The following is a 71,756-nucleotide window of genomic DNA, read 5'->3' on the forward strand; positions in this document are numbered from 1 at the left end:
GAGAGTTTTTAAATTTTAAAACATGGTTTTAATTTTAGAAACTTTCCTTTTTTAACTCATACTTTAGGAAAGAGAGCTTGTAAATTTTATAAGAGAATTTCTTCTTGTGAAATTTTTTTTTAAAAATTTTTTCCTTTCCTTTTAATGTGGCCGGTCACCTTGCTTGGTGCCTAAGCAAGGGCCGGCCAATAGGATTCAATCCCAATCCTAAAACAAATAGGATTGATCTCAACCATTGATTGATGATTGATTCAATCAAGAGGAATGAAAAAGGAAAATTAAAAGGGAAAAAGAAAATTATTAAAATCTTTCCTTATTTGCCTTGGGCAAGTAATATAAAAGAAGGGGTAAGGGGGGCTTCATGAGACACAACTCTTATTCTATTGCTTGGGTGATCTCTTGGTGGCCGGCCCCTCTCTCCCTCTCTTCTCCCTTTGCTCTCTTTTCTATTGTGGTAGTGGTGGCCGGATATTGCAAGGAGGAGAAGCTCTTTTGGGTGGTGATCATCTTGGAGGTTCGTCGCCCACACGACGTCCAAGGCGAGGCGAGGAATACGGCAAAAGATCTTGAGGTCATTAGCATACAAAAAGAAGGTATAATTAGCAATTGTTTTCCGCATCATGCTAGTTTTCTTTTTGTAAGAATTCTAAAATACAAGAGGCAATTAGATCCAGTTTTTCGAAATAGTTTTTCGAGTTTGTGTTTTCTTCTTTTTCGAACTTGTGTTTCGATTGTTCCTTTTGGTTGACCTAGAGTTATTTAAGGAAATAAATATTAGCTTTCCTTAAAAGGCTTTGCCTAGGCGGTGGTGGTTGCTCCCATATCCAAGAAGGCCTTGTGCCTCGCCATGCAGTCCTGGAAGCCAATTTTGGAAATTAATATTTATGGAATTAATAATCTAGGTAGGTTTGAATCAATAGTGTTAAGTTCCGCTTGCGATTCAAATCTAAACCATTAAGAACAGATAAGTTAAATTTGGAATCAATGATGTTAAGTTCCGTCTGCGATTCCTAATTTAACTTCTAAAGAACACAATAGGTTATTTAAGGAAAGGTTCGACACTTGTACAAAAATTTTGTATAGTGGAACCGGTACGTTTTCCTAGGATTAACCAACATTGTGATCAATGGTTTTCATTGTAAGCAATGTTTAACATGTGAACAATTGCATCACTTTGTGACCAATGGTTTCATTGTGAATGGTTGTGTCCTTTTGTGAACCAACATGACTAATGAATGGTTGTGTCCTTTCATGGTTAATTGAAAGAATTCTATAAATAAGTGTTCTTGGCCATGTTAAACTAACTGCAATCATTCTCTATTCTTGTGCAAACAACCAAAGAACTTGCTACTTTATTGATTTAGAATCTATTATATCCTAGAAGAAATTGCCTATTATAATCCGGTCTAGTAAGATAGTAGAGGCAATAGACTCTTTAAGGAAAGTGATTACACGCCTTAAATTGTCTCAGGTTCAGCATCTCGACTCCTCAACCTCGATCTTTACCAAAGCCTCTCGAAAGGACTTCTTTACTACAGACGATACATACTTCATATGTCGAGAAGCGGAGACATGACCCTAAGAGCTTTGGCATGTTGGCAGAAGAATTGGGCGGTCACCCACAGTAGGGTTTCGAGACTCGCACAACGTAAACTACTCGTGAGTTGGGACGCAATATCTGGAGTCATACTTTTTTCTAATTTACTTTAATGACTGGTTAAAAACTTTCGTGGCCCAAACCAATCACTTCCAAAATTAATCGAATCATAAAAATTAGATACCTAAATTATTAAAAAAAGAAAAAGATAGGGGCACATATTTTTCAATTCTGAAGCTATGATAGAAGTTGAGGACCAAAGAATAGCTTTACATGCACCAAGAAGCTATTACAGATATGGAGGATCAAAGAATGTAAATCAAAGAATAGCTTTATATGCACCAAGAGACGTCGAGATGGATGCTCAAAATTTTCAAAAGACATTATAAAAAGAGTCGTAGCTTAATAAAGTCTTGATACCTTATAATTTCATCCATGATTCATCATGTGTGACTGATCATGAACAACTAATTGTTTGTTTGAGGAAGTGAAGTTTAATAAAAAAAAAAAAGAAGTTAGATTGGTGCAAACACAATGTATATCAGTCCCAAGGTATTTACTCTAATCTAATCTACACTTTCTCAGATATAAGCAACTCCCATAGCCTATATTGTATATTCTAACCTGCATATATAAATATGCTCATTTCCTTATAAAAAGAAAATAGCAAATCAACTTCAAGGATTTGGAGGGGCAATTAAAAATACCATAAACATTTTATTTTCACTCTGCATTTGAATGACTGAATCCAGAAAGTTGGTCATTCAATCCAGCATTTGTAGCCATTAGAGGATCATAACCTTGTACTAGAGTAATGCATCCCTAATTACTGTTTAGAGTTTCTTTATAAATAACTTTATACAGATGAAAGCAAAAAAATTAAATCCATAAAAAAAAACTTCTCAAGCCTCAGGATTTGTAACTGTTGGTGCAACATCTCTTAGGTCAAGGTTGACCTGGTTGACCAAGCTTGAGTCTTGGTTTGAGTTTCGATGTTTGACAATAGAAGGTTGATTGAAGAAGAGTCAAGTAGGTCAAAGCATTGACCGGATACTTGATTGGGAAGTCCTAACTGGGATGTTAGGCAGGAGAGAAGTCCTGGTGAGTGAAGCCAGGCAGATGGAAAATCCTAGTGAGTGAAGCTAAGTGAAAGTCCTGGTGAGTGAAGCCAGGCAGATAGAAAATCCTAGTGAGTGAAGCTAGATGAAAGTCCTGGTGAGTGAAGCCAGGCAGATGGAAAATCCTAGTGAGTGAAGCTAGGTGAAAGTCCTGGTGAGTGAAGCCAGGCAAGGGAAAATCCTAGTGAGTGAAGCTAGGTGAAAGTCCTGGTGAGTGAAGCCAGGCAAGGGAAAATCCAGATGGATCAAGGATGATCAGACATCTGGTGTTGGGAAGTCCAAGTGGGTCAAAGGAATTGACCGGACACTTGGTGGGGAGTCCTGGTAGGTCAAGGGAGTGACCAGATGCTAGGCATAATGTATCAACAGGTCAAGGTTGACCGGATGTTGATTTGAGAGGCTTGGGACTTGGTTTTGGGCAAAAACCAAGAGCTGGATCGATCCGTGGATCGATCCAGGCTCTGGATCGATCAGTGGATCGATCCAAGCTTCTCCCAGCGAACAGAGAGCCTCTGGATCGATCGGTGGATCGATCCAGAGGTCCCAATCGATCAGCCGATCAATTGGGACGATGCTGGTTCGCGCGATAAGAGCTGGATCGATCTGTGGATCGATCCAGGCGTTTTTCCCAGAGCACAGAGGCGCTCTGGATCGATCCAAAGCCTCCCCGATCGATTGGGAGCATTCCAATCGATCGGGATTCGACCGTTAGCGTCGATTTAAGCCGCAGGCGTTCGTTTCCTTCGGCATCGCTTCACCGATTCATCTCAGCTCTCTCGCCAGCTTCTCCACAGCTCTCTACAAGCCCAGATCGCCAGTTCTTGAAGGATCTTGGAGGTTTTCCAAGTCAAGAGGCGGATCAAAGCCAAGAAGAGGAGTTAGGGTTAGGGTTTTTACTGTACATCTTGTAAGCTTGTGCTTATCTTGTATTTCCCTTTCTTCTTCTTGTATTGAGAGTATTGTAGGGCTTCTCCGCCTTTGGTAGTTACCATAAAGGAGTGATTCATAGTGGAGGGTGTGTGAGTAGGTGTGGATCCTTGGACTAGTCACCTCTTGTGAGGTGGATACCAAGTAAACCAACCTTGTTAGCGTTGTGTGATTTGTTTCTGTATTTTCCGCTGCACATCTTTGAAGAAACAAGCAACGACGAGCACCTAGCACGCGACGAGCTATTCACCCCCCCCCCCCTCTAGCTACTTTTAGTCCTAACAGTAACCTCCACTTTTACCATCTTGCTTGTTTGTAGAATTCACTATCTGGTAGAGAAGACTATATAAGCCAGAGTTCAATTTTGATGAACCACTAATAGCACCTGGATAGATGACTGATCCTGTCTGAAAACTAAAGAGATAGCGATCTACCAACGGTGGCTTAGTTGTTGACTGGAATAAGACTTTTCACTTGAAGGAAAGGTTTCCTTTTAGTCTTGTGCACACTAAGATGAGCAAACAAAATGTCAGTACCTAGAAAACAGGGGGAGTCCTTGGTGAAGGTCCTTCAACACTCAAGTCAGTATAAATTTTAGAAGAGTGAATGAAGAATAGTAAAAAACATGCACGCGAAAATAAGCTTGAAATGTTCAAAACGTACCTTATCAACGGAGAGGACCCCATTTATATATCACCTCTCATAATGTCCGTAATCATGAGGTGGTGAGGTTGTCTGGTAACGAAAAGTGTACAATCTGTGCAATAATTATCCGAGGAATCTTCTACTACCCACATGTGTATCTCCTTTATCGTTTATAACTTATGTCATTGATGAGGAAGTTAAAGGAATATGCTGTCATAAGCGGTTGGCTGATGAGAGACATGATAATTTTTAGAGAAGGTTCCAGAAGAATATTCTCTGGTATGTGATTGGTATTCTGACAGGTTATTAGGATTCTCTACTCATGTTATCTGCTGAGTATATCTCGATCGACCTATAAGGATGACTATCTTTATGCTTATCCTCACATTAAGTTGCTTGATTATGTACCGAATGATGTTAGCAATATGTTCAAAAAGTAATATAATGCATTTGGCGTGTTGGAAATGTTAGAGTGTATACTAAAAGCCTTGCTTTTTGTAAATATTTATTTTAAAATAAAGAATTACATTGGTCAAATGTCTACATTTATATTCTAAGTGTAGTTGTTCAATTAATTTATATTATAGATAACATGGTGTGTGGTGTCACACACAGAAGATCATGTTATCAGTTCCTTATAAGTTATAAAAAGTTGCTCACGACTAAGATGGAAAAGAACAAACCATTGGAATAGTCGTATTGTAATTTGGTATTAGTTTATCTTAACTATAAAATTACACTAGTACACTCTGAGTGTATTGAGAATGACCATTTAGGGTAAGTTCTTTTTATACTGACTACATAAAAGAACAAGACCTTTGTTATTATGGAAGTGTGTGCTCTTAATCATGATATAATAACAGCATATATACTTAATATTCATTTCTTTAATTTATCAAAGGGTGCGATTTAGTTCGATAAATCAATATGCCCGATAAGTTGGGAAATGATATTATTTATATGGTGTGTTATTGATTATAGAATGAAACTGTGTCCTAGTAATCTAGGTTGATAATGTCCCCAAGAGGAGCTCATAAGGATTTTCATGTAAACCTTGCAGGTGAACTTAGTCTGACATGACAATAAGGTTGAGTGGTACTACTCTTGAAGTTAGATATTAATTAAGTGAGTTGTCAGTAACTCATTTAATTAGTGGGCATTCGATATCATAAACACAGGGAGAATAACACACTCATGATAAGAAGGAGCCCATATAGTAATATGAGATTGGTGCGGTAGTTCAATAATAACTCTTTAGTGGTATGAGCTATTATTGATGAACTCGAGTTGGGTGTTCGGGGCGAACACGGGAAGCTCAAGTTCATCAGGAGACCAAAACCAATTCCTCCTCTCGGTCCCTGTCGTAGCCTCTTATTTATAAAATCTTATACCCACCTAAATCTAACTTCTTACCCACCTTAAGATGGCCGGCCAAGCCTAGCTTGGAGCCCAAGCAAGGGTCAACCAAGGTAAGCCTTGGATGGACCAAGTAGTGGTGGGCCCTAGCTTGGAGCCCAAGCTTACTCGGTTAGGACTTTCTCAGATGCCTAAACTCCAGTTAGGACTTTCCCATTGTCTAAACTCCAGTTAGGACTTACCCGGTCAAGTCTCTGATCAACACTGACCCACTTGACTTGTCTTTTCATCATCCTGGTCAATCCCTTGACCATCTCCACAATTGGATGATTGCTCCAGCAATCTCCATACATTGTCAAATATCAAAACTCAATTCCCGACTCAAACTTGACTCAACTCAAGCTTAGTCAAACTGGTTAAACATGACCTAGGGAAATTGCCCCAACATTATCAATTAACATGTTTATGGGAAGTTCATGTGTATGCTTGAACAATGCATTTAAACTCTACACAATTGATAGTTAGCATTGTGTTCCTTCTCCCACTAAAGTGTGCATTAACCCATGTTTTAGGGTCAATGTTCTAAAGCCACTTATGGACATCTGGATGTTTTTCAAGCATGGACTACATTATGAGATCATATTGGAGTGTTGTGTTTACTTGAGCTGCTGCCCAAAACAAGTCTAAACTTGACCTACTGTCAATAACTGTTACCATATTACAAGATATGTGGTGGCAACAGAAAGCATAATGGGTGGTTGGGTAGACTTTCATAACCGTTGATATAATGTCACGATGTCTATCTGATACTATGATCATTGACTATGCATCCATAGCAAAGAATCTTTTCATATGATCTAAAAACCACTCCCAGGTAAACCCACATTCAACTTCAACGATTCCAAGGCTACTGGGAGGACATTGTCATTAGCATCAATTGTTGTAGTCATCAACAACACACCCGAATAATTCCCTCTTATATATGTGGCATCAATTCTAATCAATTTGTAAAGATAAGACCTTAATACTCTTCGACAAGCTCCAAAACTCCAAAAACAACACTGGAACTAATTTTCGCTATTCTTGTGTAGTGCTATATAGGTTTCAGGATCATTGACTCTTAACTCACGTAGATATAGTGGAAGATCTCTATAAGCTTGGTCATAATCTCCAACAACATTCTTCATCGCTTTCTCCTGAGTTATCTATACTTTTCTATATGATATGGTCACTCTAAACCTTACTTTTATATCAGATATAATCATACTTGGTTTATACGGTTCATTAGCAACAAATTACTCTTCAACAAAAGATGCTACAAAGGAGGAAGAGCATGCTTGATGATCAGCTCTTTCCCTAATGGTGGCACATTGGTGTTCCTTTACATATTTCGTAACAGTGAACTCGACATCTCTCTAGCCAACTCTCTATGTACATGGTTGATTAAAGCAAACGGCTTTTATTTTATTTTTCCTAGTGTCAACTAGGTTATATCTCATATGTTTAATCATGGCATGTTTCACAAGTGCATTCTTAAACTCTTGTCGAGATGGAAAAAATTGGCCAACATAAAATTCATGCTCATCTGTTGCCTCTTCAATTGTCCTTTGGAGCAATCGAGAATTTAGAATATATGAATCATCAGCTATTGGGAACTCCTCCTCTAAGTCACTGTATTGCTCTGGAGGAATTTCATATTGTTCAATCTGCATATCATCAGCTAAGAATTCTTGTACATCTGTATTGCATTATAATTCCTCTCCAATTTGGGTATAATACCCTTCTTCCTCACTCTAAGTAGGCTTAAAGTAATTACCAAGTGTTGTATAAGGATTCAGAATCTCTTCTTCTAAAATACTTGCTTCTTCATTTAGATCAAATGTCAAATCGTTACTTATATTTCTATTTGTGTTCTACACACCAATATACTCTGAAGACGATGAAATATTTTTTCTAGATAATTCTCCTACATTAGCTCCATGTTCAATGTAAGAATTTGCATCAAGCGTATTTCATATCTCAAAGAGAATTTCTTCAATTACATGATCGTCCCTGATAAATAAATTATAAACTAATTTAGCAAACTTTCAACTACATAATCAAGTATTGTTGTACATACTAATTTAGCAAAGACCAAGTATATGGTGTGTATATTAGATTTCCATAATTTATCAGTGGTTGTGACATAATCCGACTAATATGGACCTAGGATTTTTATAATTTTGCATAATTTCAACCACTAGGAAGGGTTGAGCGAGGAAAAGGTATATATGGTGTAAAAGAAAAGTTTTAACCAAAGATCATGTTAGACCTGATATAATCCCATATCAGGCCCGCATTGAAGTAGAAACTTCTCATAACGTTGGGCCACCACTGAGAGGTCTAAATAAGAAATGGATAGCACAACACATTAAATAGGTGTAATCAAACAAGTTTAGGTCCATAAGTGGGTTTTGGTCAAAACACATTGATGGACCTAGGATAATTGGATTTATGTAGATTCTCAATCACTATGAAGGGTTGAGCGAGGAGAAGGTAGATATAGTATCAAATAAAAATTTTAATCAAAGAAGAAAGTGGATCTAATATGATCACATATTAGGCCCAATGTGTTGTTACCTATCATTTCAACCTAACATGCATACAAGGTTTAGCTAAAATCTAGCATCACAGTGGAACATCTTACAAATTGATTAAGTGTTGGAGGACATCATATTGCAGGTGTTGTTGAATATTTTTTCCAGACACATCCAATGAAACCATAAACATGATTTTTGTCATCACCCTTTGCTACCAAACTGTAGTTTTTTTATATTACAATCCTATTTTATAGTAGTAAATTTATACATACATCGCTAAATCTTTAACTTTATTCTTCTACTAATTTCACTCTTGCTAGAAGTTTGTCCGTCAACGTTGACGTTCTTAACCGCTGTTGTCCTTTGAACTCTTCTTTTGAAACTCTTACGATAATATCCCTAAACCTTAACTAGTCTTTTGCAATCCCGTCAAAAAACACGAGAAGGAATGACAAGCGAAGGAGGTTCATGATCGTTTTGTGTTTAAAAGTCCAAGTAGAGGGATGGAGAGAGTGAGAGGATGTACATTTGAATCACAAAATGATTTTCAATTCAAAATGTAGGTTGGATGTTTGGAAAATAATGATTGAGAAGAAGAGGTTGGCAAGAGAGGTAAAAGGAAATTTTTTTTTTTTTTTTATCTACGCTCTTTGGTATAAACAAAACTACCATACATCTTTTGGTAACTACAATATACAAGATATGCCTTTTTATAAATTACCAAAGATTCAACATAATATGTTGTCTGGCATATTCTCCCCGCGTGCACACAACTAACTGCGTGGGGCACTGAAAGTGATTTGGGCATCCGGAATGAGTGTGTTTCATGGAGTCCAGACCATTTTCGGACACTCTATGTACAATTGTGTGTGTGTATATATATATATATATATATATATTTCCAATTTTGACTCTTATAAGTTCATAATTTGGACAATAATTAGCTTTAACCGTTAAAAAAAGAATTGTAAACGAAGACAATTATGCAACCACTAATTGCACATTTATTCCAACTCAGCTTGTTTTATTTATTTATTTTTAACTTAAACCCCACCTAACAACATTTGATTTTTTGATTAAAATAAAATAACAAAAGAATTCCTTGAAAGGTGGCTAGTTCAAATTAATTTCAACAATTAAAAAATATTATCAAAGATTTTCAGCTTAAGAAAAAAAAACGCAATCGATTAATTGACATTAAATAATCAATATAATTTATAAAATAAGACAACTTTTTTTATATCAGATTTTGCGTTTGTGGTAGCTGTGTATAAATTAAATGGGACAAAATTGACGATTAACTCTAAATGCATAGCTTGTACAATAATATTTATATTATAATCACTACTATTTCATAACTATTATCCTTGATATAGTAATTATAAGTTTACAGTATCTATAATACAATTCAACGCACTGCTATACTCATAATTACAGCTAATATAATCATAATTATTATAATTATAATTCAACTTAATATTATAGCATCTATGATTTATCTTATTTACATAATTCGATGTAATGTGTATAATAGAAAATATAAGGGAGCATCCTCCTCGATACTTGGTCACTTATACTAATAATTAGTAGACATCTATGATTTATCTCTTTCGTATTATCCAGATAGATTGATAGAATACTGGAATGAATAAATCACCTTTTGGCATGTAATACTAAAACTAAGGGTATTAATATTATTTTACTGAGGTAGTTGTAAGGATAACAATGGGGTGGAGTGGGGGCAGGTTTGTCATCCCCATCTCCACCCTGTCCTCATTTTTTCGAGTTCGGAGATTTTCTGAACCCGAACCTACGGGGATCAAATTCTCATCTCCGTCCCATCCTCAAATTTAATTTATATTATTATTATTATTTTATCATTATTATTAATGATAATATTAATATTAATATCAATATTATTATTATTAATATTTTTAAAAATTTTAATATTAATATTAACATTATTATTAATATTTTTTTAAAAAATCTTATTATTATTTATTAATAATAATAATAATAATAATAATATTCAGAACGAGTTAGGTATGGGAATAGTATTCTCAAATTTGTCCCAAATTTATCCCATTCTCGAAAAATTCGAAGATCTTTATCCTCGTTTTGAATTTTCCCCGTAGAATGTTGAATCTGATGAGAAAATTACAATCTTAGGTAGTTGGAAGCGCGGAATGCCTTTTACATAAAAATTAAAATTAAAATTAAAATGGGCGTCATTGAAACGGAGGCGCTGTTTTTTGCCCAATTAAATTTGCAAGTCGACCCTTCGAAATGATAACCTTTCTAAGTTTCTTTCCTGGAAAAAGTCAATGAGAGAATTATTAATCACCTGAGAAATAACTCCGAGGAAGCCGAGAGAAACCTTCGCCGATATATATACATTTATCACGCCATTATTCACCCTTTTTATATTAAAAAAAAAAGCTGAAACAACGCGGGAAAAAGAATCGGGCATCTCTAACCGAGCTTTTTACGAACTTTTTTTTTTTTTTTGAGCCTTTTTATTTTTCTCCTTGTCACTGTGAATTAAGAAACTTCTTAATCTCTTTCTTCCTGTTATTGGTGGGACCCAAAAAAAAAACTAATTTGAAACGACATTAAAGATGCTCTAATTTTGAAATTGTGAAAGAGACTGACTAAGCAGTCCTACTGTTTGAAACGACATTGCACGTTGTATCGATAGTTTGTTGGATTTGACTAGTATTAACTGAGTTGGAAGAACAATCTTCAGGAGCAAACCACTTCCGAAGCATCTAGTATTGGTGTTAATGTTGCCCCGACGTTGAGATCATAAATGGATAAAGATTTATCATTTGAGAATGAGAGGTTGAATATTGAGATTGATGAAGTATAAATTTTTATTGTCGGGATACATTAGAATTAGAGAGGAATGAATAGCTCGTTCATTTCATAAGACTATAATTTACAATGGAATATTTGAATTAAATTCCTTTAATATTAATAAAATGGATTTACTTGATATCCACATCAAACAAGCTGATTAATTCAAAGATCCGGTTTTTATTCACACATCTATTTTAAAAGAGTTCCTTCTCGGAAACAATCCAGAGATAGAAAAACCTTGTACAAACTCACACACAGAGAAGATACAAGCTGATACAAATGAAATTTTACAAGATATACAATGATAAAACTCTAGCTTGCTCTCTTCTTACTTGTAGACATTTCTTGATCAACTTAAAAGTACTTCTAAGTCTCCAAGAACTGGTATATAGTTGTCGAGAATCTGTATAGAGAGCTCTGATGAAACAGTGCATGAAAAATCTTTTTCTAAGGTTACCATCAGCACCTTAATCTATTAAAATCTCTTTAAATGATTACTGCGTCAGTAACCTGCATAATAGCTACTTTTCTGAATCTTAATTGACTACCCAGTCAGTTAAGTTTTCCTAATCGATTAGCCAGATCGATTAGGAATCTTTCTATTTATTCGAGAATAAGCTATAAAACGATTAAGCCTCCCTGTTTAATCGTTTACTAACCATTCTGATTCTCACATAATAGAACTTAAACGATTAGACTAATCGATTAAACCTTGCTGAATCACTTAAGATAAACGATTTAGCTCCCTTCTATTTCTCACGATTCCAAGCTTAAGCAATTAAGCCAAAAGCTTAATCGTTTAAAACATGGTATAATCAATTAGCCTAATTGATTACCAACTTTAACATTCAAATATAAGTCTAGGGTTCTTCTACCAAACATCCGGTCAACCATGATCTACTAGAACTTTACATTGCCTAGCATCTGGTCAACCTTGACCTACTAAAATTTCTCATTGCTTAGTATCTAGTCAACCTTTACCTGCTGAGACTTTTTCACCAAGTGTCCGGTTAATCCTTTTACCCACTTGGACTTTTCTCCCCGTGTCAAGTGTTCGATTAACTTTGAGTCACTTAGACTTATCGTGCACCAGATGTCCGGTCAACCTTAATCCATTTGGACTTTTCTCCATATGCCAAGTGTCCGGTCAACTTTGACCCACTTGGACTTCCAAATTCCATGTGTCTCGTCAACCTTGACCCGCCTGAATTTCCAGATGTCTGACTTCACTCACCACGACTTTTCACCACTTAATTTCACTCACTAAGATTTCCCTCTGCCTACCTTCACTCACTAGGATTTTGACCTGACTTTACTCACCAAGACTTTTCTTTTGCCTAACTTCTCTCACTAGAGCTTTTCACCTGGCTGGCTTCACTCACCATGACTTTCCAGTTGTCTGACTTCACTCACCATTCTCACTGCCCAACTTCACTCATTCGGACTTTCCGCACCAAGTGTTTGGTCAACATTGACCCACTTAGATTTTCATCTTCTGCCAACCTTACCATTAGATATGTCCTTGTCTAACCTCTAATTAGGATTTCCCAGTTAAGTATCTGGTCAACCTTGACCTACTTAAATTTTGGTCAAACTTTGACCATCAATCTCTCATATAGATAATTGTACCTGTAATCTTCATATATTGTCACATTAATACTGAATGTCTTGGAAGTGGTTTGGCCTTACTCCCTATCTATGTCTTGGAAGTGGTTTGGCCTTGCTCCCTATCTATGACGATAAAGGCAAACAACAACACCAATACTAGTAGCGAAAAGGCAAAGTGCTTACCCCTAGCAACCGTCAGTCCGTCCTAGCACCCCATCAATCCGTTCTTAGATTAATATGGAGAAGATAAATCATGGATAACTACTAGTTATTAGTATAAATGGTCAATGTATAAGAGAGGGCATGCTCGAACATGCTTAATTTCGATTCTAAAATTTTATATGATAATATTTTATGTTTCAATTATCGTAGTATTCCAAAGAAATAATGTCATTGTTGACCTAGTACGTACTTGAGTTGGTAGTATAGTTATAAATTTATTTTAATAGGTAAGAGATTGTGTTGTGGCTGCAGTAAATAATTCTCTCACTTAGAAGACGACGTAATATCTGATTTATCTCATCATAGAATTAGCGACGAGGGACGCTGAGCATTATCATATTTTTTTCATTGGCATTGGTGTTACTGTTGGCCTTTCTGGTGATAAATAAGGGGTGTTTGGTTGATGGATTTGGGAATGAGGGAATGACATGATAGTAAAAGATAGTGTTTGGATTGTGAGTTTGGAAATGATTACTAGATTTGTGGGAATCAACCAAACCCATATAACTTGATGGGTTTCATTTCTATTTCTATTCCCATTTCACCCTACTATCAAACTCATACCCATAGTGATTCCCATCATTTAACCAAACGCTCCCTAAGTGTTGCGAGCGGGGCAATATTATAAAATATTCCGTGAAATATATATATATATATATATATATATATATATATATATATATATATATATATATATATTGTGCGAAATGCACCCTGCATCATCTGATTTAAGACAGTCCGAACCTGGAGTGAAGATTATTATTCCCTTTTACCACAATTTTAATCGAATGCTAATTCCTAATTAGGGCATGTCAGTGGCCCACCTGAGCTTGGTCTGGCTTATGCAGACTCCTCCAATACAGAAAGACGTCCGACCCCAGAGTGAAGATTATTCCCTTTTACATCAATTTTAATCGAATGCTTATTCCTAATTGGAGCCATATCAGTGGCCCGCCTGATCTGACTTGGCCCGCCTGATCTGACTTATGCAGACTCGGATAAAGAATTTTTTACACACACAATAATATGCAGTCTCCTCCGATCTAACAAGATAGTTGGTCAAAAGGAAAATAGAGTAGTTAGTTTGGTCAAAGAGTAATGGAGTGGCAAAGACGTAAACCGAGCTAGGATAATACGGAAGAGTTATCTACAGCCGAATCATACATCCACAGATGACAGCGATACATACTTCATATGTCGATAAGAATGGGAGACTCACACAACGCATTTTCGAACGCTGCTAAAACTACTTACGAACTGGGGCGCAATGTCTGGAGCCATTGTCCTGATTTATGTTAGTAACCGATGAAAAACTTAAAATTGAACCAGCCACTTCCAAAATTAATCTGATCATACAAATTAGATACCTAAATTATTTTTAAAAAACACACAGGAGCACATATTTTTAATTCTGAAGCTATAACAGATACGGAGAATCAAAGAATATTGCTTTACATGCACCAAGAAGCTATGACAGGTATGGAGGATCAAAGAATGTAAATCAAAGAATAGCTTTACATGCTCAAAATTTTCAAAAGACATTACAAAAAGAGTCGTAGCTTAATAAAGCCTTGACACCTTATAATTTCATCCATGATTCATCATGTGTGACTGATCACGAATAACTACTTGTTTGTTTGAGGAAGCGAAGTTTGATATAAAAAGAAAGTTAGATTGGTGCAAATACAATGTATATCAGTCCCAAGGCATTTACTCTATAATCTAATCTGGTACTTTCTCAGATATACGTTAGTCCCATAGCCTACATTTGTATATTCTAACCTGCATATATAAACATGCTCATTTCCCTATAAAAAGAAAATAGGAAATCAACTTCAAGGATTTGGAGGGGCAATTAAAAATACCACAAACATTTTGTTTTCACTCTGCATTTGAATGACTGAATCCAGAAAGTTGGTCATTCAATCCAGCGTTTGTAGGCATTGGAGGATCATAACCTTGTACCAGAGTAATGCATCCCTAATTATTGTTTAGAGTTTCTCTATGAATAACTTTATACAGATGAAAGCAAAAAAATTAAATCCATAAAAAAAAAAACTTCTCAAGCCTCGGGATTTGTAACCTCCACTTTTAGCATCTTGCTTGCTTGTAGAATTCACTCTGGTAGAGAAGACCATATAAGCCAGAGTTCAATTTTGATGAACCACTAATAACACCTGGATAGATGACAAAAAGAATTCCTTCTATAATATTTCAAAATTCAAAACAATATCATGAAACATATGGAAAAGGTTAAAAGAGGAGGATTAAGTTGGAGGAAATTTAAGGTTCATACTTAAACATTTAACACAATTCAAGAGTTGGATAAATAAGCTAGAGAAGTTATAACTTATCCTCACGGTGTTCATGCTAAAGCTATAAAGTTTAAAAGAATCACCAAGTTACTACAAGTTCATGCTTAGGTCAGATTGGTTTAAGTCCATTTCTTTTGAATTTTTAAGCATGTTGGCTGGATAAAAATCCAGAGATCATAGGGACATATCCCTAGTTGGAGAAGATTTCTATGAGCAACTTCCCAAGTCTAGCCATTTATTGTTGATAAATTTGTCAAACAGGATAACCTCCCCTCAAGATGCATTTTCTTTTGCAAGTTATGGAAACATTGAACCAATATCCTAATAAGTATGAGTTCTAAAAAAATGGGGCAGCTGCAACCAACAAAAGTTCAAGTAACCCAACAAAAGACAAAATATTTGGCTGCAAACATCATCTCTATAATTAACATTATATAAACGAGAACAAGTGTGTGTATGCGCGTGCATGTTGAGAGAATATGATTTAAGAGTCAACTAGGATAATGCCAAATGATATGATATTATTAATGCAATGCTTGATATCTTAATTATATAAATTGTATGGCATCCAGAAAATAGAAAAATATCTAATTAACTAAATGTAAAAAAATCATTCAAACAAGATGAATCTGTATAAAGAGAAAGTTAATCTTTCATGTGAGAGTTGGTACAGGGATAGTCTCCAGATGCAAAATGCATCTCACACCTTTGACAACAGAAACATGATGTCCAACCACAGACGACCAGTAGATTTTGAATAAGAAAAATGATCAAGTTTCTATGTGAAAATCAAATCATGTTTGGCGTGATTTTTGCGCAACTTAACTATCAAATGCATTACAATCCAAGTGCAATCAAATTAACTTAAATTAGGTCCAGCAACATTTTCAAAGTCCAAACTCCAAAAGATCACATTTAATTCGAATAGTCATATAGGTAAAGTCAAACCCAAGCAAGTAGCAGCTTAATTTGCAACCTTGTTTAAATATGGGCAATAGAAGGCACAACACTTGAACTTATAAGATCCTTATCTAAATCATGGAACTTTCATCTAAACAAAGCAATGCAATAAAAGAGCAGAATGCTGTATCTTTGGCACAAAATACTACAGCAAACTCATAGTTAGAAAATGAAATGCACCTTAGTTAGGAGCTGAAGTTGCCACATCAGATGTTGATGAAGTGCCACTATTCACAAAAGTGTCAGCTTGATTGGTAGTAGCATCCTCATTATTCGGATCCACAATCGCATGTACTTCAACACTAGGTGAAGGAGAAGAACTTGAAGTTCTTCTACTTTCTCTTGTGTCCAAGCGCTCCATCATTCGTGATACAGTAGCAATTCCAGCATTGACTTCTCTTCTGACTTCAGAACCAATATCTGCTACAGAACTATTTCGTGAAAATAGCCGCTCTCTCCATCCTCGAGTACTTTTTGCTATAGATTCCTTATACCTAATTGCAAATGTGCAAATAGTATATTCATCATTTCATATAATGGAAATGGAAATTGAGAGCACAGCACAATCTTCAAAATACCTCATTGAGACCGCATTAAAGCGAGATTTCAAAGTTTCTGGGAAGGATTGCAACTCAGAAGGCCCTGGTCTTTCGTGATTAACAGGAGAAGAATGCCCAGTAGGTGCCCTGAAATATTAGTGGTGATCAGGATCCAATGTAGTTTGACAAGAATATAAAAGAAATTATAAAAAAGATTTATGTATATATAGTACTAACGAGTACCTGGGACTTGAAATTATAGGTCTGCTTGGAGAATTTCCGGCCTCAGATGTCAAAAATGGAACCTGAGTAGCCTGACTTGGAAGATCATTGATTACCTGATCAGATTCCCCTCCTGGACTACTATTTGGAGCTGATGTATTAGCAGCAGTGATTGAAGTGGAAGACGATTCATTATCCCCACCTAAAGGAGAGGAAGCAGGCACAGAACCCACAGATGGAACATTTGAATTTGTAGAGAAAACTAGATATTGTGGACGGCTATGAGATCCTGATCTAACTCGTCCTTCTCTTCTGGTAATGTGATGTGCTCTTCCCATGGCAGCAGCTGCGGCCAAATGTTGAATGATACGCTCTTCTAGTTCAGCATCATTTCCACCAATGGGCAACTGCAACAAAAAGCTCATAAAGAAGAAATCATTGTGTAACTTGAAATGACCATCGCCCTTTTGTTATCACTCATGAAAATTCAATAGTAATTTAAAAATGCCCACATGCTGCACCTCAAAATCACCAAGTGCTGGATGATGAAAAACGGTGGTAGTTCGTGCATTATCAAGTCTTATGTTCCTTTCACGCACCACAGCCTCTAGTAGTTCTTGGCTGCCACAATCAAGATCAGAAAAGATAAGAACCTTTCTAAGCACATTTGACCAGTCCTTTCTAACTAGCGCACCTGGTTGGATCTTTCAAAATAATAGTCTGCCAACACATAGGACACTGAGAACTTCTTTGGCACCTAATTAAGACCAAATTTAAGAAATAAATTTTTAGGTAAAGAAAAGATAAAACAGGAAACTAATTTGTGGTAATGATATGAAATAAAGCAAAACAAAACAGTTGATTCAATTATTATGAGAATATACACTCCAAGACAAGTGATCACATGCTCTAGATTACTTATCAAAGGCATCTCCAACAACTAAGACCTTTTTTTACGAAAGCATGTATAAGAAACAAACAGTAAAATAACAAGTTCAGTAACACAAGCAGGACAAAAAAATCAGAGAGAATAACAAAGGCAGTACCATTCAAGAATACATTGTAGATGGTATTCGTGCTTGCAACTAGTAACCTGAAAAATAACAAAAGAGAATATCACAAATCTACTGAACTGTACTGGAAAGCAGAGTTATTATCAAATTCTGGATAAATACAAATACCCTAAAGACCACACACCGTGGAAGGGTCACTTTCGCAGAAGGCTTCTAGACAGATGCTGCAAGCATCATCACAAGAATCCAGGATGCCTCCTTCCACGAAAGCTGCAGCTGATGATAAGTGGCTCTCCATCTTTGCAGTAACATCCATAACCAAACCTAAGAAAATACGCCGTTCAATTAAAAATAAAGCGAACTAAAAATTCAATTCTGAATCCAGATAAGGAAATAAAAACTTAAAACTCAAAAAATAAATTCCCCAAGGATAGTCCAATCGCAAACTGCTAACAAACACTATATACAGCTACAGAAAAAGCAGAGAGGAACGACAAAACAACAAGCCAGATTGAGATCGCTCAGGAGGATATTCGGTCAGTGGCAGATTGATCTATCTACCAGGAGGCAAACAATTTAGCAAAACAAGATTGAGATCGGAGTTCGATCCAACTCGTCGAGGATCCGAGCAAGAATACGACAGGAAGCAGAAAATCGATCGAGCAAATACCTCCGACGGAGCGCCTCAATACCGGAGCAGAGGGAGGATCGATGGACTACGTGGCAGCACCTGCTGCCGATTACGCCAGCGAATGATCAGCGAGAGAATACCGATCCAGAAACCCTAGAGCGAGAGAGGGAGAGAAGAGGAGGACAAACCGCGTGTCGGTCGTTTCATTCCGCTCTTTTTCCATTCACGATTTTTATGGATGGATGGTGGGGATGTAGTTACTCGTCCGGAAATTTATTAGAGATACTCGTGTTCGTTTACACATACAGCTACTCACAAATTGAAGAGGATGAAGAGTGGTGCCCGGTTAAAAAGCGTCACATCTTGGAGAGTAGGATTTTGTTCGTCGCGTACGCCAAGCATATAGGGACAGCGTCCAAAGTCATTCATAAAATCTCCAGGAAATTTTCATTTTCCTCCCCAAAATTTATACAATATCATAAACAATGTATTACATCCAACGTCTTAAAATAGATAATTTAATATTTAAAAAATAAAAATAAAAATAAAAAAATACCTAAAAGCATCTATTAAACTTAATCTATCATAAAAAAGGAACAAAAAACTTTTTTGAATGACTTTATCTACTCAACTTACACTTCTCCCCTCTTTCTTTGTTAATGCATCTTTGTGTATGAGATTGAAGAATAAATAAAGTGTTGCTTTTAATCGTCATAATAATTTACTTCATTGCAATGATATAAGAAAAAAAGAATTGTGAATGAATTCATCCTCAGAAAGAGAATAAACAATAAAGTTTGATACTTTGCTACATCTAAACCAATATTTCTCTCTTCGTGGGAGAAAAAAAAATGCTTTAGAGTAGATCAGCTAGTTAACACATCACCTAAGAAATGAGAGCAAAAACCAGGATCATATAGATCGGAAAGTTGGTGTTTATCTCTCCCAAATTGCTTCTGAGTAGTTGCCAACATCAAAGCCGTCGATATCTAACTGAATCACTGCGGTCGTTAGCCGTGTTCTTGTGAGAAGTCTCTTTTGCCTTACACGAGAGGACTTGTCTAAAAGCAGTAGTAAACCAACAGTGCCCGCTGTAATCCCGAATGGATACCTACAAGGATAGAGGTCACAATTCGCGGTAAGAACTCAACAGTTATACAACTATCTGAAAAAACAAACACAAACTCACCTGATTCGAGATGGCTTCTTTCTCCAGAATACAAGGTATGAGATGGCACTCTAGCAGAAAAAAAACAACTATCAGGAGGAAAACAGATGAAATTGAAAACAACGGGTTCTTGATATGGTGAGTTGCCTAAACTTCAAGATGACCTAGGCATGTCAATGTATCAAAGATTTTAAATACAGAGAGAATGAAATCAGGAATAGTAGTCAGCATAGTTTGTCCAATCTATACAGTAGACATGCTTGAAAGAATATAGTTTCAAACTTGTTCATGAAAGCTCTTAAGAAGCTTAATTTACAGATAAAAGCACATGTCATACTATTAGCTTGCCCCCTACAGCTAGTTTGCCCAATCTCATGTTATTAATGTTTCATATGCGCGATTTGCATATCCTTTCAAAGAAGCAGTTTAGATCTCTCTTACTTGGGCTCAGTGATTTCTATTTTCCCACCTACAACTGTTGACAGGAAATAACACGACTCTGGTTTCATCATTGGTCTAATGCACATGGAATGCAGGAATTCCTTTCCTAGATCAACTATATCCTTATGCTGCAATCAACTAAACAGTCACATTGAAAATAGAGATTACTAATATACATCAACCTCCAGTAAACATAATTGTTGACAGTAGTTAGCGATTCATTACTCATTCATGAAAGTCATAAACCGACATTTTTTAAAGCTATTATTTCTCCAATACATTAAATTTTGTATCTTCATTCTGATATAGTATACCATCCGGAAGAATTGAGTGGCAATGAACTACTCGTTTGAATTTCAACATACATTGTACGATAAAATATAGTAGAGTTTCTTATAAAAAAAGATAAAATTAAACCAAAAGATTGAGTAACAACCCTCCTATCCATAAAATCAATAAAATTGATATCACGCACCAAGTAACTTAGTTGGCATATGACCTACAACTCTACAAGGCTGAAACAAAAGAAGTCTGCTGCCTCTTAAAATATGTTGGGTTGGGTCAATTCCTTGTTAAAGTCCTGTATGCATCTTAACCACTATAACATGGCAATTTTTTAGTTTTAACAAATCAATTTACTTTACTTCATCAAAATAATAATGAACTATAACATATATTATATAGACTTGCTAATACATTTCATCCTAAACAATTTACTTCTGTCTCTCTAAAATCAATACAATCTAAGGTTTTGTGAAATAGTAGTTACAAATGCCGTATCAGTCGCTAAATGGCTCGTGGATTACTAGTTCTGAAACCAATCAGTCGTCCACTGAATGATTGGTTTTTTCTGGTAGGGGAAAAAAAAAATAGAAGCAAAAGTCATATGACCTCCTAAAGGGGTTGGGACTCATCTTATCACATTTTCAAGTCAAAATATGTAAACTTTGAACCATTATTTATTTTCTATGATGTTGCTTCCTTTTTTTCAATGAAATCAACCATAAAAAAGAAAAAGATCCATCTTCTGGAAACAAAACTACCCAAAGTCTTGAACTTAATATGACAATCCGCTTATCTCTTCTATATTTGCATCACCATTGAATTTAGCAGTTGGATGAGTTAACCTAACACAAAATTAATTAGGAACTAAAAAGAAAGATGAAGCAGTGAATTTCAGATAATTGGCAAACACCATGCATGAATATAACGGTTGCAAATAGTGGAATGTTAGTTCATTACATAAGGTTTCCATTTGTGCGAATTACATGAAGACTAATTTTAAAATGAAAGAAGACATGTGAGAATTACACATTCAGAAAACAATGGTAAATAAATCATTACCTTGATGGTCGCTACTAAAGAAGATTTGTTTGAAGAAGGTTTGTCTACGATCCTATCTCCTGCTGGCCCTTCCTTGCACATTTGCTCAGCAATCTCTTTCAATATTACCCTCTGCATCTTGTCTGTACCCATGGAGATCAGTGTCTGTCTCATGGACTCTCTATCGGCTTCAAGTGCCTGTAGCCTCATCTGAAGCTTGCTTATTTCTACTTCCTCAACCCTACTACCCATCCGAAATTTTCTGTTCTGAAGCTCCCTTGGTGTGCTAACATAGTCGTCACTGGCTCCGTGGACGGCATCCACAGTGTACACTCTGTCGCTCATATCATCGTAATCTGACGCAGCATCAATGGATGTAGGGAACTCCTCCGCCTTGTTGAATTCCAGAACAGAACCATAGCTTCCGTATGAAATATTTCGAAGATGCCTTGGCCGGACCCGAGGTGAATGCCCCACTATGACTCCCTTTTCGTTGATACTCCCACACATGCTACTTGGCGTCCGCTCAAGTTGGAAGATGCGCTGCTCGAGCTTCTGGAGGTGCCCGCGTGGAGTCGCGCCGGGAGGGTACTTATCAAGTTCGGCACCAGCATCGCTGACGCACCTAATCGAAGGATACTCCTGCGGGAACTCGATCGCGGGAATGGCAAAGGAGGAGGTAACCGTGTCAGGCGTCTGCGGCTCCGAGGGAGGCGCATCGCCGTCAAGGCTAAAGCCGTAGCTGAGTAGGCGATGGCGATAGGCCTGGACCTCGCAGGAGAGTGCCTGCATTGCCTGCTCGCGCTTGAACAGAAGGTCCTCGAGGCTGGCGACCTCCTGCTGGTCGTGGGTCATTTTCTCCTCGGTCAAGCGCTTGAACTGCCGGGACTCCATGATGGCCTCCGCCTTCTCGTGCTGGAGGCGGACGATCATCGACATGGCCTCCTGCGCAGCTGACGACGAGGCGCTCCGCTCCTCCTCCAGCTCCGCCTGCAGCTTCTGGACCGTCTGCTGGTGACTGACGAGGGCCTCGCGCAGGGCCGCCGCTTCATTCCCGATCTCCACCCTGGCGACGCCGGAGGTCGCGCCGGTTCCCCTGGCGTCCATCTTCCGCCTCATAGACCGACGAAAGGCATTGGAAGGGGTAAGTCCCAGAGAGAACGTCCCAACAAACAGTCCCTCCCCCGCGGCGCTTCCGCTGCCGGCCGGGACCGTGAAATCCTCGGAAACATCCATGGATTCCGACAAAAAGCACAGGAAAAGGAGCCCTTTTCCGCCCGTACCTCACATTAGACACAATGCCTCGAGCTCAAAGGCCACCTCCACCTTCCCCGGCTCCTCCTGTGCCAACGCCGGCGGCAGGGGAAGGAGAGGGAAGGGGAGCAATCGAAACAGTGATGGATCTGGGCGACAAAATATAGGGTTTGCTGGTCGTGTTTCGAATCGGGCGGGGGCGCTTCGAGGAATCGGTCGATTTCTCCCAATTCTTCTATCTTTAATCTTCGGAGCCATGTTTCGTTTCGACGGTGCAACTGCTTATTTACGAATCTGTGGACGAAAAGGAATATGCTACGGATTTTGAACGATACTGATCATCCACCTGCCCACCTCCGTGTCCCGAAATCCAGTGGATCCATCGGAGTATTTGCGGGACCCACTTAAGAGAAGAGAGGCACATCAATTCATGCGGGTAGCATTGGGTCGAGAGAGTTGGTAACTTGCTGCAATTACCTGGCCGTATTAACCGAATCAACCACTAAGATCCGAATAAATGGGCCTACAAACCTTGGACGGAATAATATTGATATTCTTATTATTATTATTTATCATTCTTATTGGCGCCATCATTGACAATTTCAGCGTTGCTGTACTTTTTAATATTTTAGGGAATAATTTTTAAATTCTATTGTTATAAAAAATGTCTAAAGAATGATTCATATTTTATATAAAAATAATAATTTATTTTCCCTTCCAAATTCGGGAAATTGCCTGTTCGGTTCGTACCGCGACAAGAAGCCGTCGCAGAGACGGGCTCTGCATGGACGCCGCGACCGCGGCGTTCGTGTCAGCCTCTTACTCAAACACAATCCACTTAACAATGCTTGCGTTCGAGACAGATGACCATAGAGCGGCGCTTCCATGGAGTCGGAGGGCAAAGAACCGCCGTCAGTAGCTGCTGCGGAGGCAAAGGCGGAGGCGGCCGGGTGCGGCGAGTTCAGGAAGAAAATGAAAGTGTTGGCGGCGGTGGATGAGAGCGAGGGCAGCCTGCACGCACTCTCCTGGGCGCTCGACAACCTCTTCCCGTCCAGCTCCGGTGACTCGCCAGCGGCGGCTTCCCTCGGCAGACTCATCCTCCTCCACGCGCAGCAGCCGCTGCAGCACTTCATGCATCCCGTCGGACCATGCACGCATTAATCAATCCCTCATCTCTTCCTCTCGTCAATAATTACATCTAAAAAACTATAAAAAACAATCATTAATTCCATTGTCAGCGATCTACGCCACGTCGTCGGTGTTCGAATCCGTGAGGAAGGCACAGGAGGAGAACTCACACCATCTGCTGGAACGAGCAGCTCGACTCTGCAGCAGCAAAGCTCCGCTCGTGAAAACAGAGACCGTGATCGCGGAGGGTGATCCGAAAGAGACGATATGCCAGGTGGCGGAGCAAATGGACGTTGATCTCCTCGTCGTAGGAAGCCGTGGCTTAAGCAAAATCAAAAGGCAAAAAAATATATATCATTTTAGGTTTTTAATTAAGTTTAATGTTGAAAGTCTGCTGTTTGGCACTGCAGGGCCATCTTAGGGAGTGCGAGTGATTACTGTGCTCATCATGCCAAATGCCCAGTGCTGATCGTGAAGCCACCAAAGGGGAATAACTGAAATCAGATGAGTTCTAGTGTTTTGTAAACAAACAAGCATGTTCAATAAGTTCTTAGAACAACTGACTTGCAGTAACACAATTTTGAATGATCTAACCTGCAATCTAAAAAAAACAAGAATCCAAGTTGAATCTTTCGAGAAGATTCACCTGGCCTACAAAAAATGTTGGAACATACAGAAAACTCTTCATTGCACGTATATGCAGCACACGTCAACTGTGGATTGAATAAGCCAAACATACTATCGAGAAGTAGAAATATTTCCCTTTGATGGTCCATCAATCACGATATTAGCCAGTTCTGCTGCCATTTCATCCCTCTCTTTCCTCTGCTTTTCTGAAGGAGCAGCCGCTGTTGGAGGTTGGACTTGATCTCCCTGCAGCAAACTTGGCTCACTGATCCACCGATGACTAAGCAATTGACCAGCTGTGGGACGCTTCTCGGGTACAAAATCTAGTATTGGGACAAGGAAATCAGCCATGTCGTTGGCATCTCGTTCACTGAATTCATACTTCTCCGAGAGAACTTTGTTGAGGGGCCAAAATCTCAGTCGCCGGATGTGCCTCAAGTCACCGTGCCTATTAAAGAAATCGCGTGAATATCGTCCGCCCAATGCAATCTGAAAAGGCAAAATATTATCTATCTGAAAAAAAGAAAGAAAAAAATTCAGGAACAAAATTTTCCGTGAACTTACTTTACGAGGCATCATCCCCAGTAGTTCCATCATTAAAGCCAAGTGATCCTGTGAAATAAGAAAAGATAGAAAAAATTGTTTATTCAGCCTGTTAGAAATGGTGAACTTTGCAGTAATTTCTTCCATTAGTTGGTTTAATAATGAGTAAGTTCTTCCACTATCTTCCTAAAGTAATATGTTGCATAAACTCGATAAATATTTTAACTTGTAAATGCCTAAGAAAATGATTTGAATCTTTGGCCACTTGCTTATCCATCAAGAGCAGTGCACAAATGACTTGTTCAGTGAAAAACATGCATTGTGTCACAGCTGAGTTTTCCCTAAATTGGCACTTGTGACCTAGAATGTAAGCAGAGCTTTACTAATATGTGCAGTAAAAAAAACATCCATCTCCATATATGATCTCTATAAATCTGGTGATTGAAGATTAGAAGATACAGGAGCCATGTGTTTACTCAAGCACAAGCAGGCGAGATATATAAGAATATGCTCCAACTGAATTGAGGTTTGAAGCAATGGAATTAAAGGAGAGCAGCAAAGAAGGAATTAAAAGAGAGAGAAGAAAAAAATGGATCCTTTGCAGGAAAGCAGTAAAGTTACATGATTCTTAATTCGAACCGAATGAACTATTTAGCTTCCCAGTTCAAACATTGACTAATAGCAAAGAGTGAACAAGAAACAAGGCAATTACAATTCCAAATTATCAGTTCAATAGCACAAGTATGATAATAAGAGAAAAAGATTGAAACTGAACTCAAAAGAACTATTCCTTTGACAAGGAATTGCTTACATGTCGAATGATATTCAATCTCTTTTCTTTTGGCAGAATGATTTGGACTGTTAATATTTCTAATAATCAAACATTCTTTAGTATTGAGGGTTAAAACAAGGGTATAGCTGCACATAATGCAAATAATCAACTACTGGAAATAATAATAGTAACATAATCGGATGTTTACTTGTTAGAAGAACTAAATATTTGAGAGTTCAAATTAACAGTTACATGGAACTCACCTCATCCCGGTCAAAATTATCGCCACTATGCGGATCAAATAGCACATCTCCTGTGGCCAGCTCAAAACATATACAAGCGAACGACCACAAATCAGCAGAAGAAGAGTATTTAGACCCAAGAACCACCTCAGGACACCGATACTGCCTTGTCTGGATATCACTAGTAAACTGCTTATATGTCCAACATGCATTTCCGAAATCGACTATCTTGCACCGCAGGTCTGCCTCCATTGCCAGCCTCTTCCTTGTAGCCTTATTACCTCTCCTACGACCTTGTGATGCTCTATCGTGTGTCTCCCCGTCGCCACCATCAGTTGCTACTCTTGAATCTCCTTTATCTTCTAAGCCATTACTGCTTCCTGCTTCAGCCGTTAAGCTCCCTGATGTAGAAGCAGATGCCCGCTTCACCTTCCTTCTGATTTTTTTCTTCTGGTTTCTCGTAAGGTCGCCATTGGACAGAGCAGGAGGCATTGGTGAGGGCTCTTCGGATCTGACAGTGGGAAGAATGAGCGGCGTACCTGATCGATGAGGATCTTTGGCTGGGTCGAGGCTAGACATAAGGAGGATATTCTCTGGCTTCAGGTCAGTGTGGATGATAGAAAGATCCCGATGGAGATAGTCAAGCCCAATAAGGACATAACGGCATATCTCCTTCACCTTTGAGAGCGGTAACCCCCCATGATCCGTGTACTTAATAAGCGTGAGAAGGTTATCTCCAAGGAACTCAAAGATCATACACACATGCTGTCCATTTGGCCCTGAATGCTTGAAATGGTCGAGCAATTTCACCACGCACAGAGTGTCATCAGGATCCCCATCCGCAATCTGCTTCAAGATCTTTATCTCATCCATAGCAGCTTCGGTATAGTGTTGCGCACTCTTCTGCACCTTCAACGCTACATATCGCTGCAATGCATGACGCGAAGCATAATTCAGCAAAAAATTCTCCACATTCAAGCAATGGGGGAAAAAAAATACAAACTGCTATCTAATTCTGTTCCAAGGTCAAAATTTTCCAGGAGCCGTAGTGTCGCTAGTTTTGGGTGATTTGCGGAATCACCAGAAATTTCAGATAAATTTCAGTAAAAACAGGATGACGACGGGCGAGGAATTCAAAGTTAATAAGGAAAAAGGATGAAGAGAAGGTGGATTTCATAGGAGTCTCACGGAGTGGACGGTATCCCAAGCAAGCCAAACAGTGGAGAAGTGGCCCCAGCCGAGCTTAGCCTGGACGACGTAGGCTCCCTGCTTGAAGGAATCGCCGATTCGGACGGCGTGGTACCCTCCCCGCCGATATTCATCGGAGCCCTCGTCCTCTGACGTGTGGTTGCTGCTTTCGCTCAGCCCGTCCTCCTCGGCCATCCGATCGCCCAATCCTCCACCGTCACGAAACCGGACGACAGATCCCACACCCTCCGCCGAAATCGAGCAATCTCTATCTCTCCTCCCCGCGCTAGGGTTTCAATCGAAGACAAGCAGCGCCTCTTCCCCCTCCCTCGCTGGGCGTGAGCTGACAAATAAATCGATAAATAAATTCGCAGAGATGGAGTTTACGCTGCGCCGCCAGAGTTGCTTGACATCGTAGAGAATTCACATCACGTGAGTCACGTGAGAAGTTGTCTATATAATATTATAGTTTAAGTTAAAAGATACAGAGGTCTCACCAGACACGATACGTAGTGTTTAGGGAAGGAGAGGATTTGGATCGCTTTGAGTACGAGGGAAGTGATGAAGTGGCAAGGACTGGTGGGGTCCATGAGATGGGAGGGTGGACCGGGTCATCCAGAAAAATTGTTTTTTTATTATTTGCAACAAATTAAAAATAATGGGTTTCAGTCAAAAAAAAAAAAAAAACATCGGAAAATAAATTAAAAATAATTTTATTTTTCATTGAAAATACTTTTTCCTGAGTCGAAAAATACTTTTTATTTGCAACAAATAAAAAATACTTTCTTCGGGTATAGAAATATTAGATCATCAAAATATTCACTATAAAATTACAATTTTATTATGTAGTTTGGGATTATTCGGGGAGGGGTTTAGCAAGCATTATTTTAAAAGATAATGACTTTTAAAAGATAATCCTCTATTTTTTGTAAAAAAATAGCATTTAAAATTATAAATTTATTAAATAAACTACTGTATATATAAAGCGATAAGATTTAAAACTATATTATTGTATATACTTGAAAGTATCTTTTATTTTTTTTTGAAAAAAAAAACACTTTGATATCAAAACACAGTGTGTTACTATAGTTAATTACTATCCAAATTAAGCAAAATAGGAGCGAGCAATTTTAATAAGTTATTGAATTAATTGATGATTTTTATCAATATGTCTGACTGTCCAATCCAAAATCAAGATTTAATTTATTTTTTTAGTTATCACTTTTCGAATCAATTAATCGCTGATTGATTCCTATATTAATTTTTCTATCCATCATCAAAATATAACAGTTGATTGATATTGATCGCTGATTCAATTTAAATCAATTTAATTGATTTTAAATTTTTAAATCAAAATCAAATAAAGAAATTAAAATAATTAATATATTTTAAAAAATAAATTTTCTATTTATCCTAATTTTTGTTAATTCATCCATTTGTGGAAATACAAAAACTTTTCTTAATAGCTAAGTGTTACTTAAAAAAATGACTTAAATTAATAAACAAATAGTAAGACTATTTAACTGTGGATGAGTCCATTAGTGCAAATCCATGGTCTTGTTTAGTTTCTATCTATAAATTTTACCACCACACTTAAACCATAAAACCCTAATCCACGCTTGCTGATCTTCTAATCTACTCTTATCTTATATAGCAAGAGCAGAGGAGAGCTCTACGCCGCCTAGGACCTTAGCTTGAGGATGACCAAGCGCAAGAGAACGGTGCATTCTCACTACTCGCCGGATTTTCGCCTCAATGAAGACGAGGAGGAGTGTGTCCATGCGCTCCTGGCCTTGTCACGCGCCACAGGAATTCACGGCGATGAGTGGACTCGGCCAGATAAAAAAAACTCTCCGAGCCAGTCGCCTGCGTCGACACGGGAGAAAGGATTGACTCTGCTTCTGACGCCGGAGGTAGAGACGCAGAACCAGACGCTTCCACCGCCATCGACACGCGAGCAAGAGCCGTCTTCGATTTCACCGCCGGTGCCGGTGCAACAGGATCAAAAGGAGCGTCTCCCTTCGCCGCCGGCGCTGGCACAGCAGAGCCTTCTGCTCCCGCCGCTGCCAGAGCAAGATCAGTTGCCTTCGCTTTTGGCGCCGTCGTTGACGCAGCAAAGCCAGACGCCGCCGCCTCCTCCTCCGCCTCCGGGGCTCTACAAATGTTCGGAGTGCGGCAAAACGTTCTCTTCGTACCAGGCCCTCGGGGGACACAAGACCAGCCACCGGAAGCGCCCGGCGCCGAAACAAGCCGGCACCACCACCGCTCCGCCCCCGGCGGCGGTAACACGAAGAGGAGGAGAAGGTAACGAAAGGCCTCACAAGTGTTCGGTGTGCCCCAAGTCGTTTCCGACGGGGCAGGCTCTAGGCGGGCACATGAGGTGCCACTACGAGGACAAACGACAGACCACGGCGAGGAGCGCGGTGGCAACGCCGTCGTCCTCGTTGACGGAGTGCTCAACGGCGAAGGGACTGGGAATCGACCTCAACCAGCCAGCTACATTGGAAGTGTATTGGATCAAGGAAGAGGCGGCGGTGAGCTCCCGGCCACCGGTTGGCGCCCATCTGCCTCTTCAGTTCTTTGGTTTCGTTTGAGGACACGATTGATTTGACGAGTTCAGTAGTTAAACCTATTAATTAGTAGTCATTAATACATTTAGATATGCTAATTAGTAATTATCTTATGAGTTTGATTCAACATTTCCTTTTCCTTGTAATTAATTACTTCAAACTGTTCAATAAATGAAATTATCCTAAATAAAATTATTTCTTTCGGTTTCTCAGAAATAAGTGATTAACCAAATAAATCTCCCATTTATGAATCACATAAATTAACATCCGGGCAATAGTGTCTTTTAATTTCGAGTCTTATCCCTAGTACTATGGTTCCACGGTAGGATATGCAGATTGTCACTCAGCTATTCATTGTTCGATTTCTAGTTATGGTGTATTTACAAGAATTTTTCTTTAAATGGGACATACAATCAAAGGATGTTCGACTTCTAAATTGACCGTCGAGCGCGCTTTCCGATTTACCTTGGTGACCGATGAAAATTTTCTATGGAATTCATCTGGTCACCTCAGGGATAGTCAATAAGACTAATTAGGTTTATTATTACTTTTTAATTTAGAGTCTCAATTTTGATAAATTAACATATTTTTTTTAACTAAGTTAATCTAAGAACGCTAGGTTAATGAGTCATAATATTATGAGTAATTTCTAATTTATTTTGATGGTGACAAAAGAATTTCCTAAAATTGGATTGGTCATAATTAGTTGGCATAATTTATTTTAATACATATTGATCTCGTTCGGAAGTTGAATCGAATGGAGGAAGATGATGACGAGGGTAAGGATGTTGACGAGAAGAGGACCTGGATCTAGGGCTTGCAGAAGCATTACAAACTTTTCGCCTTTCGACAGATGGGGGGAGGGGGTGAGTGAGGGCCGCTAATAATACTCACAAGTCTGCACACGCACAGAGAGATCACAAGGGAGTGTTAGAGCGAGAATCAGGGAAAAAGTATCTGGCGTAGGTCCTCCGACGCTCAAGTCAGGAGCAGCACAAAGCGAAAAGTGTAAAAAGAAGATGAATAGTAGTACTGTAGAAGATGCATATGTGTGCGTACATGGCTAACAGAAAGGACCTCCCTTTTTATACTATCTCTTAGAACCTCCGCAATTATAAGACATCAGAGAATGTTGGGTGTCAGGGTATGTCGGATGATAGATGAAGTACGGCGGATTTCTATTGGGTAGAAGAAGGTTCCACATTATGCATGTGGCAAAGTATCGGAAATTCCCTGGCGAATAATCGTTATTTTCTAACAAGTTGTTATGATTCCCTAGCAGTATTGTTTCCTGACAGTAGTCTGATCGGCACTGGGGTCGTCCGGGAGTAGACTGGGGTAGTGCCCAGGAGAAATAGGGGGATAGAGCCCTGGGGGTTCGACCAGCTAAGAAGCTAACCAGGAGTAGACTGGGGCAGTGCCCCAAAGAAATGAGAGAACTGAGCCCTGGGGGCCCTACTAGCTAAGAAGCTGACCGGGAGTAAACTAGGGAGGTGTCCTAAAGAAATGAGGGGATTGAACCCTGGGAGCCCGACCAGCTAAGAAGCCGACCGGGAGTAAACTAGGGCGGTGCCCTGGAGAAATAAGAGGACTAAGCCCTAGGGGTCCGACAAGCTAAGAAACCGATCGGGAGTAGACTAGAGCGGTGTACAAGAGAAATGAGGGAACTGAGCCCTAAGAGCCTAACCAGATAAGAAGTCGATCGAGAGTATATTGAGAGTCATGCTTATGAGGTGGGAGAGCCAAGTCCTAGAGGAACTTCTGGCCTTGACTGTTGCTTCCCTTTTTGGACCAAGCCATGAACTTCCCGACCTTGACTATCATCTCTTATTGACTTTTGACCGTTATGTCACCTTGACTATTGACCTCTTAATATTACCGAGACCCTCCATTATATGGCATATCATAAGTCTTTCCTTCAAGTCTAGTCGAAGAAGACTCATGACGGACTAACTAGACTCGAGTTCTAGCACCTTACCATTATTTGGCTGGGCGCTAATTTAAATGGATTTGCTCCAAACAACTAATCATGTTGTCATTTTCAAAGAAACGCCTATTCGTTGTTTTTAAATACAAGGTAGGCTACTGACAATAGTGTATCAGAGTAATGATTTGCTCGTCTCTATAAGTACCCCGTGGTAGTTTTGATGTGGTAACCAAGTTAAGTTAGGTCATGTATATTTGATCCTTGTGTCTAAGTGTGCAGGAGTTTAGGAACACAAGAAGTTGAGCGGAAAATGTAGCTAGTGAGAAGGATGATATGGAAAAAGGAGCCAACAGGCTCGGTGCATCCAAGGGACGAGATAATGCGAAAGAATACACCGGTGGACAAGAAGGGTGTGCACGACGTTCGAGGGACGAGAAGCCGGGGAGAAAGCCTGCTTGAGGAGAAGGTCGGAGTTGGGTTCGGGTGAGCTCAACTCCAGTTAGCCGGAGAATTACCCACATAAAGAGATCAACTATTGAGCTAATTTTACCTTGTGGAAGGCGCCTTCGTCCATGGGTTGGAAGGCACTTTCAATGTTTCATGGAAGGCGCCTTCCAGTCTTTGAAGGCACCTTCTTTAGCCGTTATCTGAGGATAAAGTTTTATCCTCGGGAGATAGAATTTATCTAATGGAAGGTGCCTTGGACTATTTTAAAGGCCCCTTCAAACTGCGGATAACATTTTTCAAGGGCTATAAAAAGACCTCGAACCTAGGAAATATTCAACAACTCTTGTATTAATTTCTTAGTTTATTTCAGAGCATCCAATGAGTGTAAGAGACTTCTCCGCTTTCAAAAAAAGAGATTTTATAGTGCTTTTCATTTACCTTGGATTAACAACCACCTATGTTATAACCAAGTAATTCTCTGTCTCTTTTATTTTATTAGTTGTTCAATTGCTTTAATTTAATTGTGCTACTAATCCGAGTTAAAATATGGAGAAAAAGTTCATTTTATTTGACAGATAATTAACCCCCCTCCTGTCGGTCTAGCTGCGCCTACAAATGGTATCAGAGTCCAACCGTTTCAGAAGAACTAACCGCTGACTAAAGTACAAAGAGAATGGCCGGACCTAGCATCTACCCATCTAAGTTTGAGGGGGGAGTTCACGATATGGAAGAAACATATGGAGGTATTTTTTTAAAATTAATTTTGAATTACTTTTAATAATCAAATATGGTTTTATAGCCCCCAAAGATCAACAAGGAGCAGAAAAAGAGGAATACCAGTGGACCAAAAAAGAACAAGCCGACTTCGTAGTAATGGACGAGCTGAGTTCCACCTGCTGAGCATACTTCCACCCCAGGAAGTTAGTCGAATCGAAGCTTACAAATCAATAAAAGATCTTTAGGAGAAGTTCCTAGAGCTACAAGAAGGAATGCCCGAAGCAAAGTTTGCAAGACGGAACCTGATCCGGAACCAAATCAGCAACCTCCAGATGGAAGAAGGCGAATTGATTGCTCATCTATATGGAAGAATCAAGGAGCTAATCACTAGATTAACAAACCCCAGACAAATACTAACTAATCAGGGCGTGTAAAGGTATGCTTTAAATGCACTCCCGAGAACACCGGAATGAACATCTATAGTAGATTCCTACTATATCTCTAAAGACCGCGAGGTAAGTACACTAAGAAACCTTTTTTTTCTACTTTCGAATTACACGAGTCTCGGTGTGCAAGACAAAGAAAGGGACCAAGTCAAAACCTAGCACTGCAAGCTCAGAAGAGCGAACCAGATTCAAAGTCATCTATTGACGAAGACGAAGCAACTTTCATGGTATGAAAACTCTCTAAGTTTTTTAAATTTAACAAATTTAAAAAGTCACAAGCCAAGAAGTTTATTCCTGGAAACAAAAAGTAAGGTGCTATAATTATCAAGAAGAAAGGCACATCAAGGATGATTGCCCAAAATTGAAAAAGAAGAGGAAAAACAAAGGGCCAAGCAAACCAAAGCACAAAAATCTGAAGGTAACATGGGACGAGTCATCATCAGAGTCCGAATCGGAGGAGAATGTCAGACTAGCTTTTATATTGAGTCACTAAGAGGAAAGTATTGATGAAAGGGAAGCTACATCCGAGGAAGCAACAGTGAAGGGGAGCTTCCAACTTCGAACATGATATGGTAAGTGAGGTATGTTTTCTACCTCCTGATTAATTTTATTCTAGAATAACATTAATGACTAAATCTTTATATAAACTAAAATTTAAAATAATAATTTAAAGAAGGAAAATGTGGATTTGAAAAGAAAATTAGCTAATGCATGCCCACTAGAATTATTTGATAAACTCAAAAATGAAAATGATAAATTAAAAAAATAAATAGAATCTTTGAAAAATAACTATGCAGGCTCGACTCCAAAAAATTCATGAAATTTAAATTTTAGAAATTACAGACGTCTCAATTGGTATATCAGAAACTATAGGTGTCAAATTAAAAAATCTCTAGAAATTATGTTCCACCAAAATTCTTGATTAATCCAGTAGAAAATAATTTATATTAGATTCTCAAATCATGCCTAATATAATTTAAGTTAATCTTATGCATGCTTTAAGTTTTATCTTCCGTATTATTTAAACAAAGTATTTAATGTCTACTGTTCGTATTTTGAGTTGAAAATTTTTATTATATTATATGATTTGATCTATAAATAGAAAATTATTGAAATTTTTTTTATTGTTAAATTATTTTCTATGAATTTATTAACAAAAATAGTATTTTAAAAATTAAAAATATTTTATAAACTTATTTTGAAAACTTTTATTTTTGTTTGATAGAACATAATGTCTTCTATCATAATAAAAGTTTTAGATTTTTTCAAATTTTATCTGAATTATTATAAATTATTTTATAAAAATTTAATTTTTAATATTAAAAATTTAGAAAAATAGAAATTCTGGAACTTTAATTTTTTTAATATTCAACAATCTATTTTTCATATCTAGAAAATTTTAAAAGAATTTTCAGAATTAAAAAATATTTTTAAGATTTATCTTCAAAAATTCAATTATTTTGATAAAATAAATAAATTCTGTTCGGTAAACTAATTTTTTTCTATGAAAATTTTTCTACTCATATAGATTATTCAGTTTATATTTGACAAAAAGTTATAGAAACCAAAAACTAATTTTTTAAATTATTTTTTAAAATAGAAGATTAATTAGTAAAAATAGAATATTTTTAAAAATTATTTCTGAAAAATATTCGCTTACTAATAGTTCCTGTTATGTAATCCTGAAAAATATATAAATTTTTATAATAGTTTATTTTTTTTATTTTTTTTTGATGTGATCAAAAGAGGAGAAATAGGTACAAGTTAAGGGAGAGTAAGGACATTTTTTCCTATGTATGAATTTTGCAATTTTATTAACTTGCTCAATTCATTGCATTGTAATATTTTATTCTAATTGCAACTTCATTACTTCTTTACATAATTATGTTATTACTTTTTGTTTAACCCTAACTTTAACTTGGGTTGATGCACATCAAAAGGGGAAGATTGTAAATATCCCGTGGAAGTTTTGTTGTGGTCAACCAAGTTAAGTTAGGTCCTGTGTATTTGATTCTTGTGTCTAAGTGTGTAGGAGCTTAGGAACACAAGAAGTCGAGCAAAAATATATCTAGCGAGAAGGATGACACGAAAAAAGAAGCTGACGGGCTCGGTGCATCCGAGGAATGAAATGCTGAGGAAGAGTACACCGATGGACGAGCAGGATGTGAGCGGGGTTCGAGGGACGAGAAGCCGGAGAGGAAGCCTGTTTGAGGAGAAGGTCGAAGTTGGGTTTGGGTGAACTCCGGTTAGCCGGAGAATCGCCATGCAAAGAGATTAACTATTGAGTTGATTTTGCCTTGTGGAAGACACCTTCTATGGGCTGAAAGACGCCTTCTAACCTTTTAAGGCATCTTCCCTAACCGTTATCCAAAGATAAAGTTTTATCTTCAGGAGATAAAATTTATCTAATGGAAGGAGCCTTGGTCTACTTTGAAGGCGCCTTCAAGCTACGGATAATATTTTTCACGGGCTATAAAAAGACCCCTGGACCTAGGAAATATTCAACAACTCCTGTATTGATTTCCTAGTTTATTTCTGAGTGTCAATGAGTGTAAGATGCTTTTCCGTCTTTAACGAAGGAGATTTTCTAGTGTTTTTCATTTACCTTGGATTAACAACCACTTAGGTTATAACCAAGTAATTTTCTGCCTCTTTTATTTATTAGTTGTTCAATTGCTTTAATTTAATTGTGCTACTAATCTGAGTAAAAGTAATTTTTATTTGACAGACAATTCACCCCCTCTTGCTGGTCTACTTATGCCTATAGTCTCACCCATCATAAATATCATTTTATATGCGACCACCACGTGTCCTACCAACTCCATTCTGAGGTGATGGCCAATGCACACCTTTTCACACGAGTTCCGACGATAATTCACCACCTTTAATTTTATAGCTACCCTTAATAGGACTGTTTCGATCACACGGTTCATGTTTCTGAGCATCCCAGGATCCTAGTTTATAAACCCTAAGTGTTGTGGGGAATAACCTATTTGCGCTTTATCTTCTTCAACCTTCGGCTCCTATGATCATCTGTGCTTCCTTTTATGTGGCCTTCCTAGTAAGTATTTATTCTTGACCCTTCTCTTTTCTTTGCTCTTCTCTTTTTCTTTTTTTTTGCTTCTTGATGATGGCTCAAGAAACCCTCGCCCCTTAGTATGTCACCTTTTATTCTGATTTCATAACTATGACCTTGAGTTGGCTAGACTGAACCTAGAGATCCCCAAAACCTTTCACCTTTGCATTTCTAGCCATCAAGACCACCCTCATCGCACTCCTCTTGGCTTCGTCATTTTTTTTATGGATCAGCTTCACGTTGGTCTACGATTTCTCATTCCCTAGTTCTTTTCCCACTTAAGTCAGTATTTCCATGTTACCCTTTCTCAGTTTGTGCCTAATGCCTTTCATGCTATGTGTTGAATGGTAATTGTGTGTCGTCTGTACAATATCCCCTCATCTCTTTCACCATTTTTATTATCTTAAGAAGTCAGAGCCTGGGGTCTTTATGGTTTAGTCTCGTCCCAAGACAATGTTCTTTAAGAACATGCCCTCTTTTAATAAGGGATGAAAATCTTATTTCTTCTTTATTCAAGCACTTGAACCCATCTTTTAGCCAATCGAGTGGCGATCTGATCTCCCCTCCTCATCTGAGTTAGGGGACCATCAACATGAGCCTATATGCGATGTTGCTTCAAAAAAGTTGATAGACGTGCAGTTCCTCCTGCTATCCTTGCTACGAGAAAGCCTCCTCCATGTATTTGGGCTGAGTCCCGTCCACACAATCCTTCCTTCTGTTGGTGTGATTTGTACTAACAGTCTAACTCGGGTTTTGATGAATGACAACTGAGTTAAGTTAGGTTCCTTTGTGATCTAAGTACTTTACCAAGCGTGAAAGAATTGATGAATCTGGAGGACCATACACCAGTCTGAAATCTAACTAGGTCTACGGGATCGAATAGCTGGTGCAAAATCCATATAGGTCAATGGGCTGACCTGATGTATGGTAGGAAGTCTTGTGGACAACCGAGAGAAATCCAGTTGGGTTTGCGGACCTAACAACTAGCATTAAGACCTGGTAGGTCATGAGGCTAGTCAACCGACTGTAAATTAGTAAGTAAAGATAAGTCACTAGTGGAGAGTGACTAGGTGAGGATGCGTCCCGATTATGGGATAATAGGCGTCGATCCAGTTTAGGTCCATTTCGGATCCATAAACTAAGACCTTAACTAGATCCTAGTCTCAGGAGAGACAGAGTCTAATTATTATTCAGTATCATTATGCTAATACTTGTCTTACATGTTATTATTGAGTCTATGGGACTAACATGTTTTGTAGGGCAAGAAGAGCATAAAAAGCCTCAAATGAACAGTACCCAAGACGCCTTCTAGGGGATGGAAGACACCTTCAAGCACTGAAGGTGCCTTGACACTGTTCATAGAAGGCACCTTCAATGTATGTAAGGCGGCTTCTGCAGGATAAGAATCAGACCTCATCGCGGATAAGGGCCAGTTTGTTCGAGATCAAATTTGTTGGGTTGGAGGTACCTTCAAGGCCTTTGAAGGCGTTTTCCACAGCCTTTATAAGAGCTTCTCAACCTAAGCTTCTACAACAAACTTCCATACAATCTTATACACATCTATTTAAGGTTCTAACTGCTCCAGCTTCCTGCATGACTCTGTTATGATGTTGTTGCATCTTACTATTGCTGAGGAGTCGACCGACACCGAGCCTAAGACAATCTTCGAAGGTGTTGGGTAACAAACTTGTAATCTGTGTACTTAATTATTTACAAAAGGATAAGTGCAGTGTGTTGCACTTGTTTCGTCTTTCTATATACCCTCTTCTAGAGGTATTGGAAAAGGTATTTTAGTGAATTACCCATCAATAGGTTCGCGGAACCTGTGCCTTGGAGTAAAAGTCACCGAAGACTCCGAACTAAGTAAAACCGAACGCGTGCTCTTTTACTTGCTTTTTTATTTTGTTTTCTTATTTAGTTTTTCGCTGCGCACTTTGTTCTTAAAAATGAAAAAGATTTTTTTAAAAAAACCACATGATTTACCCCCTCCCTCTCATGTGTGACTCGATCCAATTCCTTCTCCCTTCGATAAGCTCAGGTAACTTAGCTCTTACGTCCTCATTGATTAAGGTCCTTTCTTTTTTCACAAAGACATCATGCTTAAGGCCTACTCTCTCAACTCCTCTAAACTGAAAAAATGTACTAAAATGACGAGGGCAGGTTATATTGATCGACCGGGAGGCTTAACCGGTTGACTCTTCCGAAGGGGCCTCCCATGATCAAGCAGGTAGCAGTGCCACGCCTGCTAGCGAGGAAGTGATGGCTGGCAAGCCCCTACCATCCCCGAAGATACTCCAGTTGTGGACCCTGAGCGGCCCTTACGACTCCAACGCAAGAGGCGACGAGTTACCCCTTCGATGCAGTCTTCTTTAAAGTGGTCATCTTCGACTCGTCTGCTCGCTAGGGGTTCTACTCCAATCCAAGAAATTACTTCCTCTTCCCTTAGGCTAGCTGCTCCCCTCCCCCATTCTCCTAGGACACAAGGGGGAATGACTTTGAGAATGAGCAGTTCACCTATCACTTCTATGCCTCAGGGGCCTTCTCCTTCAACAACCGTCTCAATCATGGAGGCTCCTCCCCCATCATCCAATCCTCCCAAAGGTTGCTTCCTATTCATGTCTATTTTCAATGTGCCTTCCCTCCAGGTTCTGGTTCTCGCTGGATCTGCTAATTCTTTGCATGCTTGTGGGTAGGTACGATTGAGAGGTATGCTAACAAAGGCCTAGAAGGGTGAGGCGAATAAAATCCTGAATTGCTCATGCTGGAGTTTGCAGATAGGTTCTCCCAACATCCCACTGTGGTGAGTTGCGATTGTTTTATCTTTGCATGTAAAATGTTGCTAATTATGCTCCTTTGTAGGCTTGGGCGAGTGGGCTAAGAGTGTCCCAGGCCGTTGCGCCGTTGCAATGAGAAAATGAGGCTTTGCGTGGGGATTCCATGGAGTCAGGCCCCTCCATGCCTATAGGCCAGATTTTTGACCTGACCGCCCCACAAGAAACTCCAATGTAGGCTGACCTACTTGCAGCCGTAGAGAAGAAAGCTCACAAATCTCAAGACAAGGCCAATGATGAAATGGAGAAAACATGGAAATTGGAGGCTGCTTTAAAGGCCAACGACAGTAGTCTTTGCTCAGAAAGCGCGCGGACGGTCCAAGCAATGGCTAATTTTGACTTGAAAACCCTTGAAGGCCAGGACCTTTCCACTAAACTAAAGGAGCAAGAAACTGCTCATGATTTGGCCCTAGTGACCTTGACGACAAAAGATGTTGAGTTGGTCGCCAGCGCTTTATGAGAAATCGACTGGCATCAACAAATGGGCATTCAAAGGACCACCTTGGAGTCCTTACGCGCTGAGTTAGAGGCTGCGAAATCTAAGGCGGTAACTTTTAAGTTAGAGCTAGCTAGGTCACAATCTGAGTTAATCAGATCCTAGGACAAGCTACCAAGCTACTGTGTAGGGAAGGATAGATGCTTTAAAGATAGGAAAATCGCTTACATTTTGTCCCCTAAATTCAGGTCCCAAGTTGGCGACATTATTAACCAGATGCTGTGCTATGGTGCCGAAGGGACCCTTACACAATTGCAGGAAGTAGGTCTACTAGTATCAGAACTGTTGGAAGATTTTTTGGACCTCAAGCGGCTCTTGAACGAGTGACCCGATGAAGTTTTCCCCACTTTTAAGTAGCCTTCTACAGCTTTTATTCCAAGCCCTAATGGAGTGCAGACCTAATGGGGTGTAGACTTTGTCAGGCATGTCGTTAACCTTTACTTTTATTTGCTATCCATCTGTATGCTATCTATTTTTGAGTGCTCATGACCAATTGCCTATCTCTAGGAGAGGGAGTCCAGGCCCCATCTCCTTGTATGCTAATCGGGTAAGGAGACCCGACTCTTCCTTACGAGGAATGTTATATGTCGCTCGGATAGTTGTATCCCTCTCGATTATGACCACTAATAGGGAAGTAAGTCACACGACCAGTCCCTATGTTAGTTGGATGGAGCCACGAGATATAAAATGTATATCTGACCAATCAGTGAGTGTTTTCCATGGATTGGGGTAATAGAAGATTGACAAGTAGCTGACTGGCTACTGAGTACTTCACCAATCTTGTTATTAACTAACCCGACCAGAGTAGTGGAACAGTTGCAGGCCAGCTCGAGAATAATCGTGGGAACCTTCACTCAGATGAGGGGATGATCGGTTATAGGGCGTTCAACCCTTATGAGGACCCGCTTGGCCCAAATGAGGGACTTCGACAGTCCTTGTGAAGCGTTGATAAACCAAAACCTAGTTGGATTAGTTAGACTACATATGTCATAAATGTAAGGCAAGACCCCAGAGTGGCGTGCTCACTATTTTTTCCTTTTACTGATGTCATAAATGTCTCATTTCCCACACTGCCATGTGTCCATCAAACTTACTTTCCATAGATAAGACAGCTGATATGTGATATTCTGTATGGATGACGACCTACCTACCCTCTAATTCAACAACCTTATTGATTAGCCCATTTTTTGATGTGATCGTGTGGTGTATCTGATGGCCCTGGTGCTGCTGATCTATTGAGGTGCTCGTATAGTGCATCACACCATATCGCTCTTTAAAATGACCTAACGACTTCTTTCATACGCTTGCACTTAGTCTTCCTTGCACCTCTTCACTTTCTTCCTTCGGCGACTTCAATCAAAACTTAGCTTTTGTCTGCTCTTAGTCTTCCCACATTCTTCCTTTTCTTGAGATTTTCTTGACTCAACTTTCTCCTCAACCTCAATCATGGACACCTTTGCTCTATAGTACACTTAGTTAGTCTTAGATTTCACCGCCGTCGACCTTGATGATCTCCATTTTACCTATGAGGTCCCTTACACCATTCATGTGATCATGCCCACTAAAAATGACCACCCCCTAGACCACCTACTGGCTATGTGACTTTCTTTAAAGAATAAATCCTTGCGGGCCTTCATTTTCCCATCCCTAGTTTCTTCTCCAACGCGAGTCAGTATTTTTGCATTCCGCTTTTCCAGTTTATTCCTAATTCCATTCGCATTCTGTGCGGAGCCACCATTCTCTTCCGCCTATATGAAATTCTCTTGATCCCATGCCTGTTTCAATGTTTCTCTGTTTCTCAATGCCAAATCGTTGGTATTTTTCGTTTTAAACCTAGCCTTAGGACATCCCTTTTTGACAGGATGCCTCTGTAGAGAAGGGATTGGAAGACTAAGTATTTTTTTTCCTTTGTTTCCTTCTCCCGTGGCTTGACCCACTAGATGCTTATCAATTCTCCTACCTGTGCCCACTCTAGGAGACTTTCACACAGAGTCAACATTCAAAAAGGCTTCAGAGCGGCTAATAGGCTTGAAGTTTGATATTTCTGAGTTATTTCAGGAGAGAATCCTACACATGTTTGGTATAAGTTCCCTTCCATCAGAAATGCCGCCCTCATTGAGGTAAGAAATTTTACTTTTTGATTTGCCCCTCTTTTTTTTCTTACTAACACATTTTCCTTGTAGCGGATACTCTATCTAAGGCCTCGATGCCTGGGCTTCTCCAGATGAACAATTTTGAAATAAATTAGAGAGGACAAGTTATTTTGGCTGAGCGATGATGTAAACTGTCAGTCTATCCTCCCGTCCAGGTAGCTTTGCAAGGTGTGCCCATCCATCATCCAGCTCCGGTGGCCCCACAAGGTCCCCCGCTCATCTGCCATCTTACTTTAGTAGCCCCGTAGGGTCCCTCGTCCTTCCACCATCCTACTCCAGCCACTTCGGAGTTGTCTATCTCAAATAAACCATTGACTTTATGTCGTAAAAGACCTCGATCACCTACTACAGCTGCCCCAGCTTCGGCTTGACCCGAGCAAAGGCCCTCTCTCATCCCTTCAGTCCCTCAAACAACTCCGACTGAGATTGATAGCCTGGTTATTGTTGGGCAAATAGGGCTCAAGGGGGCATCTGCACCTTCAACCGCCATTCGGGGAAAGCTTTGATGGAAGCTACTTGGCCTATACTAGAGGGCTCACGCCCTTTCCTTTTGACCGATCCTCCGACCCCCCATCTTCCACGCGCCCTCCTCATCCAACCATGCCTACCCCCGGTGCGTCGACTTCCTGACCTGCTATGTCCCATAAATTTCATTTCTCTATCGACATGCCCTCCCGGCAAGAGATGACCATTGTCCTTCTGCCTCACTCAGGGGTAGTAAAATTGAAGCGGTCAATGGCAAATGCCTGGATGGACTCGATAGAACAAATAAGTGCTAGCTCTATTCCTGGTCGAGTGGATGTGTTCTCTCAGGATGCCTTTGCGGTAAGCCCATAATTTTTCTACTTTAGTAAGTTGGGTTAGTGTGTTTCTAATTCTTTCTTTCACTAGGTTTTGACTTTCGAGCTAAACTTAAGCCAACTGCCAAGGACTTGTATCGTTATAATAAAATTCTAAAGGATCGTATAGCGGAGTTGGAATCTCATCCCTCTAATGTAATCCCAGATATACGTCGACTATAATTGGAGGCAGAGACTCTGATGAAACTAATTACTGAGAAGGAGAAAGCTCTGGGGGGAAGCTATACAGGCAACGAATCTCCATTAGACCAACAAAGAGAAGCTTGAAGCCCTCCTACAAACGACTGAGTCTAAACGCCAAGCGGAGATCACCATGAAGGAAAAAACTATGTCAGACTTAGCACAAAGGACTGTTGTACTGGACAACCTGAAAACATCCTATGCTTCTAAGGTAGCTTGCCTGACTAAGGAGCTCGAGTCCAAGGATAATATAATAATAGATCAGCAGAGGGACTTGAACTCCCGAGCTACCGAGTTAGAATCCCTGCAAGCCGAGTTGGATCAAACCAAGTCAGAGCTGAGAACCTTGAAGGCTGACTTGGAGGCTTATTAAGCGGGAGAAAATGAGTGCTTCAAGACTGGGCAAGCAGAATACCTTTGCTCGAGTGAGTTCGGACTACAATTTGATGATCATATTACACAAACACTCTCTTATGGAGTCGAAGGAGTGGTCAGCCAACTCAGGGAGGGGAATTATTTGACGGTTGATCCCCCCGAGGACTTCTTAGACCACCAGAGAATCATAGAATAAATGTCAAGTGATGTATTTTCTGAATTCAAATAATTAGCCTCTTTGTACCCTAATATTGCTAATGCCTTTTGGCCATGAAACATTGGCCTCTTTTATATGTTGTGTTTACTATTTTTGTCTGTGCTTCTATGCTATGTTCCATATTCAAATAGCACGGTGAGGTACGAGTAGTGCTGAGCATGTAATTAAGATGAGTGCCAGGCAGAACGGTAATTGAGAAGAGTACCGGGAAGCACGACGATTGAGATGAGTGTTGGGCAGAGTGGTAGTTGAGATGAGTGTCTGACCGGGAATGTGGATTAGCCGACTAGTTGTTGGGTGTGTAAAATATGCACACTTATAACTCATCGCTGTGATGAGCCTAGGACCCAACCGGGAGGTTGTTACCCAATCGGGAAGTCATTAAGGCAAGCGAGCCATGCACACTTATAACACGCACTGGGGCAAGAGTCTGGGAGGTGCATGAGCCATGCATACTTATAACTCGCACTAGGCGAGAGTCTGGAAGGTGCATGAGTCATGCACTCTTATAACTTGCTCCGAGTTGAGAGTCTGGGAACCGATTGGGTTTCTCTGATCGGATGATCATTGGGCGAGTGAGTCATACACGCTTATAACTCGCATTTGAGCGAGAGTCTGGACCTGACTAAGAGGTCGTTTGGAGCATGAGCCATCCACACTTATAACTAGAATTAGGATGAGAGTCTAGAAGGCGTGTGAGTCATGCACGCTTATAACTCATGGCTGGGATGAGAGTCTGGGACTCAACCGTGTTTCCCCGGTCAGGTGATCATTGGGTACATGAGCCATGCTCACTTACAACAAGCATTGGGGCGAGAGTCTGGGAGCCGACCAGGATATCGTTGGGCACGTGAATCGTGCACGCTCATAACTCATACTAGGACGAGAGTCTAGGAGCCAACTAGGAGTTCGTTGGGCACATAAGTTATGCACACTTATAATTCGAATTGGGGCGAGAGTTTGGGACTGACCAGGAGGTTGTTGGGCACGTGAGCCATGAACACTTATAACTTGCACTAGGGTGAGAGTCTGGGAGGTGCGTGAGCTATGCATTCTTATTGTATGATCATGACGCACGTGATAGGGGGTAAATCATGTGATTTTAAAATCTTTCTTTTTCTGTTTTAAAAGATAAGTATGCAGCGGAAAAGACGAAAACAGATAAAGAAGAAAACACGAACACAAGCGATTTTATTTTGTTCAGAGCCTTCAGTGACTCCTACTTCAAGACTCAGGTCCCTTAGACCTATCGATGGATAATCCACTAAATCCTCTTTAGGAACCGCTGGAAGAAGGAATCAAATACAAGTATGAAAATCTAGGAAAGTGTAACAATTTACACTTTCCGTTTGCAAGTATGAAAAACGTACAATAATATTAAATTGTTACCAACACTTTTAGAGTGTAGAGTCTGACTAGGCTTATGTGTCGATGTTAGTCTACAGGTCATGGTCGGAGGTCTCGAAGTCATAGCATAGCAATAGAGCATAGTCGAAGCAACAAAGGAGTCGTTAAAGCTCGTACGCAAGTTATGTTTCGTGTGCTACTTGAACAAGGTATATATAGGGTGTTGAAGGCGCTTTCAGCCTCCTTAGAGGCACCTCCATAGGCAATATTTATCCCCTTATCTTTGGTGATGATAAACTCGGCAACCTTCAGTTTTTATTGTCTGGAGGGTGCCTTCAAAACTCTCCAAGATGCCTCCAGCGCCAAGCTCAAGGCGCCTCTAGAAGTATGTGAGGCGCCTTCGTGCCCTCCTGTATGGAGTCTTCAACCAAGCATCCGTTGCGCCTCCACTCGCATAGGAGGCATCTCGAGTAATGTTCATCCAAGACTTTTTGTCCATTTTTTGCTCGTACAAAATATGTTAGTACAATAAGAAAATAGCTACCCTACAAAACAGAGTTAGCACAATTATAAAACAAAAATATTAATTAGATTCTGTCTATCTAAGACCAGGATCTAGTCAATGTCTCAGTCTAAGTTTTTTAAATGGGCATAAACTCAACTAACGCCTAAATTCCCTAATTGGGACTCGTCCTCACTAGAACACTCTCCTCTAGTGACTTACCTTACTTACCATGCAGAATTGCTTGACTCCCTTGGTCCATCAGGTCTTCCCACCAATTGTTAGGTCTGTAGACCCAACTAGACTTTGACCAACTATCAGGTCCTACAGACCCAGTCGAACTTTTTGCCAGATATCAGGTTACTTATTGACCTATCTGGACTTCTACACCAGCTATCAGGTCCTCTAGACCTAATTAGATTTCAGCCTGATGTCAGACCTGTCAAGTCCTGCACTTAGTAAAAAGGTCAGATCACAACACATCTAAGTTTAATTCATTTATCATTAATCAAAACTTAGATTTGATCATTGGTGCCAACTGCACCAATAATTTCCCTATTTTTGATGTAATGACAACTTATGTTAAAGTTAAAAAAATATATGCAAATACATATAGCAATAAAAATGATTTAAGAGAAATCTAAATGATTTTGATTTCCTGTTTTATTCTCTTGATCATTTAGGGTTAAGTTTTTCAAATTTTCCTTAGTTTTTTTTACTTAATTCTAACTCTCTCCCTTTGGCATTTATCAAAAAAATATGCAAGTAAGCAAGAGTAAGTATGAAGCAAATAAATAGAGCAAGTAAGTATGTCAAGATATGAAAATTTTCAAAAGTAAAATTTACAGGTCTATTTTAGAGTTAATTTAGAAATTCAAAGATAACACTTGTTACAAAGAATGATTTTTGATGATTCTTTTCTTAAGTAAAATTTGAGAGAAGTTCGAAGATTTTTGCAACTTATTTTCAAAAAGGTTGTTAAAGTAAAATAACTTTAAAAACATTTGCAAGGCAATTTTTGAAAGTTAATTTTACAAAAACATTTTTAAAAAAAATTGTAAGTATTTTGTAAAATATTTTTTAAAGTGTTTTTAAAGAATTTTTTCAAAGAAAATTTTAGATCCTCTCCTTTAACCTGATATTACTTTAAAAATAATATTTATCTAAAAATTATTCTTACATGTGTAACCTTTAGTTACTAACTATCTACCAGAAGATAAAAGCATTCACTTGGTTAATCAAGTTAAGTATGTTAATCGCCCCCTCGGATGGGTCTAGTGGCTAGCACATGAGGTGTTGCCACCAATGAGGTCTGAGGTTCGAATCTCAGCAAAGCTAAGGTAAATGTCTCCCTTATGTGCTAGTTACTATTTCAAAGGCTAGTAGCCGCCCGTGATTTACCTCCTCTTTGTTGGCCCTGGGACGGGTTGGCGGGGGCACTGGGGGCGAGCGTATTTGCCTTTTGCCACCATAATTAAGTATGTTAATCTAGCTAAAATGGATGACTTAAATTGATCAATGTATTTTTAGTATTTAATGCCCAGACTTATTTTGATGCACTAATATAAGCATCTGAAGTCTAGGTAAAGTCCTAAGCATCTCACACCATTCTATGTTTTTGAATACAAAAGTAAGGTAATCCTAGTATGCTTGTGAGATGTTGGTTACCTACACTATAGGATCATGATTTCTAGAGGAAGTCATAGGCTAAGTTCATAATAGTTTTAAAACACTAGAAAAATGAGATTTTGAGATAACATAATTAATAAAATCTTCTTAGAATTTGAAAATTATTTGACAAATAAGAATAAAGTGAGAGATTAAGTCCAATCTATTGTGCACATCCCTAGCTGTCAGTGTAAATGACAAAAATTAGATTCAGGAAGTGATTTGGTAAAGATGTCAGCTAGATTTGATTAGGACTCAACGTAGTTGAATTTAATGTCTCCTTTAGCAACATGATTCCTGATAAAATAATGTTTAACTTCAATATGTTTTGTTCGTGAATGATGCACTGGATTCTTGGTTATGTTGATTGAACTAATGTTATCAATAAATATTTAAAATTCTAAGTTAAAGTCATGTAGAGCGTGTAGCATCCATAATAATTGTGTTGTGCACTCACCCATTGCTATATATTCTGCTTCAGTAGTAGATAGAGTAATATAGTGTTGTTTTCTACTAAAGACAAGTGATAGATCAAGTAGTTGACATCCACCACTTGTACTTTTTCTATCTAATTTACAGTCGGTATAATCTAAGTAAAAAAACCCTATTAAGTTAAAATTTATTGTTCTAGGGTATCACATTCCTATATTAGTTGTTCCTTTTAGATATCTAAAGATTCTTTTAACATTAGTTAGGCGAGATTCCTTAGCACAGATTTGATATCTAGCATACATACTAACGATAAATAGTATATCAAGATGAATTGCAGTTAGGTATAATAAACTTCCTATGACACTTCTATAATATTTTAGATCTACTAGTTTTCCATTTGGATCACTATCTATAGTTGTGTTTGTGGCCATTGGTATTTTCATTTCAAATTTTTTAAGTAATTCTTTTGTATATTTTTGTGGGTAGACATAGTTTCCTTCATTTGTTTGTTTAATTTGTAAACCTAAGAAAAATATTAATTTACCTATTAGGCTCATTTCAAATTCTTGATCCATTAGTGTAATAAATTCTTATAAAAATTCTAAATTTGTTGATCAAAAAATTATATCATTTACGTACACTTGGGCTATAAAAATGTTTGACTTAACGATTTTTACAAATAAGATTGAGTTAACTCATCCTTGATTGAATCCCTTAGAAATCAAATAGGTGGATAACCTTTCATACCATACCCTAGAACTTGTTTTAGACTGTATAAGACTTTCTTTAATTTAAACACGTAGTCAGGGTGACCTAGGCTTTCAAATTCAGATGGTTGACCTATATACACTTCTTCTTTGATTAGTCCATTTAAGAAGGCTGACTTGACATCCATCTGGAAAATCTTAAATTCTTTATGGGATGCAAACCTGAGTAGCATACTAATGGATTCAAGTCTAGCTACTGAGACATAAGTTTTATCATAATCAAGTCCTTCTACTTGACTGAACCCTTTAGCTACTAATCTAGCTTTGTTCCTAACAGTTTCCTCGTTTTCATTTAATTTATTTTGAAACACCCATTTTGTTTCAATTAATTTTTTACCTAGAGGTAAGGATACTAAATCCTAGACTTTATTTCTTTCAAATTGAGCTAACTCTTCTTGCATGACTATTGTCTAATCTGTGTTAAATAGGGATTCTTCTACTATTTTGGGTTCAATCTTAGGAATCAAGATAATTTGACAAGTTTCTAAAAGTTGATCTAGTTTGAACCCTTAGGTTTGGGTCACCTATTATTTGGCCAACCGGATGGTCTGAACTAACTCTAGTTGTTCTCAAGTCTGTAGGTTCTTGTTAATTTTCTTGTGGTTGTGTTTGTTCATTGTCTTGATTTTCTATATGATTTAGATTTTTACCAGCTCCCCCTAGATCAATACTAGACCTAACAAAGTCTATTGGTTGGTATTGAGTTTGAGTTGAATTAGATTCTTTAGAGTTAGTGTTTTCATCAAATTTCACATTCGTTGTTTCCTCAATTCTTAGTGTAGTTTTATTGTAAACTCTATAATCTCTACTATTTAGGGAGTACCCTATAAAAATTCTTTTGTCTACTTTTGAGATAAATTTTTCTAAATGTTCTCTTGTGTTTAATATTAAAACTGGGTATCCAAATACCTTAAAGTATTTAATGTTTGGTAATTTATTATAACATAGTTCATAGGAGGCTTTGTTATAATTCTTATTTATCGTTATCCTATTTTGCACATAGCATGCTGTATTTACGGCTTCAACCCACAGGTATTTGGGTAGTTGGTATTCATTAAGCATTGTTCAAGTTACTTCTTGTAGGGTTCTATTCTTTTTTTCAACTATTCTGTTTTGTTGAGGTGTTTTAGGACATGAGAATTCTTGATGATATCCATTTTCTAAGCAAAATTTAGTAAACACATAGTTTTTAAATTCTCCACCATTGTCACTTCTAATTCGTTTGATTTTCAAGTCCTTTTCATTTTCTATTTATTTACAAAAGTTATTAAATGTTTCATCTTTATTCTTTAGGAATTTTACCCAAGTGAATCTAGAATGATTATCTATTATTGCATAAAGATAACACCATAGAGACAACGATTTTAAGAAAAATTATTATAAATTTGGTAAAAGTTAACGATTTTTGACAAAACTGTTATTTTGATAAAACAGTTACCCCAAAAGATAATCTTAACAACAATTGGGACAATGATACAATGAATAATTATCAATGAAAATATTTTTTAATGCTTGGAACAACGGTACATAAACCGTTGTTGTTGTGCTAATAAGACAACAGTTAAAAATCATTATCAATGAAATAATAACATTTGTGTTTTTTCCACCTCAAACTCGCGTAAAAAAATTCTCCCTATAACTTTTTCTCCAGCTCCCCTTTGTGAATCCTAATTTTGGAGCCGCCTTCTTTCTATGACTCATTTCCTTGTTCTTTTATCCCAAGCGACCTCCTTCTTTCTACGACTCATTTCCTTGTTAGGGTTCTTCCTCTTAGTGGGATCTTAGTGGGAGAAGAAATCACAATCTTTGTTAATCGGAGAGAAAAGAGCAGAGCAAACGGGAGAAGAGAAAGAAAAAGAAGACAAAGTGCGAGTTATAAAGAAAGACATTCGTTTCTTATCCACTATCTCCTGCACACTACCACTACTGCACGAGAGATAATTAATCAGAGAGAAGAATTTGCTTTTGCGTTACAGATAGCAATGGCATAAACGACGGTGGATGAAGTGTGTTGGCAGCCCATGTTAGGGCTAAAGAATGGAGGTGGGTGGAGTGTGTGGAATTAGAGAGAGTGAGGGGGAAAAGGGTTGCCTAAAAGGAGTTAAATTTTTAAGGAGCAGCATTACATTTTCCTTTTTGTTGCAGAAGAGAAGCGAGAGCAGGGGTCAAGGCGGAATAGAAGGAATGTCGGCTCACTTCAGCGCGAGACGTCGAGCAACGTGGTTGCTGGCGGTGGTGATGATGTTCTGGTCGTGCACGGAAACAGTGACAGTGGTGACGGCACAGAGGGCAGAGGTGCATCGACATCTCAAGAAGCTCAACAAGAAGGCCGTCAAAAGCATCAAGGCCACTCCTTTGATTTCATCGTATTTTCTTCTGCTGCTGCCCAAATTTCGGCCATTTGAATACCAAGAATCATAACCCTAATTTTTTAAGAACTCATTTCTGTGTCATAGATTATACCAGATTTGATGTATGTTACAAGAATTTGACGAAATTTGGGCTTACCTAATTTTGTTCATGGCTCTCTTTTCCGTTCGGCATCGACGTCATGGCCTTGACAAAGGCGGCGCCAATGCATTCCCAAGCTTTTGCTCCTCCTCTTTCCTTTCTCTTCGCCCTCCCAAAACCCTGCAAACGAGCGATCCTATTATTTCTGAAGAGAAATCGAAGCTTCCGACAACCAAGATCGACGGTGCTTTACTCGAGATGGCATCCCTTGGCCATACTCAGCCGCTCTCTCCCCTCTCGATCTAATGGAGGAGAACATAAGGCAGGTCCTAGTCGATGCCAGATCTAAGGCAAGCTATCTATCCACCAAATGCTATTTGATTAAGCAGGTTCTATTAGCTTCGTTCCCTAAAAGTACACACTCTTTTTGCAAATCTTGTGATTCGAACCAGTTTAGGGTATGATGGATGTGGTGATTCAGTCATATAAACAGTCTGTTTATTAGTTTTCTGTGATTCTTAGGTCTTGGATTCTTATAGCCCTTCTCTGAAAAGTAGGTTGTTTTGGCAATTCTTGTAAGCTGCCTGCATGTTTTAGGGTATGCTGGTGTGATATGATGTGGCTCAGTTATAAGAACAGTTCATTAGAACTTCGAAGTTTACCATGATCACTGGATGAACCTTCACAATTTCAAAACTTTACTCTTTGAAAGGAACCTGAGATAGCTAATAACACAGTTTAGTAACTATTTATGTTGCTCTGATCCAGTTGTTTGACCCCTTTATTTCTTTACATTTTTACACCTTGACAATATAGATATTAGTTGTTGATTGAGTGTGCGTTTTCATTCAGTGTAAATATCCTGAGTGTTGATTTTTACCACAGATACAGAGAGAACTATAGTGGGCGTTCAGAAGTGAATAAGGCAATGACAGAAGTGATAGTTCAAAGTGAATTTGAGTTATATCTGATTAATAAGTAGTGTATATAACTTTGGGAATGAGTACAATATTATTTAGAGGAAATCTCACTTTATCATTCCATAGTCTACATATTTTTGTATTTCTACCATTTAATAAGTGAATTTGATGTATATTACATGAATATTATATCTCATAGAGCTCAGATTATTTTTAGTTACTAAAATCAATTTAATTATTTTTTTATCTTGGCTAGATTAACCTTTGTATGCATGATCACTTTTTTTATTAATAGCCTTATTAATTTTGTTCAGTCTGTTATGAAGTTGTTGTTTGTCGTGCCAAACTTCAGGGCAGGGCAGGCTCGGTGATAAGCAATATGATCAGACATAATATTTTGGATTGTTATTTGGTGTTCTCTATACACTTGTATGTTTTAATTTACAATTTTTATCATGTTTACAAAGCAAGGTTCGTTATGAGCTTAATAATGATTTTTTTTTCTCTTAATTCATGATTCAATCTTCATAATTTGAATTTGGTCTTGTAGGATGCTGAAATTGATACATGATTTGATTGAGTAGAGCCAATTCAAGAGGGAGCAACCAAATCCAAAAGAAGCTTCACCAAATCGATGCAACTCATCTCAAGGAGCAAATCCATTGTGCTCAACTCATATCAAACCTGTTGGTCCCTTGGCGATTGGCTAGAGGGAGAGTGAATAACCTGTATAATAAAACGAAAAAACCTCGCTGACACAGGGGTTAAAAATTAACATAACCTAACTTGACTTGATTGATTACACCAAAACTACCTTGGGGTACTAACAAAACCCCTACATTAGATCCCTAAATTCTCCATTGCACTAGACCTAAACCAACTGCAATTCTCGATTCAAACCATGGTATAAAATCCAAAGAATTCACGGATGAATAGTGTCTTGCGCTACTGATCATTGTGTTATTTCTTCAACGCGTGATCGCAACGCCCCTTCCTTCCTACTAGATCTGCATCTCGTTCATCTTCATCAGCGTTGAAGTCTTCAGCAACTAGCAATCAACTTTCGATCATCTGAAATTGTCAGCGAGCGTTCTCTTTGATGTTATTTTGTTTCTGCATTTTCTGCTATTGCCACTTATCAGAGGCGTTCCTTCGAGCTAGTGGAGCCACTACACACCAGTAAACACTGGTGGCATTCCTCTGGTGATACTGTGTCCTTTCCGATAGCATCCATCATCCACAGCTTCCCCCATCAGAGTAGTGATTTTTGTTTCAAAAATCTCGGTGTAGTTAAGTTGACAACTTCAAATCGCGCGAGCTTGCCTTGCTAGAGGGGTTCTTTGGTGCACTGAGCGATTTTGGATCTGAGCTTGGAGCTGAAGATTCCTTCTCCGATACTAGTTAGAATGTTCTCTATGGGTTCTTGTGTGATGGCAAGGAGAAGAGGAATTGAACTGTGATTTGGGTGTAGGGATGTTTAGATTTCTTCTTACATTTGTTCTTTAGCTTAAGGAATTTCATTTATGCAATTTCAATTCTGCAATTTACAGCTTCATAGCTTCAATTCTAAAATTCAGTTCTTCACGAATTTTGTTCTGCACAGTAATATTCATTTTCTGCAAATTTGAATTTCTGAAATTCCTTTCTTTAAATTCTATTTACTGATAATCATTTAAAGTTTTGTTGGTCAATCAGATGAGTAGTTTAATAGGTTAAATATTCCTTTGTTTTGTCTAATTAGAATGAGAGTTAAGGGTCGAGTTGTATTTGATTCCTAGCTTAGTTTGAATTAGGATATCTGGACTTTCTGATTTCTGCAATTGTTACTTTGCTTAGTTTAGAATTCAATTACATTTGATTGGTACACTCAGTTTAGCATAGCTCATGTAATTTAGTTTAACTCCATGAATGATTAGCTAAGCTAGTTGTCAATTATCATTTTGCTTGGCTAATTTCTAGTTTAGGTTTAATTTCAACATTCAATCAGCGTTTATTTCGTTGCAATAGGTTAAGTTAGTTTACCATTTAATTTCCAATCTAGGATTTAATCTCTAAGCCACCCCCAATTCTACAAGAAAACCCCAAAAAGAATTTTTAAATCTAAGGCGAACATCCACTTACTAGTTTCCTCAAGAGATTTGACTTGGGACCTATATTACATCATTTCTTTTAAGAAGTTGTGGGATTCATTGAACATTAAACATGTTAATTTGATAAGTCCGTGACACTCAATTTGGATTCTTATTAAATTTTGGCGATATTGCCGGGAAAGCTAGATAACTAATGGTGTTTGTTTGTTTTTGGATTGTGCATAGTTTTATCTTTATTAGTTTACATTTTTCTTGATTTTATTGTCTATCTATTTGAATTCTCACTCTAGATTTTGTATGCGTGACCAGGACTTCAAGTGACAAATTATTTGAACTTGATCTAGAGATTGAAAGGACTTTGAGAGGTTTGAGGATTCAAGAGAGAATATTAGAAGTTTCTGAAAGAGTTTCTTCACACTTACACTTCTATGGCAGAGAATAACTGAACTATGAAGGAGCTTGCAACTCTGGATGAGGCCTACAAGTATTCTTGCATTACTTATCCAGACTTGGTAGGAGACTTTAAACTAAGATCTGGTTTGATTCATCTACTTCCCAAATTCCAAGGTTTATCAGGAGAAGATCCCAACAGGCATATACATAAATTTCATGTGGTTCGCTCTACTATGAAACCACAGGATATTTTAGAGAAAAACATCAAGTTAAGGCTTTTCCATTCTCTTTATTAGGGATAGCTAATGATTGGTTGTATTATCTTCCAGCTAGATACATCATGGGTTGGATTGATTTGAAGAAGGCATTCTTAGAGAAATTCTTTCCAACATCAAGGAATACAACTATCAGGAAGAGTATCTGTGGAATTCAGCAAGCGGTGGGAGAGATTCTTTATGACTATTGGGAGAGATTTAAGAAGCTATATTCAAGTTATCCTCAGAGCCAAATCAGTGAACAATTACTATTCCAGTACTTCTATGAGGGTTTGCTACCTATGGATAGAAGTATGATAGATGCCGCAACTGGAGGAACTTTAGTAAACAAGACTCCAGAATAAGCTAGGGAGCTTATTTCAAATATGGCAGAAAAGTCACAGCAATTTTGGAGTAGATCACTTACTATAAGAGGAGTTGGAGAGGTTCAAATGGTTTCTAATGAGCAAAAGGAGATTAGGAATTCATTGTTGAAATTAACATCACTGGTTAAACAATTGACATTGAACAATACTAACCAAACCTCTACTTTTCCTACAATTATATTTCCATGTCAAGCTATGAGAGTTTGTAGCATATGTTCAAGTCAAGAACATTCTTCAGATTTGTGCCCCAATCATCAACAAGATGAATCAGTAATAGCCTTGGCTAGATCTCAATATCAATCTAAAAGATATGATCCTTACTCTCCCATGTACAATTCAAGTTGGAAGGATCATCCTAATTTGAGGTATGGAAATCAACACTTTCAACAACCCACTCAACAGAATTTTCAACAACCCCCTCAACAGAATTGTCAGTAGCAATTCCAGCCATTTCAAGATTTTCAGCAGCAATTCCAGCCATATCAGCCTTCTCAGCAGCAATATCATCAACCATCTCAGGATTTTTAGTAGAATTTCTAGCCACAAGGTCAACAAATCAGTAATCAGCAGTTCACACAGAATTTTCAGCCTGCACAATCTTCACATAATTTCTAGAATTTTCAGCAGTCAAATTCTTCATTTTCTTCTCAACCGCTCCTACACAAATCAAGGCAGCTATAATAGTTCAAATGCAGCAAGTGCACAACAGCAACAAAAGATGGAGGATTTGATGCAACAAATTTTACAACAGCAGCAATATCAGCAAAGGACTGATTCCGCTTTGCAAATTATTAAGAGATAAATTGGCCAGCTAGCAAGCAACATAAATTAGATGCAAGCCCAAGGATCAAATCATTACTTTCACAAACAACTCCAAATCCTAAGGGAAATGTTAGTGCATTGACTCTTAGAATTGGGAAGACAATTTCATATGTGGTTTCAAGTGGAGCAGATTTTGCTAGAAAAATCCCAGCAACTCAAATTCCAGCTTTAAAGGGCACTATTCTAGATTTTTTAGCAAGCCAATTTTATCCAAATTCAAGCTCCAATCTGATTCATATTAATCCAATGATTTTAGTTTAAGAACAAGAGAAGAGTTGCATGAATCCAAAAAATTCCAGCAGCTCCATTCTAGATAAGTGTTTCAATTCTGACAGCAATTTCAGATTCTAGAAATTTTAGAATTCCAGCACAGCAAAATTTTGAGCATGAACGAGCCGAGACCTGTATTCCTTTACCTTTTCCCCAATGCAAGGTTCAAGCTAGGAAGAATGTGGAAGAGGAGATGGCTAGAGAGTTTCAAAATCTTGTGAATTTATTTAGCAAGGTGGAAGTCAATGTTCCTTTGTTAACAATGATTAAGCAAATTCTAAAGTATGCAACGTTTCTCAAGGATTTATGTATGCACAAAAAGAAATTGAGGGGAAATGAATTGATTAGCATGGGAAAGAATGTTTCAGCACTTGTTCAACCGGTTCCTCAGAAATGTGAAGATCCTGGAGTTTTTACGGTGCCTTGTGAGATTGGGAGTAATTTGTTTGAGGATACCATGTTGGATTTAGGAGCGTCAATCAATGTCATGTCAAGATTAGTTTTTTAGACTCTTGGAATTGGACCCTTATAGCCTACAGGAGTGATAATTCAGTTAGTTGATCACAGTCAAGCTCACGCAGCTGGAGTGATGGAAGATGTATTAGTAAAGGTGAGAGAACTCATTTTTGTCTGTAGATTTTTACATCCTAGATATGAAGGGAGATTTTCTTGCAAACAGATCCCCACTCATTCTTGAAAGACCATTCTTGAAGACTGCAAGGACAAAAATTGATGTTCATGCAGGCACACTTTTTATGGAAATAGGAGACACAGTGGTCCAGTTCAACATTTTTGATGCAATGAAGCATCCTAGGGAAAATCACTCTATTCTTAGTGTGGATATCTCAAAGGAGTTGACTAGTATGGAATTATTTTCCGATGTTGATTCATTTTTGGATCTTTCTGACTTTCATGAGTGAAAGAATTGCTCTGAAGCTTTAGAGGATGCTATGGTACTAAGGGCAGATGATTCAAAACTTACTTGTAGTTCATGTTCAGTTGAAAGAGAAAAGGATGAAAGTGTAGGGGATTGCTTAGTAGAAGTATTACCTCGAGGATCACCAAGAAAAAAGGATAAAAGTGTAGGGGATTGCTTAATGGAAGCACTACCCCAGGGATCACTATCTATTGAAGAGTTACAACTTGAATTAAAACCATTTCCTTAGCATTTGAAGTATGTATATTTGGGAGATAATCAGCAACTACCTGTTATTATAGCCTAGAATTTAGAGCTTGAGTAGGAGAAGAGATTATTAGATATTCTGAGGCAGCACAAAAGAGTCATTGGATGGACACTTGCTGATATTTCTGGTATCAGTCCTTCTATTTGCATGCACCAGATTTATTTAGAGGAGGATGTGAAACTAGTGAGACAACCACAGAGAAGACTTAACCCATTGATACTCGATGTCGTGAATAAAGCGGTGACTCGACTTTTATAGGTTGGCATCATTTATCCTATTTCTGACAGTAACTGGGTAAGTCTGATCCATATGGTTACGAAGAAGTCAGGCATCACAGTGGTAACTAATGAGGATAATGAGTTGGTGCCCAGTAGAGTTAAGAATTCATGGAGAGTTTGTGTGGATTACAGAAAGTTGAATCAAGCAAGCAAAAAGGACCATTACCCTTTACTGTTTATTGATCAGACGTTAGAGAGGCTAGTAGGTAAATCACATTATTGTTTCTTGGACGGATATACAGGTTATTTTCATATTTGCATTGACTCGGAGGATAAAGAGAAGACCACCTTCACTTGCCCCTTTGGTACGTTTGCTTACAGATGTATGTCATTCAGACTTTGCAACGCACCAGGGACCTTCCAGTGATGTATGGTAAGTATTTTTGGTGATTTATTAGAGCATTGCATGAAAATTTTCATGGATGACTTTTCAGTTTACGGTTCATCTTTTGATGCATGTCTAGAAAATTTAGCTCAAGTTTTGAGTCGATGCATTGAGACTGATTTCGTTTTAAATTTTGAGAAATGTCATTTCATGGTTGAGCATGGTATTATTTTAGGTCATATAATCTCTAGGATTCATGCTCAACCACATATTTGAGCTAAAATAATATGTCCTTGCAACCACTCAATAAGTGCTATATCTTCTTTGTCTTACCCCACATACATGCGGGATGTTCAAGCTTTTCTTGGTCATGCAGGTTTTCTACAAGAGATTTATTAGAAACTTCAATAAGATTGCTCTTCCATTGTCTCAACTGTTGCAGAAGGATGTAGTATTTCATTTTGATCAGAGGTGCAAGGAATCCTTCGAGAGGTTGAAGGAGGCTTTGATTTCAACACCTATCATAATGTCACTAGATTGGACTCTCCCTTTTGAGTTGATGTGTGATGCTTCAAACTATGTTGTAGGAGTTGTACTTGCAAAGAGAGTAGATGGAGCACCACATGTGATTTGTTATACTTCAAAGACTTTGGATACGACTCAAGCAAATTACACCACGATAGAAAAAGAGCTTCTTTCTATTATTTTTTCTTTAGATAAATTCAGATAATATTTACTTTGCTCTCACATGGTTGTATTTTTTGATCATGCAACGTTGAAGTCCCTCCTGAAGAAGCCGGATGCCAAGCCTAGATTGATAAGATGAATGCTTCTACTTCAAGAATTCGACGTAGAGATACGTGATAGGAGTGGAAAGGAGAACTAGTGGTAGATCACTTGAGCAGGATCGAGGGAGATGTTGATTACACGACTATTGACGATAATTTTAGGGATAAGCAGCTTTTTCAGCTGCATGGTGAGTTGCCATGGTATGCAGATTTGGTCAATTATTTAGTAGCATATGTTTTTTCCACACAATTTTTAAAAGCTCAAAAGAACAAATTAAAAAGTGATACAAAATTTTATATGTGGGATGATCCTTATGGAAATTTTGTAGTGATCAGATCATTAGAAGATGCATACCTAATTATAAATTTCAATTTGTACTTACTTTTTGTCATTCATCTGAGTGTGGGGGGATATTTTGGACCACAAAAGACCGTGAGGAAAGTATTAGAGTGTGGTTTGTATTGGCCTATCCTTTTTCATGATGCCTATAATTTCTATAGATCATGTGATAGGTGTCAACAAACTGGGAACATAGGACCTAGAAATGAAATGCCTCAACAATTCATATTATTTTATGAGATTTTTGATGTTTGGGGTATTGACTTTATGGGTCCATTTCTTGTCTCTTTTAGATTTGCATATATTTTATTGATAGTTGATTATGTTCTAAATGGGTAGATGTCATTCCCACCAGGACTGATAATTCTTCTATTATTGTTAGTTTTGTTAGGTCACACATATTTTGCAGGTTTGGAGTACCCAGGGCAGTCTTCAGTGCTTAAGGGTCCATCTTAATAACAAGCACATGAAAGCTTTGCTAAGTAAGTACAAGGTTACACATAAGGTTTCTATGCCCTATCACCCTCAGACAAATGGGCAAGCTGAAGTATCCAACAGGAAGGTTAAAGTAATTTTTGAAAAGACTTTGGGACCAGACAGGAAGGACTAGAGAAAAAGACTTGACGATGCATTGTGGGCTTACAGAACTGCTTTCAAGACTCCTATAGGAATGTCTCCATACAGGATGGTATATGAAAAAGCTTGTCATCTTCCAGTGGAGATTGAATCTTGTTACACTCGTAGCATGTGACGATTGACTTGCTAATGTTTGACTTGATCATCTTTTGTAGGTCCTTTGTGTTGAAGTCCTACTTCTTGGTGAATATTCTCCTTACTATGTTCATCAATTGCTCTTCTACATTTGAGTCAGATTCAGATCCTACCTTTTCCTTGGTCTTGTTCTTTGTTTGCTTTGTAGAACCTGTAAGGGAAAGCTACACTTTTCTTAATCTTTTGGGAGTTATTTTGTTCGTGCAGCTCTAGTTCACAAAATAGTTTATCTAATTTAAGTTTATTTAAATTCCTTAAAATTTTATAGGCATCTACTACATACGCCCATAGTACATTTCAGGGGAAAAAAATCAAGGCATATCTTATTATATCCTTATTCTCCAGTTGGTGGTCGATTAGGTGGAGCCTGTTCAAAATGTCCTTGATTTTTACGTGTAGTTGAGTTGATGTTTCTCCGTCCTGTATTTTAATATTAAATAAGCTATTTAAAAGCAAATCTCTCTTGGTTACCTTTGCATCGCTTGTGCCTTCGTGTAGCTCGATCAACATATTCCAAAGTTCCTTTGCGTTCTTGAATGGTCTGATCCGGTTGAGTCTTCCCTCGTCAGTCCACATTGAAGAGTGTTTACTACCTTGTTGTCAATTTGTGCTTTTTTCTTCATTTCTGTGTTCCAGTTCTTCGGATTGAGGGGTATTTTAGTTGCTTCATCGATTGACTCCTTGTACCCTTATAGAATAGAGAACCATTGATCGATGTTGGTTTTCAGATAGACCTTTATCCTCTTCCTTTAGTAGGAGAAGTCGTCTCCATTGTATAGTGGTGGACGAGTTGTGTTGTAGCCCTCACTTTGTACCATTAAAAAGGATTCTTGCACAAATAAAAAAAAAAGAGAAATAAATACCAAGACTTGGTCTTGGATTAGTAGTGTAGGAAAAGGAAAAAAAATAAAGCTCGAGTGGTGTTGCACCAACTTCAAGCAAAAATTAAAGCAAAAGAAAATTTATTTAAAAAGGTAATTGTACTAATTCAAATATAATCAAAAATCTCAAAATTGAAAATAAATAAGAAAAAGCCCCCTTACTTAATTGGTGGTTGCACCAATTCAGAGCTAACAGGGTTCTGATACTACTTGTAGGATTGTTACGCATGTGAGAGGGGCTGAATCACGTAGTTTTAAAACTTTCTTTTTCTATTTTAAAAGATAAGTACGTAGCAAAAAAGATGAAAAAGAGATAAAGAAGAAAATACGAACACAAGCGATTTTACTTGGTTCGGAGCCTTCGGCGACTCCTATTTCAAGACCCAGGTCTCTCGAAACTAACGATGGGTAATTAACTAAATCCTCTTCCAAAACCACCGGAAGAGGGAATCAAATACAAGTACGAAGAACTAGGAAAGTGTAACAACCTATACTTTTGGAGTGTAGAGTCTGACTGGGTTTGTGTGTCGGTGTCAGCTTGCAGGCCACAGTCATAGGTCTCAGAGTCATAGAACAGTAGTAGAGCGTAGTTGAAGCAGCAAAGGAGTCGTTGAAACTTGTATGCAAGTTATGTTTAGTGTGTTGCTCGAACAAGGCATTTATAAGCTGTGGAAGGCACCTTCAGCCTCCTCTGAGGTGCCTCTACAAGCATATTTATCCCTTATTTTCGATGATGATAAATTCCGCAACCTTCGATTTTTATCCTCTAGAGGGCACCTTCAAAGCTCTCCAAGGTGCCTCTAGCGTTAAGCTCAAGGCGCCTCCAGAATTATGTGAGGCGCCTCCACGCCCTCTCACGTAGAGTCTTCAACCAAGCATTTGAGGCGCCTCCACTCACACATGAGGCACCTCGAGTACTATTCACCCGAGACTTTTTATCCATTTTTACTCCTATAAAATATGTTAGTTCAACAAAAAAAAATATCTAACTTGCAAAACAGAGTTAGTACAATTATAAAACAATAGTATTAATTAGATCCTATCTGTCTAAGATCAGGATCTAGTCAAGGTTTCAATCTAAGTTTTCGAAATGGACCTAAACTGGGTCTATGCCTAAAGTTCCTAATTGAGACTCGTCCTCACTCGAACACTCTCCTCCAATGACTTACCTTACTTACCACGCAGAATCGCTTGACTCCTTATGGTGTAACGACCCGACCCCTTGGCCCCTTGGGTAGCCCAACTGGCGGCCCATTTGGCGGCCCCTTGGTGGTCCCTTGGGTGGCCCCACTGGCGGCCTAACTGGCGACCCCTTATATCGTCGACCGACAATCCTCGACCGTGCCGTTACGCACTAGGTCTTTCCACCCTTGGCCAGTGGATTTTTGTCTTTCTTAGGATTCGAACTCTAGACCTGCAGGTTAAGTACTAGAGTTTATGAATCCTGGTAGCCAAGTGAGTGGCGCTTACTTGGCTATCAGAATTCATAAACTCTAGTACTTAATCTGGAGGTCTGGAGTTCGAATCCTGGGGAAGACAAAAATCCACTGGCCAGGGGTGGAAAGACCTAGTGAGTAACGGCACGACCGAGGGTCGTCGGTCGACGATATAAGGGGTCGCCAGTTGGGCCGCTAGTGGGGCCGCCCAAGGGACCGCCAAGGGGCCGCCAAATGGGCCGCCAGTTGGGCCGCCCAAGGGGTCGAGGGGTCGGGTTGTTACAATAAAAAGGCACCTTTTTAATATAACGACCCGACCCCTCGGCCCCTTGGACGTCCCAAGGCGGCCCCTCGGCCGTGCCGTTACTCACCCAGACTTCCCACCCCTGGTCAGTGGATTTTTACCTTCCCCGGGATTCGAACTCTAGATCTCCAAGTTAAATACTAGAGTTTATGAATCCTGGTAGCCAAGTGTTTAGTGAGTAACGGCACGACCGAGGGTCGTCGGTCGACGACATAAGGGGTCGCCAGTTAGGCTGCCCAAGGGACTGCCAAGGGGCCGTCAGTTGGGCCGCTAGTGTGGCTGTCGAAGGGGCCGAGGGATCGTGACGTTACATATGGTCCACTAGGTCTTCCACCAGTTGTCAGGTCTGCAGATCTAACTGGACTTCGGTCAGCTATCAGGTCTTGTAAACCCAACCGGACTTCTCGCCATATATCATGTCACTCCTTGATCTATCTGAACTTCTACACTAGATATCAGGTCCTCTATATTGGATTGAGATGCACGTGAAACAGGGGGAGGGGGGGGGGAGGTGAATTACGTGGTTTTAAAAAAAATTCTTTTTATTTTGAAAAGTGAGTACACGGCGAAATTAAAGTATAGAAACAAAAATCCAAAACACAAGTACATAAGTGATTTACTTAGTTTGGAGCCTTCGGAAACTCCTACTCCAAGACCTAGGTCCCATGAACCTATCAAAGTCTTAGACTAACAATCTTCTTATTACAAACCAAGTAAATCGGTTTTATCTCTTACTACTCCTTTTATGTTTATTTTGATTAATTTTTTTCTAACTAATGTGTATTATCTTCGCTAAAACTAGAAAGCAAAAGAAAGTCTAAAATTTCTTAACAGGACAATTCACCTCCTCTTGCCGGCTACTCGGGGCGTACAACTTATAGTCTAGCTAACAAAGTTTCGTATTCGGCCTCATTATTAGAAGACTAAAAGTTTTGCTGGGCAGGCAATTATAGGATGCCTTCTTGCGGGGATATGAGAGGAACACCTACACTGCTCTCTTACTGAGTGACAGACTCATCTACATAAATTTTCCATGTTCCCTTGAACTTAAGCTGATAAACTTTAGTTAAGAAATCCACCAAGGCCTGGGTCTTGATGGTCGTCTGGGGCTGATATTGTATATCATATTCACTTAGCTTGGTAGTCTATTTAATGAGTTGGTCGACTGCTTCGGGGTTGGTGAGGACTCTTCCCAATGAGCTATTAGTGGGCATTATTACTGAGTGTGCCAAAAATTAAGTCCGTAAGTAGCGAACAGTAAGGACTAGCCCATAAGCCAACTTCTCAACCACGGTGTAGCGAGACTCAGCTCCTTTCAATAAATGACTGAAAAAGTACACCGGCCTTTGTACATGCTCATGTTCTTTGACCAAGACTACCCGAACAACCTTCTGGGTGGCTGACAAGTATAACTAGAGCGTCTCTCCCGTGATAGGTTTAAAAAGGGAAGGCAGGGCCTCCAAATGCTATTTCACTTCTTTAAAGGTCTTATTGCACTCCTTGTCCCACTGGAACTTGGCCTCTCAATGGAGTACTTTATGTTGGTGCAATCGACCTAGGTTTGATCGGTATGATTATGATTTTAATGTGTCTATCAAAGAGTTTAAGTTAGACTTTCATATTGGTTTGATATGTGTGTTTGAGTCATGCAGGATGATCCTGTCCGAGCGCTGAGTCGATGGACGCTGGAGACATGGCACGCTCTGCTGTCTCTAGCCGACGATGAATATCTCCGATGGACCTGCAAAGAAGCCGAGTCGGGAGGGGTTTCCCGACGACGACCCTCCGATGCTCAAGTCAGGCAACGAGAAATGAGAGAGGCAGCGTAACTGTGGCTACAATGAGAATTGCGCATACCTTTATCGACGTCTGGGGGCCCTTATATAGGACCCCGGGGAGGCGCGGGCACGCTTCTTGATGCGCGCACGCTTCCCCAAACATACCTTAACGAGTCCATGTCAGAAAAGTACCCCTTACGCCATTCCGCAATTGTCCGAGCATATCCCGGATGTGACGGTGGATGATCCTGTGTACGGCTCGACCGCCAACCCTGCTGCCTGTCGGCGGCAGATGTCTCGAGGATGATGTTATCCCCTGTCTCCTTTGTCCTCTTGCGCCTCCTGTCTGTTCCAGGGGCCGAGCGGTTCGGCCGCTCGGTAGGCATATCACTTTTGCCCCGGTTGTAGGTATCGGTCCGACTGGGAGGACTCCCGGTCGTATGCTCGGATGAGATTGCTCCTGCCTGTCTTTGTTGCCTTGTGCCCCGGCCGAACGGACAGCCCGCTCAGCCCTGAAACCTTTTTACCTTGAGCATCGGAAACCCGACCCTAGTCAGGTTGTCTTTCATTCGGTCCGGGGATCCTTGGCCGGATGTCCGGTCAGCCGGATGCTTGGGTGGCCCGCCGGTCTGCTCGGCGTGACATCTATCCACTCGGCCTGACCCTGGGGTTGACCCTCTTGACCATTGACCTCCACGTGTCGTTGACCTTCTGCCAACGAGGGTCTCCTGTCCTTATCACCGGATCACATGTCTTCCCCTCAAGTCTAGTGGAAGGAGGCGTTAAGTCCGACTGACTGGACCATGAGTTTGATCGAGCGACATCCACTCTGCCACTCCTGAAAGTGTACCTCCGTTCGGCTCTAGGGAGGTCCATTCAGCCGACCGGCGAGTTGATGGTTGTGCCTTGGTAGTTTTGATTTCTATTTTATCCTTGTCGCGCTACCACTTCTAAGGACGGTCGGAGTCGGCGGGTCTCCTCGAAATTCATGCCAATCCTCATTAAGCTGCCCACGTGCGAGTAATGATGTTCATTAAATGCTGCCCAATCACTGACCGCCACTTGGTGAGTCCGCCGTCATCGTACGGCGAGGGCGTCAGCTTCGATGGGACAGACGTCGGTTCAAATCCGACGGTCCGATGCCATCGTTCCTTTCTATGACCTGGATTGAACGGCTGTTGTGGTCCGCGCCCTTGGTTTATCAAGCGCCGACGCTGATTCTCCTTCTATCGTTCTTGCCTTCGCTCTTTTGGTGGTTCCTCTCGCGGCCATCTTCCCAACGCTCGCTTGCCTTGGCGCCCTGACGAACTTTCGACTTCCTTATTCACGCTTCGCCTCCCAGTAAGCCTTCTCATATCTTTACCTTCCTCCGTGTTTTCCCTTCCGGTGGCCTTTGCGCCAGTTCGATACAGTTTCAATCTCCTCCGTCAACCCTTGCATTCTTTCCTTGGTCCTTTCTTCCTCGGTACTGTTCCGGCGATGGCTAGTACCTCGCAACCTTCTGATCCCTCTCCTGGCCTATGGTATATGACCATGATAAGCCAGTTTGACGAGGATGACGCGGGACGCTTCCTTAACGAATTCGAACTTCCTCCTGGCCATAGACTAGTTTTGGCTACCTCTTCCGATCGGCCCCACAACCTGCCGACCGACACTGTTTGCTTCTTTCGTGACCAATTTGTGGTCGGTCTGCGCTTCCCTCTACATCCTTTTATCCCTGAGGTTTGTAATTATTTCCGCATCCCGCTCAGCCAACTTGTCCCCAACTCTTTTAGGTTGCTATGTGGCGTAGTAGTCCTTTTCAAGCTGCACGACATTCCCTTAGTCCCCAGAATGTTCCATTACTTTTACTATCTCAAACAGTCCGAGTGTGGTACTTTTCTCTTCCAATCGCGGATCGATCTTGTCTTTTTCAACAAGATGCCGACCTCGAACAAGCATTGGAAGGAAAATTATTTTTACCTTCGCTTTCCCGAACATCCCTCCTTTCGCACCCAATGGCAGACCATTGTGCCGAGCCCGCCGGACCTCGGTAAATACAAGAGCCAGCTGGATTATCTTCATGCAGCCAATCTATTAGCCGGCCAGAGGTTCAGTATCAATAAGCTACTTCACGAGGGGGTGTTGTACATATTCGGATTGAGCCCGATCCGAACGAAACTTCCAAGCAGTATGGGTAAGCGCTTTCTCTGTCCTCGCTCCTTTTGGTCTAACTGATTTATTCTTCTTTTATGCAGGTGAAATCATGTTGCGCGCCAAGGCCACCGAGTGGATGAAATTGAAGGCCGCCGAAATAGAAGCAGCAACGGCTAAGGAGATGGCCGATCTGGGAATCGTGCCGGTCGGCTCGCGTGAGGGCGAGAGCGAAGAAGCTCCAACAGAGGCCCGAGAGTCCACCGGCCGGATCCCTGTGACCGGAGCGATGGGTGATGCTATATCGTCAGCTGGTCAGCCTACCTCTGAAGACGTGGGGCAGTCGGTCGGCGACTCCCCCTTGATAACATGCAAGCGGCGCCGAACGGATCTCACAATTGTGGAACCAGTGACTGTGCCAGTTGACGCCCCCTCTGAAGTGGTCAACCCAGTTCCTGCTTCAATCGAGGCCATCTCTTTGGACCGCACTCCTTCCCAGCTCGACCAACCAGCGGCCTCCCTCGAAGCGAGACCCGTTAGTTCCCTACCCCGGGTTTCGTCTCCGGCTTAGGCGCTCAGGAATAGTTTTTGCTCCGCTCAGCGAATCATCCGGTCGATCCCCCTCTTCTCAATCCGATCCAAGCGGACGTCGAACGGTCAAGGCCGTCCTCCATCTTCCCACTGAAGAGTTCCTTTTGGACGTTGATCGGCCAACTGCTCCGGAGCATCAGATCACCATTCGAGGACCGCTCGCCAAAGTATGGGAAGATGCGAGGGCTCGCGTTGCCCTGATGACCCCCGGACAGCTCGGTGACAGCCATCTGCAACAAACAACCGGGGTATGCTCTTTAACCTACTTTATGCTTAATCTTAGTTCTTGACATTATTCCGTCCGAACAGTACTGGGTGGAGAACATTGCGGTCAGCAATCGCTTGGTTGCCCTGGAAGAAGAATTGAAAAAGCTTCAAATTTCTAGAGGGGCGCCAGCTCAGGGCCCATCATATGCCACGCTCCGAGCCGAACTGAGCAAATCGGAGAAACTATTGCAGGTCGAACGACACAAGTCCTCTGGTTTGGAGACCAGGGTAGCCGGCCTTGAGGCCTAAGTCAAGTCGTACGACCGGGAGATGAAGCTGGCGACCAATAGGAAGAATACAACCATCTCCGACTTAGAGGCCAAGAATCAGCAGGCCCGAGCGTTGGAGCAACGTGTCCAGGAGTTAGCCGATCTGCTTTCTGTTGAGCAAAAGGGCCTATCGACTACTGAAGCTAAACTTCGAGGAGACATTAAAGATCTCCAAGACGCATTAGAAGCCGCCCGAGCCGCTTTCAAAGAATATCAAGATGGCGAACTAGGGCCCTTCGCGACGATGAGGCACAACTACTTCCGGTCGGATGACTTTGGTAACAAGTTCAGTGATCGGCTGGTCCTTGCCTTTGAAGAAGCCATCCAAGCCACCACTACGTATTTGAAGGCTAAGGGCCTGCTCCCGGAGGCGTCTTCTATCCCCCCCAAGGATCTGGCCGGGCTGCTGGAGCACATTCTCGAGCCCATTTTTGACGTTCTTGAATGATAAGTGTTTTCTGTAATTCTCCCGGTCGGCTCCTACAGCCTTACCTTTAATGAAGATTTTCTTTTTCCGTACTTTCCCCGATCGGCCTTGATGTAATGAATGACATCTGTAACTTTGCTCTTTGTTGGCAAGATTTTAAATGTAATTTTGGAATGCCCACTTTTGCTCTGTTATCCTTTTGTTTGAGTGCTTCCTATAACTACGTCGATCGGTCGCTCGACCCTTTTCCCGTTATGTAACTTCTTAACTTCCTCGCTCGGTCAAATGACCTTTATCCCGTACGGGACTTCCGTTAGTTTTTTTATTTGTGTTCTTTTCGCTAGCGCCGCTCGGCTCATTGGACTCCCCTCCGTATGGAATTTTCGTTGGTTTTTTGTTGATCGGTGCTGGTAAGCGCACACCGTTCTTTCTCCCTGTCCTTAGGATCAAGGCTTGCTGATCATCGACCCTAGATGTTGGGCCTTAGTATCTCTGCGCAGCGTAGTCCCATTCGGGGGGTTTATAGTCGCCGACCCGACTCTAAGGTTTAACGTCGCCGCTCGACGGTCTTCAAGCCGAGGGGTTTATAGTCGTCGGTTCGACTCTAGAGTTTAACGTCGTCGCTCGACGGTCTTCAAGCCGGGGGGTTTATAGTCACCGGTCTGACTCTAGAGTTTAACGTCGCCGCTCGATGGTCTTCAGGCTGGGGGGTTTATAGCCGCCGGTTTGACTCTAGAGTTTAACGTCGCCGCTCGATGGTCTTCAAGCCGGGGGGTTTATAGTCGCCGGTCCGACTCTAGAGTTTAATGTCGCCGCTCGACGGTCTTCAGGACGGGGGGTTTATAGTCGCCGGTTCGACTCTAGAGTTTAACGTCGCCGCTCGACGGTCTTTCGACCGGAGGGTTTATAGTCGCTGGTTCGACTCTAAGATTTAACGTCGCTGCTCGACGGTCTTCAAGTCGGGGGGTTTATAGTCACCGGTTCGACTCTAGAGTTTAAAGTCACCGCTCGACGGTCTTCCGGCCGGAGGATTTATAGTCGCCGGTCCGACTCTAGAGTTTAACGTCGTTGCTCGACGGTCTTCCGGCCGGAGGGTTTATAGTCGCCGGTTTGACTCTAAGATTTAACGCCGCTGCTCGACGGTCTTCCGGCCGGAGGGTTTATAGTCGCCGGTTCAACTTTAAGATTTAACGTCACTGCTCGACGGTCTTCCGGCCGGAGGGTTTATAGTCGCCAGTTCGACTCTAAGATTTAACGTCGCTGCTCGACGGTCTTCCGGCATAACTCGGATAATATACGCCTAGCTTAACGGCACGGGGTCTTCACCACGCATTCATGCAGCTACCCGCTTGGCGCACAATGCTCATGCCTTTGCTTTGTTCTTATAACTTTCATTCCTGCAGCCAAAGGATACAGCCGAATGGAATATTCATGAAATATATTACATCGGCGCACCTTTCATCCCACCCGATAGGGCTGGAGGTGGTTTGCACTCCATGGTCTCTCCAGCCGCCGTCCATCCTCATCCTCCAAGTAGTAGGCTCCCGATCGGAGCTTCTCGACGACTTTGAAGGGTCCTGCCCAGGGAGCCTCCAGCTTGCCTACGCCCCCGACCGGCTTCACTTTCTTCCAGACCAAGTCACCCACCTGGAATGCTCGGGGAATCACGCGGCGGTTGTAGTTCTGCTTCATTCTCTGCCTGTAGGCCATCAGCCGGACGGATGCTATGGCTCGCTCCTCGTCGATCAAGTCCAATTCTAGCTGCCTCCGCTTGGCATTATCCTCGTCGTAGTTCTGGATCCGGACGGACTCTACGCCGACTTCTACTGGGATGACTGCCTCGCCTCCATACACCAAGTGGAACGGTGTTACTCCCATTCCCTCCTTAAGGGTCATGCGGATGGCCCATAAGACTCCCGGCAGCTCGTCCACCCAGCTTCCTCCCATGTGGTCGAGTCGAGCCCGAAGAATCCGGAGGATCTCCCGGTTGGCTACTTCGGCTTGACCGTTACTTTGGAGATACACCACAGACGTGAAGTGCTGCTCAATGCCATATCCCTTGCACCATTTCTCGAGTTACTTTCCGACGAACTGTCACCCGTTGTCCGACACGAGCCGACGCGGAATGCTGAACCGACAAATGATGTGTTGTCAGATGAATTTCTTGACCATCTGCTCGGTTATCTTGGCCAGTGGCTCAGCCTCCACCCACTTGGAGAAGTAATCGACTGCCACCAATAGGAACCTCCGTTGTCCGGTCGCTATAGGGAAAGTTCCTACGATGTCCATGCCCCACTGGTCGAACGAGCAGGACACTGTGGACGCTTTCATTTCCTCCGTTGGCTTATGAGAGAAACTGTGGTACTTCTGACAAGAAAGGCATGTTGCGACAATCCGAGCGGCGTCCTCGTGTAGAGTTGGCCAGATGTATCCGACCAGCAGGATCTTCGTAGCCAAAGACCGGCCGCTCGGATGACCTCCGCAAGATCCTTGGTGTACCTCCTGGAGAATGTACTCGGCGTCTTCCGAACTGACACACTTCAGCATAGGTTGGGAGAACGCCTTTTTGTAAAGCTGATCTCCGATGAGCGTGAACCGGCCAGCTCTCCTCCTCAGTAGCTGGGCTTCCTCCCGATCGGACGGCGTGGCACCTGAGCGCAAAAACTCCATGATGGTTGTTCTCCAATCGCTCGGGAATGTGAGGCCTTCCATCCGGTCCACGTGCGCTACCAAGGATACTTGCTTGATTGGTTGCTGGATGACGACCGACGATATCGAGCTTGCGAGCTTGGCTAATTCATCTGCCGCCTGGTTCTCCGTTCGGGGTATCTTCTGGACCACCACCTCGGTGAAGTTGGTCTTGAGTTTTTCAAAGGCCTCTGCGTACAGCCTGAGTCTTGTGTTGTTTATCTCAAAGGCGCCAGTGAGTTGTTGAGCGGCTAGCTGGGAATCTGAGTGGATCACCACTCGGCTGGCTCCAACATGCCGTGCGGCCTGCAGTCCGGCTATGAGGGCTTCGTACTCTGCCTCATTATTTGTTGCTCGATAATCCAGCCGGACGGACAAATGCATCCGCTCTCCCTGAGGCGAAAGTAGCAGGATCCCAATTCCGCTTCCGAGCCGAGTGGACAATCCGTCCACATATACTTTCCATGTAGCTTCGGGCTCGGGCTTTTGTACTTCAGTCACGAAATCTGCCAAGGACTGTGCCTTGAACGCCGAGCGGGGTTGGTATTGGACGTCGAATTCGCTTAGCTCCATCGTCCACTTGATGAGCCGTCCGGATGCTTCAGGGTTTAGGAGTACCCTTCCCAATGGGCTGTTCATCATCACAATAATGGTGTGCGCCAAAAAGTAAGGGCGCAACCTCCGAGCGGCAAGGACTAAGGCGAAGGCCAACTTCTCGAGACTGGTGTAGCGAGACTCAGCATCCTTTAAGATATGGCTTAAGAAGTACACATGTTGTTCTCCGCCGTTCGGCCTTACTAATGCCGAGCCCACAACATGCTCGGTTGAAGATAAATAAATGCGAAGTGGCTCACCTACGGCCGGTTTTGCCAACACGGGTAAGGAATTCAGGTAAGTCTTTAATTCCTCGAATGCCCGATCGCACTCCTCGTCCCATTGAAACTTGGTAGCTTTACGCAGAATCTTGAAGAACTGCAGGTTCCGGTCGGTGGTCTTAGAGATGAACCTTGACAGTGCCGTTATCCGACCGGTGAGACGTTGTACCTCTCGAAGATTTCTGGGGGGCGACATGTCTTGCAATGCCTTTATCTTGCTGGGGTTCGCCTCTATGCCCTGCTCGGTCACGATGTAACCCAGGAAGCGCCCGCCTTTTACTCCGAACAGGCACTTCTGAGGGTTAAGCTTGACTCCGTATCTTCTTAATGTTTGGAAAGTCTCCTCCATATCTGCATAGAGATCTGCCGCCCGGAAGGACTTGATAAGTATGTCATCCACGTACACTTCCAAGTTGCGTCCGATCTGCTCTCTGAATACCTTGTTCATCAGACGCTGGTAGGTAGCTCCTGCATTCTTCAACCCGAACGGCATTACGTTGTAGCAGTAGGTGTTGTCCGCCGTGACGAAGCTGACCTTCTCCTGGTC

General features: G+C 40.3%; 4 protein-coding genes across 4 annotated transcripts; 1 reads left to right on the plus strand and 3 right to left on the minus strand.

The window, feature by feature from the left end:
* Positions 1-14,773: 14,773 nt before the first annotated feature.
* Positions 14,774-18,825, minus strand: LOC121981093 (E3 ubiquitin-protein ligase RHF2A-like). The gene is made up of 9 exons (XM_042533441.1): positions 18,631-18,825; positions 18,145-18,284; positions 17,994-18,040; positions 17,642-17,704; positions 17,469-17,568; positions 16,969-17,354; positions 16,765-16,872; positions 16,367-16,680; positions 14,774-15,088 (listed from the first exon to the last, which is right to left on the minus strand). Exons 2-8 carry the CDS (start codon positions 18,274-18,276, stop codon positions 16,368-16,370), a joined length of 1,149 nt encoding a protein of 382 aa, XP_042389375.1. The 5' UTR covers positions 18,277-18,284; positions 18,631-18,825; the 3' UTR covers positions 14,774-15,088; position 16,367.
* A 526-nt stretch (positions 18,826-19,351) lies between these two features.
* LOC121981096 (myosin-binding protein 7-like) lies at positions 19,352-23,029 on the minus strand. The gene is made up of 3 exons (XM_042533443.1): positions 21,545-23,029; positions 19,781-19,830; positions 19,352-19,702 (listed from the first exon to the last, which is right to left on the minus strand). Exons 1-3 carry the CDS (start codon positions 22,757-22,759, stop codon positions 19,528-19,530), a joined length of 1,440 nt encoding a protein of 479 aa, XP_042389377.1. The 5' UTR covers positions 22,760-23,029; the 3' UTR covers positions 19,352-19,527.
* A 633-nt stretch (positions 23,030-23,662) lies between these two features.
* LOC121979810 (universal stress protein A-like protein) lies at positions 23,663-24,403 on the plus strand. The gene is made up of 3 exons (XM_042531802.1): positions 23,663-23,927; positions 24,016-24,244; positions 24,316-24,403. The coding sequence occupies exons 1-3, from the start codon at positions 23,663-23,665 to the stop codon at positions 24,401-24,403; spliced, it is 582 nt and encodes a 193-aa protein (XP_042387736.1).
* LOC121981095 (SRSF protein kinase 1-like) lies at positions 24,372-27,635 on the minus strand. Its single transcript, XM_042533442.1, has 4 exons — positions 27,278-27,635; positions 26,111-27,016; positions 25,097-25,144; positions 24,372-25,021 (listed from the first exon to the last, which is right to left on the minus strand). The coding sequence occupies exons 1-4, from the start codon at positions 27,470-27,472 to the stop codon at positions 24,644-24,646; spliced, it is 1,527 nt and encodes a 508-aa protein (XP_042389376.1). The 5' UTR covers positions 27,473-27,635; the 3' UTR covers positions 24,372-24,643.
* Positions 27,636-71,756: the final 44,121 nt, after the last annotated feature.

Source organism: Zingiber officinale, chromosome 5A (genome assembly GCF_018446385.1).
Source record: "Zingiber officinale cultivar Zhangliang chromosome 5A, Zo_v1.1, whole genome shotgun sequence".
NCBI lineage: Eukaryota > Viridiplantae > Streptophyta > Magnoliopsida > Zingiberales > Zingiberaceae > Zingiber > Zingiber officinale.

Coding starts and splice junctions, on each gene's coding strand:
- LOC121981093 (XM_042533441.1), bottom strand. CDS start 18,276: ATGGATGTTACTGCAAAGATGGAGAGCCACTTATCATCAGCTGCAGCT. Junction 17,705..17,993: donor CTACAATGTATTCTTGAATG/GTACTGCCTTTG, acceptor GGTCTTAATTAG/GTGCCAAAGAAGTTCTCAGT. Junction 16,681..16,764: donor TTTAATGCGGTCTCAATGAG/GTATTTTGAAGA, acceptor ATTTGCAATTAG/GTATAAGGAATCTATAGCAA.
- LOC121981096 (XM_042533443.1), bottom strand. CDS start 22,759: ATGGATGTTTCCGAGGATTTCACGGTCCCGGCCGGCAGCGGAAGCGCC. Junction 19,831..21,544: donor CTTTAGTAGCGACCATCAAG/GTAATGATTTAT, acceptor TTTTTCTGCTAG/AGTGCCATCTCATACCTTGT. Junction 19,703..19,780: donor AAGAAGCCATCTCGAATCAG/GTGAGTTTGTGT, acceptor CTATCCTTGTAG/GTATCCATTCGGGATTACAG.
- LOC121979810 (XM_042531802.1), top strand. CDS start 23,663: ATGGAGTCGGAGGGCAAAGAACCGCCGTCAGTAGCTGCTGCGGAGGCA. Junction 23,928..24,015: donor CATGCATCCCGTCGGACCAT/GCACGCATTAAT, acceptor TTCCATTGTCAG/CGATCTACGCCACGTCGTCG. Junction 24,245..24,315: donor GGCTTAAGCAAAATCAAAAG/GCAAAAAAATAT, acceptor TTGGCACTGCAG/GGCCATCTTAGGGAGTGCGA.
- LOC121981095 (XM_042533442.1), bottom strand. CDS start 27,472: ATGGCCGAGGAGGACGGGCTGAGCGAAAGCAGCAACCACACGTCAGAG. Junction 25,145..26,110: donor ATAATTTTGACCGGGATGAG/GTGAGTTCCATG, acceptor CTTATTTCACAG/GATCACTTGGCTTTAATGAT. Junction 25,022..25,096: donor TGGGGATGATGCCTCGTAAA/GTAAGTTCACGG, acceptor TTGCCTTTTCAG/ATTGCATTGGGCGGACGATA.